The sequence below is a fragment of the Helianthus annuus genome, chromosome 12 (genome assembly GCF_002127325.2).
Source record: "Helianthus annuus cultivar XRQ/B chromosome 12, HanXRQr2.0-SUNRISE, whole genome shotgun sequence".
Classification (NCBI taxonomy): domain Eukaryota; kingdom Viridiplantae; phylum Streptophyta; class Magnoliopsida; order Asterales; family Asteraceae; genus Helianthus; species Helianthus annuus.
Window position 1 is genome coordinate 9,488,953 of NC_035444.2, and position 60,948 is coordinate 9,549,900.

General features: G+C 38.9%; 3 protein-coding genes across 6 annotated transcripts; 1 reads left to right on the top strand and 2 right to left on the bottom strand.

The window, feature by feature from the left end:
- Nucleotides 1–17,452: 17,452 nt before the first annotated feature.
- Nucleotides 17,453–20,575, top strand: LOC110894025 (serine/threonine-protein kinase STY13). Of its 3 annotated transcripts, none has more exons than XM_022141182.2 (3): nucleotides 17,453–17,669; nucleotides 18,504–19,484; nucleotides 19,971–20,575. In XM_022141182.2, exons 2-3 carry the CDS (start codon nucleotides 18,586–18,588, stop codon nucleotides 20,308–20,310), a joined length of 1,239 nt encoding a protein of 412 aa, XP_021996874.1. In that variant the 5' UTR covers nucleotides 17,453–17,669; nucleotides 18,504–18,585; the 3' UTR covers nucleotides 20,311–20,575. The 3 variants fall into 3 exon arrangements, with proteins under 3 accessions (XP_021996874.1, XP_021996876.1, XP_021996875.1); XM_022141184.2 differs by having other exon boundaries at nucleotides 17,459–17,669; nucleotides 18,519–19,484; XM_022141183.2 differs by having other exon boundaries at nucleotides 17,465–17,669; nucleotides 18,514–19,484.
- A 3,982-nt stretch (nucleotides 20,576–24,557) lies between these two features.
- LOC110894026 (YTH domain-containing protein ECT4) lies at nucleotides 24,558–30,390 on the bottom strand. 2 transcript variants are annotated; one of them, XM_022141186.2, is made up of 8 exons: nucleotides 30,055–30,390; nucleotides 28,502–28,536; nucleotides 28,242–28,410; nucleotides 28,020–28,102; nucleotides 27,443–27,913; nucleotides 26,484–26,996; nucleotides 25,840–26,052; nucleotides 24,558–25,068 (listed from the first exon to the last, which is right to left on the bottom strand). In XM_022141186.2, exons 1-8 carry the CDS (start codon nucleotides 30,125–30,127, stop codon nucleotides 24,829–24,831), a joined length of 1,797 nt encoding a protein of 598 aa, XP_021996878.1. In that variant the 5' UTR covers nucleotides 30,128–30,390; the 3' UTR covers nucleotides 24,558–24,828. The 2 variants fall into 2 exon arrangements, with proteins under 2 accessions (XP_021996878.1, XP_035836656.1); XM_035980763.1 differs by lacking the exon at nucleotides 30,055–30,390 and having other exon boundaries at nucleotides 28,221–28,410.
- Nucleotides 30,391–54,492: 24,102 nt separating this feature from the next.
- LOC110894027 (beta-amyrin 28-monooxygenase) lies at nucleotides 54,493–57,063 on the bottom strand. The gene is made up of 3 exons (XM_022141187.2): nucleotides 56,070–57,063; nucleotides 55,800–55,987; nucleotides 54,493–54,905 (listed from the first exon to the last, which is right to left on the bottom strand). The coding sequence occupies exons 1-3, from the start codon at nucleotides 57,019–57,021 to the stop codon at nucleotides 54,606–54,608; spliced, it is 1,440 nt and encodes a 479-aa protein (XP_021996879.1). The 5' UTR covers nucleotides 57,022–57,063; the 3' UTR covers nucleotides 54,493–54,605.
- Between the last annotated feature and the right edge of the window lie 3,885 nt (nucleotides 57,064–60,948).

Below are 60,948 nucleotides of genomic sequence, written 5' to 3' on the forward strand. Positions count from 1 at the left end.
CGCCCCTTCCCACAGGCATCCTTAACTTGGTGGTGATGGATGAGCTCAGCACGAACGCCTTCATTGTTGGGGTCCGTCTATGGCCGTTTGTGCAACGGAGATCCCTAATTTTTGTTTGCATGTGTTGTATAAGAATGTATTTCTATGGCACCATTTTTTGTTTATAACATTATAAGCATTTCATGAATTTCCAAATGCAGGTTGCATATATGTTGGACCTGTTATTACATGTCTGACGAATTATAGTCCCATACAAAGATTTTTGTTTTTCAATTTCATGTGTGTTTTAACATGTAACAGTTTTTATTTCTTTTTACAATTTCTCGGTTGCTTCTTAAATACATTTCAAGTATTTAATATATACTGATGTATAATAAAAACTTATAGATCTTATATAAAAACAAATTTACTAATTTAAGAATTTTTAAAACTTGGTGATTATGTGAAAAGTTAAGGATGCTTGTGGGATGGAGTTAGTTATTGGAAAAAGTTAATGGAAATGTTTGTAGGGTGGTGAGGATGACAAAACAAACATCCTAACCCGAATTTGTGACACTGTTGTTTAAATTGAGTGGTGTTGTGTGTGTTTCTGGATGACAAAACAAACTTCCTAAACCCGAATTGAGTGGTGTTGGAAAAAGTTAATCCGTTTCTATACATTATCCTTCAGATTTCAACAGTTGCTGGCCAAGGTCGGCTACTCGACCGCCGCCAGCCCCTTGGCTCTCCCCAGATGTGCGGAAACCCAACCTCCACCCGCCCGAAGGCACGACAGTGGAATCATAGGTAAAACATCGCCTCTCATCCAAGTCGAACCATTGTTGGTTATAGATTTTTGCTTTGTGTGGTGAAATACGATTAAATGTTTCAATACATCGATCCATCTTTAAGTGTTCTCTCGGTTCTCCGATCTCCCTATGGTCCTCATTATTATATATATATGTGTGTGGGGGGGGTGGGGGCCGCGGGGGGGGGGGGGCAACTTCAACCATATACTTGTGAACGCGTTGCTTTGGATTACATATTATTTCCAAGGAGTCAATTGGATATGACGACGGGGGTAGCCCAAGGTCAAATAAAATGACTAATATGCAAGAGCTTAAAAGGTTGAAAGGTTAATCGGATGAAAAGCTGTAAAGTGAGAAAAGTGAGGAACAGTAATCAGTCACATCTGAGGACTCACCTCACCAACTCACGCCCACAAACTCAGAGCAGGTCTGCACAAGTACACTCTATTAACCAGGGGTCCAAAGCCTTCAACCCCAAAAGGGGAAACCCTCCATTGCAAACAGGTTTCGCTAGTCTTGTATATGCCATTTCAGGAGATGTCCTCCCCTATAAGAAGACAGCTCATTTTCACTTCTGGGACATTCCGAAACAGAGAGATTCCTTAATCTCTGGTCATTCAAAGAGTACTTGATCACTTCCAAGTTACTCTTCATCACATTCAACACATACTCATTCTATTTGCTTTCTTTTCTGGATTCGAGCTAGCCTCGAAGAAGGAACTTCAAAGCAAATAACAATTACATACTAGTGAACCTCCTTCCACGTTTTGCAAACGTGGAGGGACCCCGCGACCTGCGTTAGGCAAAACTGAACCCTTCAGCCCTTTTGCCTAACCCACTTAGCTACCATCCTTGGTCCTGTGTTTGTTGCATCAACAAGTTGGCGCCCACCGTGGGGCTACGCCGCTGGTTCTTCTCAAAAAAGACCTAGTAGTGTAGCTCCTTTCACTCAAAACCACCATGTCAGAAAGTGGATCCCCGGGAGAGGTGAACCAGATCCCTAACACCTCCACCCCGGGTAGTGGCCTAGCTCACACAACTATAACAACACCGTTTTCAACTCCGGGGAGTACACCCGAGTTCCTTACCTTCAACACACCAACCCCATCCAGATCTGGGGCTCCGTCTCCCAATGTTGGTGTATCGGACACCCCGGCACGTGTTGAACTTACCCCCGAGGGGGTCGCTAATAACTTCCTCGAGTTAAGGTCACTTCTTAACCAGCATGTGAATAGAGAAAGGGAAAAGGGGGTAAGGATTCGTCTAGATTACGATGAACCTGAGCCAACGTTGTCTCCTGGGCCACCCCTGCCACCCTTTGTTACAAGAGGTGAGGCTGGTCCCAGCAACCCTTCAAACCCTCATCCTTATCTATCCACTATGACAAATCCAACTGTTCATCCTATTCTCTCTTCCCAACCAATTGCTAGTGGCACTCCTCTGGGACACGAGTTAACACTTGATCAACTCCTACAGTCCCCGGTGACCAGCTGTCCTGCTTCTTTAACTACCACGTGGGAACAAGCTCTGTCCGTGCTCCCTTTAGCACGAAGTGCTGTTACTAGCACCCCTCTCGGGGTAAACTGCTCAGTTGGTCCAGGAAGCCTTCAGGGTTTCAATCTTATACCTAACATGATGTCACAGTTGATGGCCAACTTCCCATGGCAACACTTCATCAATCAAGTGCTTGCCACCCAAGGGAACCATGGCAATAGCAACAATGTAGGTACAAGACCTGAAGAAGACTTGGCTAAACCTTACAAGCCAAGTAACATTTCATGCTTTTCAAGGCAGATAGCTGATTATGATTTTCAGTCAAAGATCAAAATGCTAGCCCACATCAGAACGTATGATGGGACCGAAGATCCCGAAGATCATCTCCAGATCTTCACTGGTGCCACTCGAATAGAAAAATGGTCAAATGCTGAATGTTGCCTAATGTTCATGCAGACTCTTGTGGGATCCGCTAGAATCTGGTTCAACGACCTACCTGCTCAAAGCATTCGAAGCTTTGATGATCTCAGCAGAGGTTTTCTGGCAAACTTCTCCCAACAAAGGCGATACGTTAAAGACGCAACAGTAATCTTCCAGATAAAACAACGCGATGATGAAAGCCTTCGGGCATTCATTGAACGGTACAAGAAAGAAGGGCTAACCTATGTGGGGGCTGACGAGAAAATGAGAGTGGCTGGTTTTATGAACGCCATAACCTCCAAATATCTCACACGAGATTTCAACAAATCTCTACCCAAAACCTTGGAGGAAGCCCTTGAAAGGGCCGAAGCTCACATTCGGGGAGAGGAAGCTGTGGATATCAAAAAACAAAGGAAAAGGGGGTCTGGCTGGTGAAGCAGTAGCCCAGCCAGAAAGAGAGGAAACTTTAACTCTTACGACAGACGCCCAAAGGGTTCAGACCCTCGAAGGGTTGAAGGAAGAAACCCTTCAGGCAGAGATAAAGGCATGAGTTTCACTCCCCTCACCAAAACCCCTCAAGAAATCCTGGCAACGGAAGAAGTCAAGCAAAACTTTAGACCTCCCAGGCCTCTCCCCAAGAGTCGAAAAAATGAGAACTCCACGCAGTTCTGTGAGTTCCATGAAGAAAAGGGACATCACACCAATGATTGCTTTCAACTGAAAAAGAGGATTGAAGAGGCTGTTAAGTCAGGAGAGCTCGCTCATTTGGTAAAAGGGGTTCGAGACAAAATGGCTGAAGGCAAAGGGAAGGAAGTAAACATGGTGTATTCTGATGAAAAGGTTCCTTACAAGAAGAGACGGTTGGAAGATTGGGAGCTTCAGTGTGTCTGCTTCCCCCCAACAAGGAAGGACCCCCTTCCTGGTCCCCTTGTGGTTGAAGCCACCGTGGGCACATTACAAACATGTAAAGCATACATAGACACGGGAGCAGCTACTGAAATCATGTTTGAGAAATTTTTCAACCAATTAAGCGATGAGGAACGTTCAAGGCTTCAACCCTCTGGAACCTCCATAAAAGGTATCGCCGATATAACCTTGAAGCCTTTAGGGCAGATAACCCTTGATGTTTGTTTCAAGGAGGGATCAAAAGAAAGAACCGACCACTGACCTTTGTGGTTATCAACATCCCTTCCAACTATGACGTAATCATAGGGAGGCCTGGACAATGTGCATTCTACATGGCAGTGTCTATCGGCCATGGCACAGTCAAATTTCCCACTGAAAGAGGGATTGCAACCCTTCAACCCTCTCAGGAAGCTTACCTGATCGAAGGTGAAAGTTCAAACAGTGAGAAAGACAAGCAAGGGTTAGTCATCAACCCTAAATACCCTGAGCAACGAATAAGGGTCAACCCCAACCTTTCCCAAGAGACTCTTTCATACCTTGAAAAGCTGCTGAAGCATCACAGTGATGTGTTCGCCTGGTCTCCTGAAGATATGACTGGGATCCCTCGAAACATTGCTGAACACGAGTTAAGAATACCACCAAACGTCAAGCTGGTGGTTCAAAAGAAAAGAAGCCTGGCACCTGAGAGAAGCTTGGCAGCTTGCCAAGAGGTTGAAAAGCTTGTATCAGCTGGCATTCTCTGAGAGGTCAAGTACCAATCATGGATTGCAAATCCTGTTATGGTCAGAAAACCCGACAACTCTTGGAGAATGTGTATAGATTTTAAAGATCTTAACAAGGCTTGTCCCAAAGATTGCTACCCACTCCCGGAAATTGATCTCAAGGTTGATTCCCTCACGGGATATCCGTTTAAATGTTTTCTTGATGCATACAAAGGTTATCACCAAATCCTCATGAAGAAGGAGGATGAAGAAAAGACAGCTTTCCACACAGACAAGGGCATTTTTTGTTACCAAAAGATGCCTTTTGGCCTCAAAAATGCAGGTGCCACCTATCAGTGTCTCGTCGATAAAGCTTTTGAAGACCAAATTGGTAGAAACATGGAGGCATATGTCGATGACCTGGTGATTAAGAGCAAAACGGAGTACCAAATGCTCGATGATATCCAAGAGACTTTCAAAAACCTTAGAAAGATCAACATGAAGCTCAACCCGGAAAAATGCTCGTTTGGATTCGACGAAGGAAAATTCCTGGGGCACATCGTTGGAAAACAAAGTATCAAAGCCAATCCTAACAAGGTAAAAGCTGTCCTTGAAGCTAAACCACCGAGAACCAAGAAGGAGGTTGAAAGCTTAAACGGGAAGCTCGCAGCCTTGAAGCGTTTTACCTCAAAACTGGCCGAAAGGTCTCTACCATTCTACAAAACGCTCAAGAACTGCTCAGATAAAAAAGATTTCAAGTGGACCGATGAAGCTGAAGAAGCTTTCAATCAAATGAAGCAGCACTTAGCTTCCCTACCTGATATCGCAGCACCAGAAACTGGGGAGCTCATATCGGTGTACCTTTCAGTTGCCGACGAAGCCATCAGTGCAGTTCTCACTATCGAAAGAGACAAGGCTCAGGTACCCGTTTATTTTTTCAGCAAAACTCTAAAACTAGCTGAAACCAAATATCCTCCCCTTGAAAAACTCGCTCTAGCCCTGGTTCAAACAGCCAGAAGGCTTAGAAGATACTTCCAAGCACATCCTATACAAGTGGTCACTGACCAACCTGTCAAGAATGTGCTTGAAAAACCTGAGAACTCAGGAAGGTTGGCAAAATGGGCAGTGGAACTAGGTGAACATAACATCACCTACGTCCCACGAAAAGCCATTAAAGCCCAAGTCCTGGCTGACTTCCTAGTTGAAGTCCCAAACCAAACAATTGAAGAAGTAAACACCACAACCGCTGAACCCTCCAACCCTGAAGCCTGGAAATTATTCACTGACGGGGCTTCAAGCGTTGAAGGGTCAGGAGCTGGTTTAGTCCTGATCAACCCTGAGGGGCTAGAATTCAAGTATGCTCTCCGTTTTAATTTTCAGACCACCAATAACGAGGCTGAATATGAAGCACTGATCGCTGGTCTACGGCTGGCCAAAGAAATGAAAGTCAAAAAGCTTGAAGTGTTCACTGATTCACTACTAGTATCAAGCCAAGTTAATGACAGCTATGTCGCCAAGGAGCCCAACATGAGAAGGTACAAAGAAAAATCCAAGGAGTTAATGAACACCTTCCAGACATGCAACATCAAACAGATTCCAAGATCCCAAAACAAAAAGGCCGATGCCTTGAGCAAATTGGCATCTCTCACGTTCGCCCACCTCACGAAAAAGGTGTTGGTTGAAGTGTTAAAGGCCCGGTCGATTGATGAATTGGAAGTGCAAGATGTGGTCACCAAGGAAGATCCAAATTGGATGACTCCTATCAAAAAATTCCTTCAAGACAATGAACTACCTAATGATCAAACGGAAGCCGAAAGGGTAAAGATCAAAGCAAGACAATATGTGTTGCAAGGAGAAACTCTCTATAAAAAAGGTTACCTTGCACCATTGCTAAGATGTGTGGGCCCTGAACAAAGCAAGTATTTGGTTAAGGAAGTGCATGAAGGAATATGTGGAGCTCATTTTGGAGCTAGGTCGGTGGTTGCAAAGCTCATGAACCTTGGATACTTCTGGCCATCAATGCATCGTGACACCGAGCAATTGAAGAAATGTGATGCCTGTCAAATCCATTCCCCAATACCAAAAAGTCCCAAACATGACTTGGTCCCCATAACCTCGGCATGGCCATTCCATAAATGGGAAATGGACATTGTTGGGCCATTCCCTCCAAGCAAAGGGGGAGTAAAATTCCTATTGGTAGCAATTGACTACTTCAGCAAATGGCCAGAGGTTAAACCCCTTGCCAAGATCACAGGAAAGCAAGTCATAGACTTTGTTTGGGAAAATATCATCTGCCGCTATGGGCTGCCAGGGGTAATTGTCACCGATAATGGGAAACAATTCGCCGAGAAACCCTTCAGCCTTTGGTGCAAGGAATACAGGATCAACCAAATCTTCAGCTCAGTGGCTTACCCGCAGTCAAACGGCCAGGTTGAAAGGACCAACAGAAGCATAGTGGAAGGCATCAAAACAAGATTGGGGAGGTATGAAAATAATTGGCTTGAAGAATTGCCTAGCGTTTTATGGGCAATTAGAACAACAGAAAAAGCAAGTCACAGGAAGACACCTTACAGCTTGGTATTTGGATCCGAGGCCGTAATCCCCGCTGAAATAGGAGTTGTAACCCAACGAATTGTCAACATGGATCCCGAAGTAAACAAGCAAGAGACCATGTTGAACTTACAACTCCTAGAGGAGGCCCGAGATCAAGCAGCAATACAAGAAGCCAAATACAAGCAAAAGATGGAAAGCTACTACAACAAGAAGGTCAAGAACGAACGACTCAGGCCAGGGGATCTAGTCCTCAGAAACAACGAAGCTAGCAAAAAAGAAAATCAAGGGAAACTAGGCCCAAAATGGGAAGGTCCATACACCATCCTCGAAGCACACAAGGGAGGGTCCTACAAGCTGGGAGATCTAGAAGGCAAAAGGCTCCCAAGGCACTGGAACGGAAAAACCCTGAGAAAGTTCTATGTTTAGAAAGTTTGGTTTGTATCAAAACAAAAACCTTTTGTAAAAGCAGATATTGCTTGAATGAATGAAGTCATTTTATCAAACTTGTCTTTCTATCCTAATATCAGGTTGAGAACCTAGCAAAAAACTCCATGGCAAGGGCCATGTAAGGGGATGAGCTCCCAGGCCATATCGCTTAATAGGTTCAAGGGTTGAATGGACCTATATAAGGGGTGAGTTCCTAGATCAATACAACTCCATGAGATTTGTTAAGAAAAAACAATAACGTCTCATAGACAGGTTTGAACAGCCTACACCAATCGTTCCTTAAGTCTTAGAAACACAATCAACAAATAGACTTACGAAATCAACTAAAACTACAAAGAAATAAGGAAAAGGATAGATACTACGTCTTAATGTTGATAAACACTAAGGTAAAGTGTCTGCAGCACGGAACCCTTTAAAGTGTAAAAAACATAAAGACAAAGTAAACAAAGACAAGGCAAGAAAATAAAAATAACTGACAAAAATAAACAAACTTATCAACTAAACATACAAACCAAACCAGAAGCTACCAAGGTTTCAAGCCAACAGAAAATAAGCTTGAAAGGTTAAAGGCTTCAACCCATTAACAACTACACAAAAAGGCTTGAAGGGTTGAAACCCCACAAGACAAACCAAGCAAAATGAGTAAACAAACATAACACCAACAACATAGCAACCATCATACCATAGTTAGGAAGGCCATAAAAGACCTTCAGAAGGAAGTCAAAGCAAGTCCTAGTGACTTGCAAATAAAACTAGTGTTCAATGGCCATACAGGCCTAACCAACCACAGGAACCTTAAGGGTTCCTAAAAACCTAACATTGTTTAAAACATTACAGACATTAAGTGTTTGCTAAGAAAGCTACGAATAAACATCAGTTATCAGAAGGCTTGGAACCTTCAACCTTAGACTTCTTGGCTTTCTTAGCCTTCTTCGCCTTAGCACCGTCATCAACACCAACCGCAGAGGTCTCTAAACCAGCATCTTTCGAAGCATCAGGCAAACTTGAGAGGGTATCATCGCTATCCCCAGAATAAGACCTCTTCCTTGACAGGGAACCCAAAACCTCAGCACAAACTTTCTCATTCAACCCCTCAGGCTTCAATTCCTGTAAAACAGATAAAGGCTTACCAAAGCAAGATGATACTTCATGAATGAAAGGGTAGGTTAGCCTCTCCATCTGCTCAACAGAAGCCTTGAAGATATCAGAAGCCTCGGGGTGGAACATGGGTGACTTCTCCAAGGGTTGTCCGGACTCATGGAGCTTGTAGCCAGCAGTAAGGCCTTAATGTTTCCCCAGGTTCAAAAGCTTAGTGTAAACATCACCAAGGGCAGAGTTAAACTCCTTGGAATGTAAAAGATAAGTGACAACCTGCTGGAAACCATGCTCAATCAACCACTGATTGTCCGCAGTCACTTGGCCAACCGAAGCTTTCAACCCTTCCTTTTCTTCACGAAAAGCCTGCTGCTGGACAGCCAAGGCCTCTCGGTCAGCCTTTAGCTTCAGCAAGTTAGCCTCAAAGCTCTTCCTCAGATCACCCATCTCAATATCATGCATCTTTTTCAAATCATTAACCTCCTTCTTCCACGCTGCTTCCTTCTCTGCAAACCCAGCTATTTCCTTCTTCATTGATGCTAGGGAGGATTTCATCTTATCCTTCTTCTTGGAGAAGTCCTTATATTCCCGCATCCTTTGGCGAAAGCGAGTAATCCCTTGAGGAAGCATAGCAGCAAGGTTACAGGTGGTTAAAACCATGCGAGACAACATAAAGTCATCGTCCATCTCAGCAATGGTTTCACGCACAGAAGGAGGAGCAAGATGACTAAGAGCATCCTCACAAACAGCAGCATCCTTGAAGGTGTCATCATTCTTCACTAGCCAAGCAGGCACATAAGTACCTTCAGGGTTCAACCCTTCAACGTCCCTGCTTGAAGATTCCTGAACAGGGACAGCCTTCTTGCCTCGAACCTTCTTACTATGAACAACCAACTCCTTGTCCTTCTCAACACCTGCTTCAACTTGATCCTCCGAAACTTCAATATCATCAGTCAAATCCACTGGCTCAGTAGAAGTGGATTGAGGACCAGCTTTCAACAAACGACGAGAAGATCGGCGAGTTGAAGACTTGGGAGCATTAGACTTGGTAAAACCCTTAACGTTGGCAACACTAGCATAACCCGTACCCTCAAACCTTTGCTCGGAAGTCCTAACCACAACATTCTCACCCGGAACAGACGGGGCATCCTCAAACACAACATCGGACGTGTCGTCACTCTTGATAAAGTCCAAAGCAGACATAACTGGCAAAAACAAACAAAAGAAAATAAGTCATAAGCAAAGTAAAATAAAAAGAGGCATAAGGGGGAAAATGCATACCAATGCCATTTCTCATTAACACCGGATCCCGATCGGCTTTTCCCCAAATATTACTAACCCCTAAAAGCACTAACAAATGTTCGGGAAAGGGACGAACCCTCGAAGGGCACCCTCGAATGGCTGAAAGAAAAGCATCGTTCAACTCTGATTCAGAAGGCTCCGGATCATTAAGAACAGCATCCGGATGCCTCCACACCATTTTGAAAGGAACGATAGATTCAGAAACCCAGAAAAACCGATCCTTCCAGGACCCAAGCGTTGTAACCATGGATGAAATAAGACAAGTATCAACCTTTGATGTCTCAAAGGTGAACCAGTCACCATTTTTGGCTAAACGAAAAAATCTCCGAAAAAGCAACAAAGAGGGATCATACCCAAGAGCACGACACAACATTTCAAAGTGCAAAACCCTAGCCATCCCCTTCGGATGAACTTGCCCAAAAGAAACGCGATAATACTCAAGCAAGTTCAAAACGAAAAATGAAAAAGGGTAACGAAGATTAGACCACTGAAAATGACGGCAATACAAGGCAATCGAACCAGGGTTTGGTTTGTCAACAGGAACATCGCAAGCAGGGGCAGTTGGGTTAAATTTTTTATCAATACCATACTCCAAACAAAACAAGTCTACTTCCTCTTGTGTCATTCGAGAGAATGACTTTGCTAAATCTTTAAGAGCACCCATTTTTGAAGAAAGTAAAAACGAAAATGGAGAAGAAAAACTAACCTGAGAGAGGAAACTTGGAATGATTGTGAGTAAAATGAAGAAGTTTTACAAGTATAAAATAAATATGATATTAAAGCAGGGGTAATAAAGGTAAATAAATGGTTCCTGCAAAACCGCCGCCTGACACATGTCAATCAAATCAACTGTCAATCGTTTAAAATTCAAAATTCAAAAAGTAACTGCCTCAAGCCTTTCAAGCCTCCAAGCAACGAACCCTTGAAACCTTTAAAACATATGCATAAAAGTCAGAAGTCTTTGAGCATACTACCCCAAAAACCTCTGACTTGGGGGGCTGACGACGGGGGTAGCCCAAGGTCAAATAAAATGACTAATATGCAAGAGCTTAAAAGGTTGAAAGGTTCATCGGATGAAAAGCTGTAAAGTGAGAAAAGTGAGGAACAGTAATCAGTCACATCTGAGGACTCACCTCACCAACTCACGCCCACAAACTCAGAGCAGGTCTGCACAAGTACACTCTATTAACCAGGGGTCCAAAGCCTTCAACCCCAAAAGGGGAAACCCTCCATTGCAAACAGGTTTCGCTAGTCTTGTATATGCCATTTCAGGAGATGTCCTCCCCTATAAGAAGACAGCTCATTTTCACTTCTGGGACATTCCGAAACAGAGAGATTCCTTAATCTCTGGTCATTCAAAGAGTACTTGATCACTTCCAAGTTACTCTTCATCACATTCAACACACACTCATTCTATTTGCTTTCTTTTCTGGATTCGAGCTAGCCTCGAAGAAGGAACTTCAAAGCAAATAACAATTACATACTAGTGAACCTCCTTCCACGTTTTGCAAACGTGGAGGGACCCCGCGACCTGCGTTAGGCAAAACTGAACCCTTCAGCCCTTTTGCCTAACCCACTTAGCTACCATCCTTGGTCCTGTGTTTGTTGCATCAACAGGATATGGATGGATGGACGGAAGGACACAATATAATATAATGGGATTGAAAACTTTTAGTCTCTAAATCTTAAGTTATAACAGTTTTGTAACCATCTGGCTATTTGGTTGAATAATGATCTGTAGGCTACCACTTTCAGAAGATCCTGCGTTGGGCTTTTTCCGTAGCTCGAAGAGCCTCAACCGTACCTATGTTGCTTGTTAACAGCACATTAGGAGAAACGTTCGTTCATATCTTGATTCTTCTATTCTACAACATCCGTTGCAGAGGCTAAGGGGGTGTTTGGTTTGCAGGAATTCAATGGAATTCAGGGAATTGGAATTTGAATTGCATCTTTAAGATGTTTGGTTCACAGAATTTGATGGAATTGGAATCCCAATTCCCATCTTCATGTATTGTATTTGGTTGACAATGGAATTGGAATTGGAATTAGGCATGAATTCCTTCAAATTCCTTTAACTAAAGGAATTCAAAATCCTTCCTATATGTGAAGGAATTAAAGTAAATTCATTGTAATCTTCGATCGTTTCGACCCGTACCGTTTCGACCCATACTGGTTTCGATCCGAACAGTTCCATCTCGAACCGTTTCGACGCGAACAGTTCCGACTCGTACCGTTTCGACGCGAATGGTTTCGACCCGTAACGTTTCGACGCAAACGGTTTCAACCCGTACCGTTTCGAATCGAATTTCGATGCGAACCGTTTCGAATCAAACCGTTTCGACGCGAACTGTTTCGAATCGTTTCGACCCATACCTTTCGACCCATACCGTTTCGAATCGCCGTTTCGACCCGTACCCGTACCGTTTCGACCTGTACCGTTTCAACGCGTACCGTTTCGACGCAAACATTTTCGACCTGTACCGTTTCGATCTGAACCGTTTCGACGCGAACCATTTCGATCCGAACCGTTTCGAGGCGAACTGTTTCGATCCGTACCGTCTCGACCGGTACCATTTCGAATCGAACCGCTTCGAACCGAACTGGTGGTTGTGGGTGCCGGGGTGATGGATTCCAATTCATTTGACAACCAAACACAACAAAAATGGAATTGAGATTCCAATTCCAACAATTTCCAATTCCAATTGGAATGTTTAAATTCCAAATCCAATTCCATCAAATTCTAATTCCTATACAAATTCCAATTCCAATTCCAAATCATTCCGCGAACCAAACGCCCCCTAAGCGATCACGGTTCTCTTAAAGGTTCTCATTCTCTTTAACTTATCATTAACAATATTCGTTAGTGTATTGAGGTTTAGCCAGTTTTGCCACTTTTGTCTAATGGTTTGTTTTTCTACATCTCTGGATCCAAATGGTTTGAAATTCTGCCATTTTCATCCGGCTCGTTAACTCCATCCATTTTTCTCCGTTAAGTCAGCGCTATTTCTATTTTTTTACATAAAGTAAAAAAGACCGAATTGCCTTTTAAGTTAACAAAAAAGACAATAATACCCTTGACTTAACAGACAAAAATGGATGGAGTTAACGATCGTCAAGGTAATGGAATCACCCATTACATAAGTCATTTCATTCCCTCAAATTCATTCCATCCGCTCCCCCTGTTTTTTTTCCCATTCCATTCTCTCTTTCACCCTACGTCATAAACACCACCCATCACCACCATCATCCACCACCACCTGCCGTCGTCACCACCCACCACCAACCTCCGCCGACCACCACCGTCGTCCTCCGCCGCCACCGCCATCCTCCGGCGCCACTCCGACCGCCGCCATCGACTATCATCGTTGCCACCCGCCATCGCAGACCACCGCCACCCCGACCACTACCGCCACCCTCCGCCGACCACCAACACCATCCTCCGCTGCCACCACCCGCTACCGTTGACGACCACCACCACCCACCGTCGTTGCGGCTACTGCCACTAGCCGCCACCGATCACCGCCACCACCCATCGTCGATTTAATTCATTCCTTTTTTTCTTACTTACCAAACAACACAAGGTAATGATTTATTCCTTTCGTGTATGGTAACCAAACAAGACTATGGAATGTAATGATCCATTTCATTCCTTTATCCATTCCATTACCTCGTCCGTTCCATTCCCTCATCTATTCCATTACGCCATACCAAACAGACCCTAAGTTCCTATTTGCTACAACTGTTAGTGTTTTGCTAGTTGTTAAATGTTAATTTGTTAGTGGTAGGAGAGTATACTGAATTGTTAGTGTTAAATTGCTATATGTCACCGATTAAACTGGGTCAAGGGATATACATAAATTAGAGGTGGCAAGATGGGTGGGATTGGCGGGTTGTGTAAGGGGTCAAAATCAGCTTTTTTACTCTGTCAAAACGGTTTTGAGTTGCGGTGGGTTGCCTGTTGACCCACACACTTTTTTTGTCCATTTTTTGACATAAAACACTATTAACCCTTATCTTTAAGTAAGTTGCATATTCACTTCTAACTTTCAGTAATTGACAACTTTGACATTCTTAACCTTTTCTACTTAATAACTTGACACCATCTTTGGTTTAAACGACTTTTACGACTTTATACTGCAACGTGTACAAATTATTATACCTTTTTTTTATCTATGTTGTACTTATTTTGTGTATTCGTAAATTGTATTTGAAAGCAACTCGGGTCAAATATACCATGTTTTCATTCGATGTCGATGTAATTTTTTTAAGTAAAAAGTCGGGTCAAATATACAGTATAAATACGAGTTACTTTAACTTTCGACGCCGCCGCAACGCGCGGTGGGTCAAAATCCTAGTAATGTAATATAATTTGTTAGTAGTTTATATTGACGTCGCGCGTTGCGCCGAAACCGAGCAAATAATAATGTAAAACAAACATGATTTGAAAATAAAGCATATTGTTTAGAAAGTCAAACCATTAGAACGGCTTAGTTTATCATCGTACCATTTTATGATACCAAATAAATACTTATTTTGAGTACAACTTTGTTTTTAACAAAAGTTATAATGGAATGTCGAGGAAAAATCAAGCACAACTATGTACTTAAGTTTTTAGAAAAAAAGTTATAAACGTAAATTATTGAAGAAGTATCAAATTAATCGATAAATTAATATATGTTATAAAAAAGAAAAAAATTAAAAACATGTTATTAAAAGTAAATATAATAGTAAACTATTATAATATATTAAATAAAAGAATAATGAAAAGCTATATATTATTATAAAAATGAAGTTAATATTCATCAGAGTTCATCAACACTATATATATATAATATAATATAATATAATATAATATAATATAATATAATATAATATATATCTATACTATATAATAAAAGAAACTTGTTTTGAGACACTTGTCATTCTCATTGATTAAAATTATTAATAATATACTAATAATAATAATCTATACTATATAATAAAAGAAATCACTTTAGGGACACTTGTCATTATATTAGACCATCTCTTATTGATAATTATTATTTTAATATTATTTTAGTTTAATCTCTTCTAATTAATTAAAATATTATTAGTTTAATATCTTATGAATAAATATTAGGAAAAAGAAAGGAAAAACATTAAAAGAAGCCAATTACAAGAAAAACGGAATTTTCATTTGAGATTGGGTCATCTGTTACTCATATTCACAAATATCGGCTTAAACATAACGTGAACACAATATGATATTAGCCTGTGTGCAAATTTAGTAGATAATTTTTTAAACAAATAAATATACAGGTTGTGTTTAATTTCACCTATTCAACTCACCATCCAATCTATATCTATATTTACTATATATATATAATATAATAAAAGAAAACACTTTAGAGACACTTATTATTATATTAGGCCATCTCTTATATATAATTATTATTTTAATTTAATCTCTTCTAATTAATTAAAATATTATTAGTTTAATATCTTATTGATAAATATTATTAGTTTAATTTAAGTGAGTTTGATATATTCATAAATCTTAAATATAAAACGACTTATTTCACTTTTCCATATTTAGACCATATACTCTACTCTTAGTTCAATTTCTTTATAGTCCATTCGGTTAACTTTATACTCGGTATTTCATATCCATCTCCTCTTTTGTAGTGTTGTTTGTTATATTTGTAGCGTTGGTTATCGATCCATGATATGAAAACAAATTATGTTATCGATTGAAACAATGGATGATGTGAACATCTATCTATACTATTTAATAAAAGAAACCAATATGTGACACGTGTCATTCATTAGAGACACCTATTTTTGGGGTTTTCCGCCTTTCTTTTATATTTATTATTTAGTATTTAGTATATAAATTAAATTTTTTACTATTATTAGTATTTTTATTATTTATCAAATATATTGATTACTTAAAATTTATATATAAGACTTTATCTAAAATTATATTTATTTAATACACTATTAATCCAAAATTATATTTATTTAATACACTATTAATCTAAAATTACATTTATTCAACTCGTGTAATATATAGTGTTTTTAAAGATTTAACTTTTTAATTATTTGGTATATAAATTACAATACACGAGATTCTTAAAAATATAATATTTTTTATTATTTAATATATAAAATTACATTTATTCAACACGTGTAATAAATGGGGTTTTTCAGAATATATATTGTTTTATTATTTAGTATGTAAAATTACATTTTTTTTCAACCCGTGTAATACACGGGGTTATAACCTAGTATATAATATAATATAATATATAATATAATATAATTGTTTTGATATTAGTTATTTATATTGTTGACAACACGGTTAGGAGTCAGCATCACATCATTCACTGTTTTTATTAGTTTGGTTGTTATTTATTTTATTTGTTTTCTATACTGTAGGATATATGAGTTGGTACAAGCTTTAGTTTTACATGTTTGGGTGCTTTTATATAAACTAACTTGAGATATATTATTGTTTTCATAGTTTGAGGCTTTGATATGTCATTCCAAAGTCACTAACCATCGAAAGTTTGGAAGGTATATCAACTTTGTATGTAAAATGTCTATCAAAACATATAAAAAAAAGAGGGAGATTACACGTTTATAGTCACCTCCGGCGACGGGATATTATAATGGAAAAATTTAACGTCTTACAGTTTATTACTCGATTCAAAATCGGTAATAAACTCAAACGGACCCATTACCTCTTTAATGGTAATAAACTCGGCGACCGACGGAGTGTTGAAATCGACAGTGGAGATCATCTCGCAAGGTACAGCTGTTGTTCTAGAACCTTTTGATGCTGATGATTCTGTTAATTCGGAATTTGTACGGAGTTCTAGAGTGTATAATCGTTTTGAGTCTCAAATGAATGCGATTCAAACTGATGTTAGAACTTATTGTGATGATCCTGAGGATTTAGATGAGTATAATAAGTGGAAATTAGATTTTGTGTTGAGTGATATGGAAGGTGAAATTGAGAAATTAATTGGAAGTAGTGGATCTTGTCAAGATTTGCAGGCGGATGAAGATCTGGAGTGGGATAAAATTGGGGATATTGGGAAGGATGACGAAAAAGATGTTCAGTAGGGATCTAGTAAAGATTTGCAGGTCACCGGTCACGTTGATGCTGTTATTTGAGAGAGATAAAGATAAGGAATAGGTAGAAATCTTAAATAAATTAGTGTTTTATTTTTTTAATTATAGGGGTAATTTGGTCATTTAATAAAACTTAACTACAGAATTCTAACTGTGTTAGAAAATTGGATTCAAATGGTTAAGAAAAGTGCTTATAGGGACTCAGGACATTAAACATTTTGATTTTAGCCTCAATTAGTTAAAACCCCCAAAACACAGGGACTCAAAAAGTAATTTACCCTTTTTTTATTGTCTGGTGGAGCTGTAAGAGAGAGACTTGGTGTTCTAAGGGACACAAGTTTGATTCCTGATCTCCCTCATTATTTACCTGGTGATAATGGAAGATTAGGCGAAAAAGTGGAGATTGCTAATTCGATCATTGAACTGAGCGAGTTTTACCTCACCGCATTGTCGTGCCTTCGGGCGAGTGTTCACGGGTTTCGGCCCTAGGTGAAGGTTTTCTCTGGTTCGGAGACGAGTGTATCCCGATGTGATGAATTTCGCCAGTAGCTCATTTGGAAGATTAATTGGCCGTTAAAAAAATTATATTATTATATATAATAAATATATAAATATGTATATAATAAAAATATAACCGGAAGAACAAAGACCAGTTGTTCTAGCTTTTCTTTTCTCTTCCTTACTCTCTCTCTCTCTTCGTTTACTCTCTCTCTAGACTTTCATCTTCCTCAAATCCACCATCATTCGTCCTCATACTCATCACCACCATTATCGCAATCGTATATTCAAACTTCTGTAATCATAAAATCAGCAATTCGAAAAACACGAAACGAAACCCTAATTGACTGTAAGTTTTTCCTCCTTTGATGCTAATAAATCACTGTTAATTTGTGCGTTTGTAAACCGTCGATGTAATTTGATTGTAAATTTGTTATAGTGTTGATTTGTTTTGTGGTTTTCAGCTGGTGAAAATGTTAGGTTTTTGAGGTTTGTAATTTGGGGATATTTGTGGTTGTTAGGTTAATTGATGCTTATTGATTGTGTTGATAGGGGAATAACTGTTTGGAGAGTTGATTATTAGGTTTAAGTGGAATTAATTGATAATGATAGTTAGGGTTTTGAATTGTTTTTTAAATTGACTTGATGATAGTGATTTTTAGCTAAGAACATAATAGGTTATTTGTATTTTGGTCCGAAGAGAATCGTTTCGGTTTTGTGAATGTGTTAAGACCATGTGTAGTGGGAGGGGAAGATAATGCCCCAGCCATGGGCGTTTTTCAGCATGTGGCGGTCCAGTCAGCATGTGGGCGTTATGTTAATAGGAGTGTAGTGGGCTTGAAATCTTGCAATGATTAGATATTCTAATAGAATTAAATAAAAAATAAAAATAAATACCATCAAAAAAATGCTATTGGCCAACGAAAAATTTGAAGGCGTTTAAAAAAGCACGCTCTGGCAATTTTTTTCAAAAAAAAAAAGCGCCCCCGGGGGTGGTTAGATGGCGTGTTTGGGCGTTTTTTTAGGGAAAAAACGCCAAAAACCCCCCAGTACGGGTGGTCTAATAGGTTATTTGTATGATCATTATGATCTCTTTTCGAGTGCTCAATATTAATAAATAACATATGATAATGTATATTGTGAAAGAGTTTATTAGAATTAAGTTGCGATTTATATGTTACAGGATCTTTTAGTGTAGTGTTTTTGGTTACATGGGGGCGAAGTTTGGCTTTTACGCATGCTGAAGGGGCGTATACGTTGAAAGTATGTTAGAGGCTCCAAAGTTTACAGGCATGATGGGCCTAAACGATGGTCACGATAAAATCGTTGATCTGTCACAAGGGTTCTACCATAAGCTCGGTGAAGGGTCAAACATGTCAATCGACAGTTTCAACAGTTTACAAATGAGCAACGGTGGCGGGTCAGTAGCAATGTCTCTTGATAACAGTAGTGTGGGGTCCAACGAATCCCACACTCGCATATTAAACCACCAGGGGTTAAAACGTAACAAGAATTACACCGATGCTCATAGTGTTAACAGAGGTCGCGTCTCGCAAGGGTTAAGCGACGATGCTTTGGCTCGCGCGTTATTAGACCCGCGTTTTCCAACTGGCGGGTTAGAGAATTATATCGAATGGACTATTGATTTACGGAAACTCAGCATGGGGCCCGCTTTTGCACAAGGGGCGTTTGGAAAGCTGTATAAGGGTACTTACAATGGTGTGGATGTCGCTATCAAGCTTTTGGAAAAACCCGAAAACGATTTGGAACGGGCCCAGCTTATGGAACAACAGTTTCAGCAGGAGGTTATGATGCTTGCGAGATTAAAGCACCCGAATATTGTACGGTTCATTGGCGCGTGTAGGAAACCGATGGTTTGGTGTATTGTGACGGAATATGCGAAGGGCGGTTCCGTTAGGCAGTTTTTGACGAAACGACAAAACCGATCTGTGCCGTTGAAGTTAGCGGTGAAACAGGCGTTGGATGTTGCAAGAGGGATGGAATATGTACATGCACTCGGGTTGATTCATAGAGATTTGAAATCGGATAATCTTTTAATTTCGGCTGATAAGTCGATCAAAATTGCTGACTTTGGAGTTGCGAGAATTGAAGTGCAGACCGAAGGAATGACGCCAGAGACCGGGACTTACCGTTGGATGGCTCCGTAAGTTCACATAACTTATAGAGTAAAATGCCATTTTCGTCCCTAAGGTTTGGCCAGTTTTGCGACTTTCGTCCAAATGTTCGTTTTTCCGCATCTGGATCCAAAAGGTTTGAAATCTCGCCATTTTCATCCGGCTCGTTAACTCCATCCATTTTTCTCGTTATGTCAGAAGTATTTCCGTCTATTATGTTAACTTAAAGGGCAATTCGGTCTTTTTCACTTTATGTAAAAAGACCAAATACCCCTGAAAAAAAACCGAATTACTGTTTAAGTTAACAAAAAAGACGGAAATACTCCTGGCTTAACGGAGAAAAATGGATGGAGTTAACGAGCCCGATGAAAATGACAAGATTTCAAACCTTTTGGATCCAGATGTGGAAAAACAAACCTTTGGACAAAAGTCGCAAAACTAACGAAAATGGCATTTTACTCTTTTACATAACTTGCGAACCGTTTTGTACGAACCATCTAATATTATAATTGCAGGGAGATGATCCAGCATAGGTCTTACACGCAAAAAGTGGACGTATACAGCTTTGGGATAGTTCTCTGGGAACTAATAACCGGGATGCTTCCGTTTCAAAACATGACAGCCGTACAGGCGGCATTCGCGGTGGTCAACAAAGGTGTCCGCCCCACCATCCCGTACGACTGTCTTCCGGTACTTGGTGAAATTATGGTCCGTTGCTGGGACATAAATCCGGATGTGAGGCCGCCGTTCACAGAGGTGGTTAGAATGCTGGAACATGCGGAAACCGAAATTATGACAACGGTTCGAAAGGCTCGGTTTAGGTGCTGCATGAGTCAACCCATGACTACTGATTGATGATGATGTGTGAAGGATGGATATAAGAAAAAGAAAAAAAAAATGTTAAAGAAAATGAACAGGTGAAAAAAAGGTGATTTTGTATGGCATCTGTATGTATCTATTATCAGGGTAATTTCTTTCTTCAGATAGGGTGAACAAAGGAAGAAAATTATGATATGAACTACTTGCTTTATGGATTTTTTTTTTTTTGGGGTATTTTGTTGAATGTTGATGGATTATGGTTTTGAATTAGTACTAATGGAGGAGATTTGTGTTGTATGTATGTTGTTGAACCTGTTTGATTATTATTCAAAAGCTATATATTATATACTAGCTAACAAATCTCTATAATAAAATGATAAATGTAAAGAAGATTACAAGGGATAAACTCTCCAAATCAGTTAATAAAATCTTCATCAAATCTTTATGATGCATAAGACAATCTTATAAATAAAGCTATGCAATACTAGTAAAACATTATTAATTTAAGTGTGGTCTTTTTATTATATAACTACTATTAAGCCCCTGCGTTGCAGCGGTTGTCATAAAACTGTGTTAAATAGTAGCAATTCTATACCATTGTCAGCGACCATCAACACCGGAAAAGCTCGTAAAAACATAATAAATAAAAACGGGAAGAAAATAACGTCGAGCGAAAAGCAGACGTAAATCTTTGAATCACGCACGCTCGTTGCTGAGAATTTAAACCGAAACGTAAAACATAGAAAAAAAATACCTAAGTCTATCCAGGACCCACGTGTTGGACGAACTTGTCAAACGCAGAAAAATAGATGTGACGTGACGGGCCAGTCAAACGGGAAAAAAATATACGAAAAAATGTTGAACCCCACACGCACGTTGCGGTGCTTTAACTCACAAAATTTAGAACGAAACTAAAAACTTGGGAAAGATGAAAAGTATGGTTGACCAAAATTGAAAATAAAAAAAAGTTGGGATTAAATTGTAAAAGATGAAAAACATTGTGTTAAAAGTAAAAAACAAAGGGTCTAAATTGCAAAATTGAAGTTATTTATTAATTTTAGATAAAGATAAAGATAAAAATAAGTGATATCTATATATTGGTTACTAATTAATATTAATATTAATATTAAAAGAAATTTATTAAACAAATATAAATAAATTATATAAGATTGAAGTAGAGAATGTTATGTGATATTATTTAGAGTCTTTTATTATAAGTTAGATTAGATTATATTATATAAATATTATTTACAAAGGAAGTAACTTTATTTTTATATATAGCTTTTTATTATTTTTGTATTCAATATATTATAATAGTTTATTATTATATTTATCTTTTAATAACATATTTTTATTTTTTTCATTTTTTAAAACCATATATTTCCTTTACCATTTTTTTTAATTCTTTTTCCTTTTTTAGAACATATATTAATTTATCAATTATGATACTTTAACTTTATAGGAAGTATTCAAATTAGAACCAAGAAATATGCTGAGAACTGTGAGAATCGTATAAATGGTACACCATCCCCCTTTTTGATTGATGGTGGTTCCCATGGATTAAACCATGATTACCACGACCCTCTCATTTGATAATTTTAAAACAAAAATAAATTAAAAAAATAAAGGGGATGGTGGTTTGGGTCATGACCACACCCTTAGGGTAGTGGTTTTGAATGGTGGATTAAAGATAGATGACATGGTGCATATATGGAGGGTCATGGTGGTCATGAGGGTCATGACCACACCATATAGCCTAAGAATGTTATATAACCGCAATATCTTCTCTCTCCCACTACATTTATATTCTAGAATTCGAAACACGTTGTTCTATATATTCTATAGTTCTAAACACACTGTTCATACATACAGTAGAAACTCGATAAATTAATACTCGATTATTTAATAAACTCTCTAAGATAATATTTTTTGCCGGTCCCAACTCGGGGATAGGGTGCTAAATTAATAATTCGCTAAAATTATAAGATAATACATTTTTGATAATTTCTTTAGACCCCATATAAAATATAAATTAATAATTCCTTATATATAGCATATTACATGAATGATTTATGAAGATTTCTTGAAAAATGACTCAATTGTCTTTTGTTTTTTGTTGAAATCAATTTCCCCTTGAATCTCGTCTCTAATTTTCCTTAGCATGGTAAGAACTTCTGGTGTTGTTTTCTCATAGCTCAACAAGAAATTGTTCAATGTGATTGCCGTTTTAATAGCTTCGTTTCGCGAAGGGGGCTCCATTGTAGAACTTTCCTCATCTTCTTCATCGATATCATCTTTATTAATTCCAATAACGCTTTCAATAATTTCTTCATCAGTCAATAACTGTGCAACTATATTGAACACAAGAAGCATAATAAGGTGGGAGATTGAAGGTTTCTTTCAAATTGGGCCGTTCATTTGATATACATGCATTGTGTACAATAATTAAGTGGAATCTTGAAAGGTGTTTGTAAACTAAGTATTCTACTATAAATTAATAAAATATTAATTAATATATAAATTAATAATTATTAATTTATCGATTAATTAATAACTCTTTTAATTAATAAATTTTGGTGGTCCCAAGTGTATTATTTTATAGAGTTTCTACTGTACCTAACCGTATAATCAATTATTATTTCTCTTTCGTTATTTTATCTGGTAAACACTAATTTAGATGTGCAAGTGTATACATTTGAATGCATGATGTACAAGTAAGCATAGCATCAATTACTTGTGTAATGACTTATAGTTGATAATATGATCATAAGTTCATGTTTTAGAGTTTTAACAAGCTATATATATTAGCATCCACACCAGTTATAAACACTAAAAGTTTACGAATACATACCTGATTGTTTGCTTAAGCATCTATACGTTGTTGCACAAACACAAATTGTAGTTAATTTAGTGTCAATATCATTTTAGTATAATTGGATTTGCTTAAGAACAAATGAGAAATTGTAATAAACATCGACTCGAGTAAGGAGGTGTATAAAATTTTTATCTTGCCTTATATAAGCTTTATTGGAAATGCTTCGGATTTGCATAGTTGGTTAAAAGTTGCATGAAAATTACTAAGCAGTGGTAGCTACTAACCAGTAACATGTTTCTACTGAAGCAGTGGTAACCACTACCTGCGGTTATCCCCCAACGGTCTTACTCTTACACGAAGAGTTGCAAAGCCTCACCCCAATCATTGTGGTGGTTCCGTCCGCTATATAAAGGAAATCATCTGGTCTGTTTTAGTCGGATGCTAATTTTACAACTTCATTTCCGTTGAAAAGAACATCCTCACTCTTCGTGAAATCTTTATGTCTAATCCGATTATTCATTTCATAAACACACGAAATACATTAATCTGACAATAAGCGGAGATTTAGCTCCCTCAATTTGAATTATGTCATGCATAAGATCACAACCAAGAGAGTAAGTTCACATAATTAGACAGGTGTACATTTCAGTATTTTTTGGAAAAATCGATTTGGTCAACTTTGGTCAAAACCAGTTTGGGTCATAAACCGGTTATGATGGAAAATATTCTCTATACAAATCGATTTGGGTAGGGTTGAAACTGGCCTTTCAAATCGGTTCGTGTCCAAACCGGTTTCAGTAACGAGAGTATGAACCGATATACAAACTAACAGTTTTGGTCAGGTTGGAGTCAGTTTGGGTCAACGCTGTTTCAAGTGTGGTATCAAGTCAGGTTAGAAACTAGTTTAGAAAACCAAACCAGTACTCTAACCATTTAGACCAAATAAGGGGCTGTTCGGCAACTTCTGAATAGTTAAGTGCTAAACCAGTAAGAGGCCTGAACCATTAAGTGCTAAACCAGTAAGAGGTCTGAACCATTAAGAGCCAGTATATTGCTTAACCCTTTAGAGGCAAATATCTGACCAAATCAGATTAGAGTCTTAACCATTCATACTCAATACTTAACCATTCAGAGGCAAATGTCTGAATCATTCAGACATCTGCTCACGAAACAAATAGTCTGAACCATTAAGTGTTGAACTAGTAAGAGGTCTGAACCATTAAGTGTTGAACTAGTAAGAGGTCTGAACCAATAAGAGGTAAACAAACAGCCCCTAGATCAACTGATTAACAAAACCTATAAATAAAATAGCAGAATCAACAAGAGCAATATGGTCAAATTGCCAAAAGAAAAAGTGTCTGGCTAGCATATTTTCATTCATTCTTTGACTTAAGAATTGTACACTTGTTTTGGGGAGCAACTCAATAACCACCCTGCAATAAAAAAAAAAAAAAAAAAAAAAAAAAAAAAAAAAAAAAAAAAACTTCACAACTACAAATAAAAACATCTTCAGGCATAGCCTCAACTCCACCTGTCACCACCACCAATCTCTACAAACAAGAAGGGGTGAACGAACAGAAACTCGCCCAAAGTCAAACAGTCAACTCCCATGCTACAGCCTTATCATAATACTAAAGACAAGCGGTTTCCATTTTACGCGTCCGGAAACCGCCTCAGAAACTGATGTCAGGATTCACATATTCCACTTTGCAGTTTGCACCCAAACTTACTATAAATATTTACTGTATTTCCCTATGTTCTTCGACATGTAGGGACTCTGCAACTTTATCAGCAAGTTGATTTATCGAAGTATCGTTCGAAGTGGCGGATACATTTTTAGTGAAATCCCGCTCTTTAGCCCTCTTTTCCTGCAAATCCTTCTCTCTCTCGTCGTAGAAACCGAAATCATCTAAAATCGACGTATCCGCATCATGGTCTTTAAAAATTTTCAACATTGCATTACCGGCTTCTAGTTTCACCTATACAAGGAAGAGTCCACCTCAGCAAAAAGATGAAAATACAATAATAGACTGTTGTCTGACCTAGGGGTGAGCAGAAAACCGAATAAACCGAACCGGAAAAAAACGAATCGCACAAAACACCGAGAAAACCGAACCAAAATTTATGGTTCGGTTATGGTTTTGCATTTTATAAAAACCAAAAAAAAAAAAAAAAGCCAAACTGAGCCGAAAACCTAAAAATCATTTTTTTAATTAGGAATTCTTAATTTTATTATTGAATGTTGAGTTTTATAAATAAAAACATTAACATGTTTATTTATCTTTGAGATGATTTATAAAAAAAATAACAAAATTTATCATAAAATTAAATGATTTTCAAAGTACTATAAAAGAAAATGTCTTAATAAAAACTTTTGAAAAACATACAAGTAGATTAGAAAATTAGGTTTATATGCACAATATTTGATTAAAAAGGTTAAATATAATAACTTACATGTAAACATCTAAGAAAGATTCTTATATCTTTGATTTATACTTCTTATTTTTGAGTCTTATGTAATTTTGTTCCAAAAACCAAAAAAACCGAACCATTGCTAAAACCAAAAAAACCGAACCATTGCTAAAACCGAAAAAACCGAAACTGAACGGTTTTCAAAAACCAAAAACCAGACATTTCTGTTTTCATTTTACCACCGAACCGAACCGTGCACACCCCTATTTGACCCATTTGAGACGGGTTAAAATTGCGAGTTGCAACCTCTATACATGGGTTGTTGTGCAAATGAATACCTCTTGTGAATCCCTGCTATGTGTGACAGGTTTGTTGTCGTTATTTTCGAGAAGTATATGTCGGAATCGACTGTTGGGGACATCCTTAATGATGTGCCACTTAACACGAAATTGACCGCTCCACCTGTCCTGTTGCCAATATTCCGCATCGTTCACAAAATCTACGGGTCCCACCATTTCCGCCACCCCACAGAACTGTCCACTCGCGTTTACCTATAAATAGTTTTTAATTATAATAAGTTCAAACTACAAAATATCTTTGATTCATACTCAAGATGAAACAGTTGCTGAATAGTTAAATAAAGAGTAAAATACATAGGATGGTCCCTGTGGTATACCAAAATTTTGGATTTGGTCCCTCACTTTCCAATAGTACACAGATGGTCCTGTGATTTGCACCTTTTAACGCATTTAGTCCCCAACTTTACCAAAAGTCACATAGATGGTCCATGCGGTTTGCACTTTGTAACGCATTTAGTCCCTAACTTGGACCTGCAAAAGCCTTTAGATCTGTTGGTTGGGGATTAAATACGTTACAAAGTGCAAACCACAGTGTACTTATGAAAAGCTGGGGACCAAAACCAAAATTTTGGTAAACCGTAAAACAAGACCATTCGAGTACTTTACTTGTTAAATAAACTTACCGAGAAGAAGAGGAAGACGGGACAGGTGGCACCGGATTCCTTTGCTTCTTGATAAGCAGCATCTAATTTTCGGTTTCCGAGCGGGGTACTAGCCCAGACATTATACTTAATACTTTTGTGAACATTGTCTTCACTGAAAGACTTTATCACAAAGAATTTAGCATTGTCATAGGTCGTAACAAAATCAGACCGGTTGTATTGCTCGATATCAAGCGTAGACGAAACCTCGTTTATACCATCAGCGGAACTGTTATTATTTCCTTTTGGCTTTGATGCCCTTGGTCCTCTGTTACGGTCACCGGTAGTACCATGTGGTTCACTAATCATGTTAATCGCATCGCGATCCCGGTTTCTCCCGCCTTTTTCGGGCACAAAACGATTATTCAATCGACTAGCTTCCCCGTGGAAAAGAGAATTACTATTATACCCTCGATAAGATCCACTCTGCGGGTACCGTCTTGTGGAGGAACCAGATATCGACCCGTATCCATATGCTGTCTGCTGCTGTGGAATCTGGAAATCAAGAACATAATGAACGCATTATTATTATATATACTGATAAAGTAAAATGTACAAAAACATATGTTGAGAAGTAAAATGCCATTTTCGTCCCTGAGGTTTGACCAGTTTTGCGACTTTCGTTCAAAGGTTTGTTTTTTCGCATTTGGATCCAAAAGGTTTGAAAATCTTGCCATTTTGATCCGGCTCATTAATTTCATCCATTTTTCTCCGTTAACTCAGGGCTATTTTCGTCTTTTTACCTACTTGTTTTTGTTTTTTGTTTAGTAAGGGTATTTTGAATACTTGTACATTATGCTAAACGCTTGTACATAAAGTGAAAAAGACTGAATTGCCCTTTAAGTTAACAAAAAAGCCAGAAATACTCTTTAACGAAGAAAACAGGATGGAGTAAACCTCAGGGACGAAAATGGCATTTTACTCTATGTAAAAAGGCAAACCTGACTAAATATGTGTTCATACGAGCCAAGTGCGCCAACCGGTGCAGGGTATAAGGCTGCTGATGTCAACGGAGACGCATAGCTACCTGCGTCTGAGGTCATCGATCGATTCGGTGCTGACTCAGCAGACCCGATGTCCCCAGGATATTTGTAGAATCCAAGGTTACTATTTCCTCCATATTGCAAATAATAACCGGATCCAGGACCCATAAAAACATTTTCCGACAGAGCCTCTTGGCCACTCGTTGCTGATGTGGCGAGATCGGTAGGAAGAGCAGATGTAACATGAGGAGATACGGGCTGTGAGAAGTAATTTGGAGACATTGGAACTTGATGTGGTGAAAACAGCTGACCGTCTATCATTATTGGAGATAGTGGACTAGCAACCGGCGAAAATTGGCCGTATGCCACCTGGGCGTCGAACCCGTAAGCAGGGTGAAATAATAGTGATGCGTTATCATTGTACATAGCCTGCATTTTGTCCAAAACATATAATGAAAAACATGTGAGTTTCGAACTTTCAATACTGAAAATGAATACTTGTTTTTCTAATTGATAAAATGGTATGCATCCTCACCGAAGGCATAACTTGTAAGTTATTAGCATGAACGTAGTTCGAATAGTCTCCCCATGTAGCCGAGCCATCATCGTAACCTGATCCTGAAGTACGCATAAATTCTTGATAAATAAAAAAGAGTGTCAAGAAACTTTAAATTTTATGAATTTTTGTTTTGTCAGAATTTTATATGTAACATTAACAGAAGGCCACAAAAATCACATGGTTAAAGCAGAAACTAGCCTCCATAAAAGTAGGTTTGTTCTTGAGATGTAAAAATATTCGATTGATTTACGGGGTTCTGAGCTCCACTTGCATTCAATGTTTCTGATTGATTGGACATGTTTCTTATGATGGCTGCATCCGGAGACGGATTTGGAGAAACAATCCTTTCATTTTTAGGCGAAAGCGGCTGATAACACAAATAAAAACACATTATCTAATCAAATTTAAAACATATATAAAAATAAAAGTCAATATATGAAAATCATACTAAAAAGTACCTTATCCATGTAGTTATCAGACACCAGCCCATCACCTGATACAAGTGCGATAGTTAGCGAGTTAGCGATTCCACTTATTAAGAAAGCACACAAGTAGTATACTTAAAGGTAGCATACCAGAGATCATATATGTTGTAACTGTTTGACTTTGACCATGTCATTGACCAATTATGCTGACATGGTACAAAGAGCCAATCAAGTTAGCTATAACTGATGATGTGACTCACCATGATATTGTCTCTTTCACACACTTTAGAGTGCGCATGAGGGGAAAAATCACATCATTATGTTCAGTTAATCTAGTTAGTTTTCCATATCATGCAACCAATATGTCCTCCACATCCAATGAAGTGATGTTCACAACCCACTATAGTTTTCACAAAATTCTGGGCCGAAATGCTAACTACCGTTCCAGGGAAGGACAAGCCAAACCGGCTGGTTTGACAGTTTTGAAAGTTCGGTTTCGTCGGTTTGAACCAATTTATTTTACAAAATGATCAGTTTACTAAAAAATTACAAATGATTAGAAGGATCATAATTATAATATACGCATACATAACTACATGTTCCAAAATTTTAAAATATATATAAATACTAAACTTAAATGGTCAATTCGGTTTATATGTTCAGTTCCACGTTCCAAACCAAACCCAAACGTTAAACCCGCAACCCGCCAAAACCGAACCGCCTGTATCTCAAACCAGCTGACTTGCTTTGGTTTGGGCGGTTCAGTCGGTTTCAACGCTTTACGAACACCCCTACTACGATGTGTCACTATCTTACATTCTTACCATCTTGAAGACGGTTAGACAGCTACTACTTAATTCAAAGTCAGCTTCTATCAAATTCCAGTAATGAGTAATCTAAATCCTAAATGACAAAAATCACTCTATAAATGCAAAAAAAAAAAAAAAAAAAAAAAAAAAAAAAAAAAACCCTTATATCACAATAGGGTGGGGTTCTAGAGTGAACACTAGTGTATTTGTGAACTGAGTGAACAAATCCTGACCATTGATCTATACACGTGTATGGCCAGGATCTCATCATCAAATCGTAAAATACAAATATCAAATCCTGGCCATTGATCTACACACGTGTATGGCCAGGATTAGTTCACTCAGTTCGCATATCAAATCCTGGCCATTGATCTACACACGTGTATGGCCAGGATTAGTTCACTCAGTTCGCAAGCTACACTAGTGTTCACTCTTGAACCTAAAGCTTAAGTTCAGGTCAAAAACAATGTCGGTGCAAGATCTGAGAAACCAAAACAAAGATCTCCACCGATCCAAATTCCACAAATCCGTAAAGAAAAGCCCTAAATCACACTAAAAACCTCCAAATTCAACAACAAGGAACCCTAGTTACCCAAATTAACCAAAATTCACAAACTAAAATCAACAATCACATAAAATCCATATAACAACAACAATCAATTACAAAAACAATGTCACTGAAACAAATTGAATCTAACTTTTCCCTCAAATCGACCAATTAGACAAAATTAATGAACAAAAACATTGAATAATCTCAAACAGGTGATGAAAACGTACCAGTGTGTAACGGCAAAGGTGAAACTGAAGCAGGAGAGACTCGATCTTTCACCTGTTGACCTTTTTCTTCCATGATTTGTTTACGAAAAGATTCGAATCGGATCAATGATTGAAATAATTGAAGAAATAGCAAAATCGGATGAATCGAGATTGAATAATTGTGTTGTGATTGCTCATATGATTATGATGATTGTCATCAGAAGAAATGAAATGAAATGATTTGGAAATCAAAGGAAGATCGAAAGGGTTTTAGGGCATGTAGATACAGAGTTATATATTACACATATGTATGTACACGTACTTGTTGCGTGTATGTGAAACTTCTCCATCTTTTCCTTTTATTTGTTGTTATTATATGTATATATTTTTTGTTTTTTCATTATTTATTTACTGAGCGACGGGTCGGTTGATCGGATTAAAATGTGGCATCTTAAAATGTTATTAGTGTCAGTGATGGATTTAGAATTTTTTTTTTCATTGGACGCATAGAGGTCGGCGTTAGCATAATATAGAAAGTTTAGTTTATTAGTTTGTTTTGGGCTTTGGCCCGTTAGCTAGTAAGCCCGTAGCCTGGCTATATAATGTTTTTTTCTTTTCATTTGAAAACAATGTTTTTTATTGAATAAACCCTAGCCACTTTTGATCCTCTATGTGCTATACATGTTTATCGATTAACATGGTATCACAGCCAAATTGATCCATGATTATTGATAGGAGAAGTTGTTGCAAACACCAAGTTTTCGTATTGTTGGAAGTGTCCGAGTGATATTACATCTCTTGCCGCCACAAGGTATTAAACCTTTTCGATAATCTGTTATCACCGTGAAGTAATAGTTGGTTTGTGATTTTGGGGCAACAAAGTCTTTTTTTTTTATTGGTTGATAAGTTTTTTGATGGCTGACATCATGATTCCACTCATGGTGGTTTTATGATTTATGAATTCGACAACATAAGGTGTATTATAAATTAATTTTGGGTGTTTATCTCTTGGGTTCATTGGTATATGATTTTGCTGCTGGCTTGCATTAGTCTTTGTGTGTTGGCGGTTCGTATATTTGTTGGATTCTAGCAGAAGGTTGACTTTAGAGAAAAAAATTTATTTTGGTGAATTGCTGGGTTTTGACGAAAAGTTGGTCTTAAGATAAGTTTGCTTTTGGATTTTAGTTTATTTGGAAGAAAAGTTAGTTTGGAAGAAAAGGTTATCTTCATTCGACTTGATTGGTTGGATTTGAATTTCATATTTGATTGCTCGCATTTGTCTCGTTGTTCTGAGTAGGTTTCAATTGTTTTTTTCATCATGGATAGTGCTCTTTCAGATCCACGGGTTTTTGAGCAATTCAGATTGTCTCTAAATTCATGCATGTCTTCGTCTAGTACCTCGGGTATTCCTTCATCCTTTTGGATTTTGGATTCTGGTGCATCTCATCATATGTCACCCTACTTGTCATCTTTTGTATCTTTGACATCTAGTTCATGTGCGTCTGTTATGTCTGCGAGTGCTACATCGATGCCAATAGAAGGCGTTGGATCTGTTGTTACTCCACATATATCTCTCACTAATGTATACTATATTCCAAATCTTGCTTTAAATCTTGTATCGGTTAGTCAGTTATGCAAATCTGGTTATTGGGTGTTCTTTTCGGATTCTGTTTGCTGTGTTTTGGATTCACGTTCTATGAGGGTGATTGGGACCGGTCGTAGAGTGGGTGGACTTTATGTCTTGGATGGTCTCAAAGAAATTGATGTAGCTGCATCTAGTGTTGACTTGTCTTCTTTTTGCTTGAGTCGTTCATCTCCAGATTTTTTTCGGTGGCATTCTCGTTTGGGATATGTGTCAGCATCGCGTTTAAAGTTTTTGGTTTCTACAGGTGCTTTGGGTCAATTGAGCACTTGCGATATTTCTGATTGCAGTGGTTGCAAACTTGCTAAGTTCTCTGCTTTGCCTTTTTAAAAAAGTATATCTTGTTCTGCTGCTCCTTTTGATATTGTGCATTCGGATGTGTGGGGTCCGTCACCAGTCTCCACTAAGGGTGGGTCGATTTATTATGTTTCTTTCATAGATGATTATACTCGTTATACTTGGGTGTATCTTATGAAGAGTAAATCTGATTTCTTTGACATTTACAAAGACTTTAGAGCCTATATTAAGACACAACATTCAACTGTGATAAAGTGCTTTTGGTGTGACCAAGGGGGTGAATATACCTCCAATGCTTTTAGACAGTTACTTGCGTTTAATGGTACAATACACCAGTCATCTTGTACTGATACCCCTCAGCAGAATGGTGTTGCTGAAAGGAAACACCGTCATCTTGTGGAAACTGCTCGCTCGTTTCTTCTATCTGCTGATGTTCCGAGTGTTCTTTGGGGAGAAGCACTCCTAATTGCCCAACATGTGATTAATCGGATCCCTACTGCTCATAATTCTGGGATGTCTCCTTTTGAGAAACTATATGGCGAGCTCCCCGATAACGGTGAATTAAGGGTTTTTGGATGTACCTGCTTTGTTCTCCGTCCTCATGTTGAACGAGACAAATTGTCAAATAAGGCAGCCTTATGTGTATTCTTAGGTTATGCCAGTGGTTCGAAAGGGTATGGCACTGGACAGAAAAGGTATCGTTGTTTTGATCCTGTAAGTAAGAAGTTATATGTTTCAAGGCATGTTATCTTCCTCGAGCATATTCCATTCTACTCTATTCCATCCACATCGCACAATGTAACGAAGCCAGATCTCCTGAATATTGATCCTTTTGTTTGTAACACTGATGCATCAACATCGTATGATGTTCCAGCTACATCTACTGAACCTGATGGGCTAGTAGAACCTGATGGGTCAGTTCAAGACACCCACACTTCGTCAGACACAACTTCAGGTCCAACTATACCTGAGACAACTCCTTCATCTATTGAGACAGCTCCACCTCTAAGGAGGTCCACTCGTGAATGTAAGTCCACCAAGCTACCAGATTTTGCCTACTCTACTTACTCGGCTTCGTTTTCTTCTTTCATCGCAAATGTACATCATCTATCTGAACCTGCAACGTATAGAGAGGCTGTCTCTAATCCTCTTTGGCAAAATGCTATGGCTGAAGAGCTTAGTGCTCTTCATCAGACACAGACGTGGGATTTGGTTCCGCTACCACCTGGTAAACATACAATTGGTTGTCGTTGGGTATATAAGATTAAAACGAAGTCTGATGGGTCTGTTGAGCGGTATAAGGCGAGACTTGTAGCAAAAGGATACTCTCAAAAGTATGGTATGGATTATGAGGAGACATTTGCCCCAGTGGCAAAAATATAACAACCCTAACGTGAACCGACACCCTAAATAATTTTTCCGGCAGCCTAGTATATCTTAAAATGTCCCAATATGTCTTATATTACATCCCGTATGTGAAAACCGAGCTCAAAATACATCATAACATTAAAAATAAAATAAAAACAAGAAATATGAAGTTGAGGCGGGCCGCGTAGACCTACTCCAACCATTCACGCGGGCGGTATCAGGGTGGAACCTGATACCATTGATTTCTGTAGTTCAAGCGGGCTGCGTAAGTGTTTAAGTTAGTTAACGCGGGCCGTGAGAAATCAAGAACGCGGCAGAACCCGGTACTGACAAGTGTCCCCTGCGTGTTGAACCTAGGTGGTGACCCGGACCAGCTACGGCCTAAACCCCCTACGACGCGGGCCGCGTAAGCCTTTGCTTACCTTTACGCGGGCCGCGAGAAAGTCCAGTATCAGCACTATAAAAAGAACGCATCAGATTTCATTTCCGTTTGCTCACAATTCAATCTCAAATCACAAATTCTATAGGAAAGTTATAATACTCGGGTATTATACCCCCCTAAATAGCGAGGTTCTGCTACGATGTAAGTATTATAACCCCTGGAGACGTATTAGATACTCTGCTCGATTGATCTAGGGTTCCGTAACGGCTGCCGTGGTTCTGCCTGACGTAGTCGTTGGAATGCCGTCTCGGGGAGAGTATTGCTAATGTTAAAATGGGTTATTATACTAACACGCGTGCATTTGTATAATTTATAGATTATTACCAAGAAATCATTACTGAAAACCCTAAGACAGCAATGTGAGTTGATCTACTATTTGTAAATCTTTTTGTTAACTGTTTTTACAAAACCTTAAATATCTTTCCATGCGATTAACAGTTATTAGTATTTGTAAGAATACAATTACAGTCGGTAAATTTGGGGTTTTGTATACAAAATTTGTTACCACCTGGTAAAGGAGTAACATGACCATAAGTCGGAACGACATTACCGTGTGGTGGTAATTGATATAACTTGGAAACAAATGTAATTGCGGATGCGCCCTCAATACTGTTCAGTGTGACTTTTTATTTAAACTTGATTAAACTGGGATTCACTCACCAGTATTTCCCACTGACAAAATATTTTTAAAAACGCGTTTCAGGTAACAATATGTGAAAGCCAAATAGAAGCCTGCTGGACAGCACTGAAGGCTTGGAAAAGTGGCAATAAAGTTACCTAAGAATAAAACAGATGTTTTTATTAAATAAAATAGGATTTATTCCTATGAAATGTGTGTACTGAAAACTTGGGTTTTACCCATGTGTTTAATGTTATGGAAATGTGGTATTTTACTCTGATTAAATATTTCCTAACTACGGTCCTGATGAAAATTTCCGTTGCCAAATTGATTAACAACGCGATACCACCGAAACTGGCTCGCGGCCGCCCGTTCCCGGGAATCAGGGATCGGGGGCTGTGATAGAAGGTGGTATCAGAGCTATGCCACTGATTCAGCCACATAAGTGTTCTGCTGACATCAAAATTCGAAATGTTAGGAAATAAATTACAAAAATACGTGCATAATTGTATTTTCTTGTTATGTGTTATCTGACTATCTGTTAGTTTACAGTATGAGCGACCAAGGACCATCTGACGCGTACCGTCAATTGTCTGGTTCGCCTAGGAGCGAAGGCACCTCCTCTTCTCAGCCTGCCCTCTCTGGGTACTCTGCTGATACGAAAGAAGGAATCTTTGTGTTTAAGGCTCAACCTGAAGAGCCATTTCCTCAGAAAAAGAGGGGATGGTTCAGTAAGGGAGCACACGAGCGTAGGAAACGTATGAAAAAGTTGCAGGAACAGCGAGTGTTAGCCGCAGCTAAAAGAGAAACCGATGCTTATGCCCAGGATATGCTCAATAGGGGTATAGCCAATATCCATATTTTAGCAACCACTGCAGCTGACCCAAACCTGGAACAAATGCTAGCACCCCAACCACAACCACCAATTCCTGATCAACCCATGGAAATAGAAAACCTTGGAAATCAAGTAGAAATGCCTGATTACAACCCGAAGGAGATACCTAGGGTACTTGCACCAAATCCCCTAGACCCAAACAATTACGACCCCTGGTGGGACGATGTTAGGGACTATGTGCAACAAAACCCGATACAGGAAAATGTGCCAATGCGCAATCTAGGAGCCTACCCAGGGTTAGATCCTCAAGATCCCTATTACGTTAATGATACATACATTAGGGAGATCTTAAAGAATCCCTACTCATACCAGGCCCCGTACCAGGAACCCGCACCCCAGATTCCAAACCCAGTCCTAGAACCTGCACCCCCAATGAGTGCAGAAAACATACAAGAACTTAGGACCTTCGGTGAGGAAATTTTAGAAAGCAGTGAGAGAATGAGACAGATGGGAGAGCGTCTCGTATGGAAATACGACGAGCGCAATATGGATTTTTGGATGAATCCATATCAGTGAATGTGATGACAGGAACGGTAGAAATAATAATAATAATATAATATGTGTGTATGTGTTAGAAAAAAAAACTACGGATGCATACTACTACTATTGTAGCTTTACATTTCAGTCGGTATTGTAATTTTAATTTCAGTACTGGTGTGTAATAGATGCATAATATATGAATAGAGTAAAAGTCGCAATGCTCGACGCTTTTGACCAAAAGTGCTTGTCATGTGATTGGCTATTTTCAAATATTATTTGTGATATTAATATTTGGTAAATGTTTAAAATTCAGATGGATAACGAAGTGAATCAGGAAAACCAGAATGATAATATTCAGAACGACAACCACTCAAATAACAATAATCTGAATAACGAGAATCCGAACAACAATGGAAACCAAATGGATAATAGTGTCGTTCAACATATAGTGGCACAAGGAATTATAGATGCAATGCCATTTATTATTCAAACGGTTCAAGAAGCGAATAATAAAAGTAAGCATAACAGTAAGCGACCAACTGAACCAGAACACAACGTGAACAATGGACCCGTGCTTCAAGCGCCCATTCCTAAAAGAAGAAGAACCATGCCATATGGTTGTTCTTATAAAGAATTCTGGTCCAGCAAACCAATAGAATTCTCGGGCAATTAAAGGACCCATTGCAGCTCTACGCTGGATAGAGAAGACTGAGGCTGTTCCGAAAATAAGCAAATGTGATGAGGAAGGTAAGATAATGTTTGCTTCTAATTTGTTTAAGAATGCAGCCCTAGAATGGTGGAACACTATCCTCCAGTCAAGGGGAAGTGATAGAGTGTATAACATGAAATGGGAGGAATTTAAAAACATGGTAGAAAGGAAATTCTGCCCTCCCAATGAAAAAGAACAGATAGCAAATAAGTTTCTGAACCTTAGAATGACCGGAGTAGATAGTAAGGGTTAAACTACCACATTCTTTGAATATGCTAGGATAGTACCAACCCTTGCATCACCTGAACCGGTGTTAATCTCCCGTTACATCTGGGATTAATTGGAGAAATTAGGCATGTAGTCAAGGCAGCTAGACCCCAAACCATAGAAGAAGCAGTAGAACTAGCCAATACCTTAACTGATGAACTGGTGCGTACTAGAGAAGAAGACCAGAGGAGAAACCTATCCCAAAGACTTAGTCAAGAATTCCGTTCTGGGAATTCCAACCGTAGGAACATAGGTTCTACTTCTGCACCATACTGTAAAACCTGCAGAAAGAAGCATTCTGGAAGATGCTCTACTTACTGCAATTTCTGCAAAGCACCAGGACATAAGGAAGAAACCTTCAGAAGGAAACCAACCAATGGAATGTGCTTCAACTGTGGAGAAAAAGGTCATATCAAGCCAAACTGCCCGAAGTTAGCTCCAACTGCAAACAACAAGAACCCTAAAAAGGCTAGAGCATTCGTTCTAACTGCAGATGAAGCCAAGATGATTCCAGACGTCATAGCTGGTACGTTTTTAGTTAATGATATTTTTGCTAAAGTATTATTTGACTCTTGTGCAAACCAAAGTTTTATTAATACTTCGTTTTGCAAACTTCTGAATCAATCATTAACTAAACTACAACAAGAATGTCTAGTAGAGACAGCAAATGGAAAAACCGTTAGGATTTCTGAAATCTTGCAGGGAGCAAGAATAGAAATTTTTAATCAAAAATTTATTGCAAACCTTTACCCAATGAATCTAACTGGATTCGATGTTGTATTAGGAATGGATTGGTTAATAGCCAATAAAGCCAGTATTTTATGTGATCAACAGTCAATTCAAGTAAATTCACCAAAGGGTGACAAGATCACAATTAAAGGAGATAAAACATCTAGATCCACTAAATTCATCTCTGTGATGAAAACTGCAAGTTATATAAGAAAAAGGATCTATAGTGTATTTGATCTCTATAATCACTAACACTAAAGGAAAAGAACTAAAAGACATTCCAGTAGTGTCCCAGTTTTCAGATGTCTTCCCAGAGGAATTACCAGGACTACCGCCAGACAGGGAAGTCGAATTCAGAATCCATCTACTACCAGGAACAACACCGATTGCCAAAGCACCTTACCGTTTGGCACCGGCTGAAATGCAGGAACTGAAGAAACAATTAGACGAATTATTGGAGAAATGATTCATACAGCCAAGCTCATCGCCATGGGGAGCACCGATATTGTTTGTTAAAAAGAAGGACGGATCAATGCGTATGTGCATTGACTACCGTGAATTGAACAAAGTCACGATTAAGAATCGGTATCCATTACCGAGGATCGATGATCTGTTTGATCAACTTCAAGGAGCTCGATTTTTCTCTAAAATCGATTTAAGGTCAGGATATCATCAATTAAAGGTACAGGAAGAGGACATTCCCAAAACCGCATTCAGAACAAGGTATGGTCATTATGAATTTACTGTCATGCCATTTGGTTTAACCAATGCCCCAGCTGCATTTATGGACATGATGAACCGAATATGTAAGCCATATTTGGATAAATTCATAATTGTCTTCATAGCTGACATTCTAATTTACTCTAAGAGCAAAGAAGAGCATGCAAAGCACTTGCACTTACTTTTAAGTTTATTAAGAAAGAAAAAGCTTTACGCTAAGTTTTCAAAGTGCGAGTTTTGGTTAGAACAGGTACAATTTCTTGGACATTTAGTGAATCATGAAGGAATCCATGCGGATCCAACAAAGATCGAGGCAATTACTAAATGGAAAACCCCTGAGTCACCAACCGAGGCTAGAAGTTTCTTAGGATTGGCCGGTTATTATAGAAGATTTATTCGAGATTTTTCTAGAATAGCCATTCCTTTAACTAAGTTAACCTGTAAATCTGTTAAGTTTGAATGGAGACCAAAACAAGAAGAAGCCTTTAGAATCCTTAAGCAAAGATTGACCCATGCACCCATACTAGCATTACCAGAAGGAACTGAAGACTTCGTAGTCTATTGTGACGCTTCTAAGTTAGGTTACGGATGTGTGTTGATGCAACGTCAAAAGGTTATAGCTTACGCATCTAGACAGCTTAAGAATCATGAAGAGAATTGTTCAACCCATGATTTGGAATTAGGAGCTATAATTTTTGCCATTAAGATTTGGAGACATTATCTTTATGGTAGTAAGTTTACCATATTCACAGATCATAAGAGCTTTATATGTTTTTGGGCAAAAAGAGTTAAATATGAGACAAAGACGTTGGATGGAAATGCTTAGTGATTATGATTGTGATATCCAGTATCATGTAGGAAAAGCCAATGTAGTGGCAGATGCTTTAAGTCGAAAATATCACGAAAAGCCAAAAAGGGTACGTTCTCTTAAATTAAATCTACAAGTAGATTTAAACGATCAGATTAGAAAAGCACAAGAATCAGTAATCAAGGAAGATACTGAAAAATTAAAAGGAATGATTAAAGAATTAGAAGAAGGAACAGATAGAATTTGGAGATTCCATAAAAAGAGAATGTGGATACCTAAGTTAGGAAACCTACGCCACCATATATTAGAAGAAGCCCATAAATCTAAATATACGATGCATCCAGGAAGTGATAAAATGTACCAGGATTTAAGGAAAAATTTCTGGTGGATAGACATGAAAAAGGACATAGCAGCTTATGTTTCTAAATGTTTAACTTGCTCACAAGTAAAAGCTGAACATCAAAAACCCGCAGGTTTATTGCAACAGTTAGAAATGCCAGTTTGGAAATGGAAATTGATAACAATGGATTTTGTTACCAAATTACCCAAAACAAGAAAAGGTAATGATACAATCTGGGTGATTGTAGATAGGCTAACCAAGTTAGCTCATTTCTTACCAATGAAGGAAACTTTTAGTATGGAACAATTAGCCAAATTGTATGTAAATGAAATTGTTTCATTACATGGAATACCTTTATCAATTGTTTCTGATAGGGATAGCCGTTTTACCTCTCATTTTTGGTCAAGTTTCCAAAAAGCGATGGGAACCAAGCTGAATCTAAGCACCGCTTATCATCCTCAAACGGACGGGCAAAGTGAAAGGACAATTCAGACCATGGAGGACATGCTTAGAGCTTGTGTAATTGATTTTTGAGGTAATTGGGATGATCACTTACCTTTGATAGAATTTTCTTATAATAACAGTTATCACACAAGTATCAATGCTGCACCATTCGAAGCACTTTATGGACGAAAGTGCAGAACCCCAGTTTGTGGGGCAGAAATTAGGGAAAAGCAACTATCTGGACCTGAGATAGTGCAAGAAACAACTGATAAGATCATTCAAGTCAAGGAACGACTAAAAGCAGCACGTGATCGACAGAAGAGCTACGCTAATAACAGACGTAAGCCGTTAGAATTCCAGGTAGGTGACAAGGTATTGTTAAAAGTCTCTCATCGGAAAGGAGTGGTAAGATTCATCAAAAGGGGAAAGCTAAGTCCCAGGTATATTGGACCTTTTGAAATTATTAGAAGAATAGGACCTGTAGCCTATCAGCTACAACTGCCAGAGGAAATGGCAGGGATACATGATGTATTTCATGTATCTAATCTCAAGAAATACTTATCCGACGAATCACTTGTAGTACCTCTTAAAGATATAGAGGTAAATGAGCAACTCAAGTTTGTAGAGAGGCCTCTACAGATTGAAGACAGGAAAATCAAGAACCTCAAGCATAAGAGATTAGTTCTGGTCAAAGTAAAGTAGGACTCCAAAAGAGGACCTGAATACACATGGGAGCTTGAATCAGAAATGGAAAGGAAATATCCATATTTGTTCCAGTAGATCTCGAGGACGAGCTCTAAAACAAGGTGGGAAGGATATAACAACCCTAACGTGAACCGACACCCTTAATAATTTTTCCGACACCCTAGTATATCTTAAAATGTCCCAATATGTCTTATATTACATCCCGTATGTGAAAACCGAGCTCAAAATACATCATAACATTAAAAATAAAATAAAAACAAGAAATATGAAGTTGAGGCGGGCCGCGTAGACCCACCCCAACCATTCACGCGGGCGGTATTAGGGTTGAACCTGATACCTTTAGTTCAAGCGGGCCGCGTAAGTGTTTAAGTTAGTTAACGCGGGCCGCGTAAGTGTTTAAGTTAGTTAACGCGGGCCGCGAGAAATCAAGAACGCGGCAGAACCTGGTGCTGACACGTGTCCCCTGCGTGTTGAACCTAGGTGGTGACCCGGACCAGCTACGGCCTAAACCCCCTACGACGCGGGCCGCGTAAGCCTTTGCTTACCTTTACGTGGGCCGCGAGAAAGTCCAGTATCAGCACTATAAATATAACGCATCAGATTTCATTTCCGTTCGCTCACAATTCAATCTCAAATCACAAATTCTGTAGGAAAGTTATAATACTCGGGTATTATACCCCCCTAAATAGCGAGGTTCTGCTACGATGTAAGTATTATAACTCCTGGAGACGTATTAGATACTCTGCTCGATTGATCTAGGGTTCCATAACGGCTGTCGTGGTTCTGCCTGACGTAGTCGTTGGAATGCCGTTCACTGTGACTTTTTATTTAAACTTGATTAAAATGGGATTCACTCACCAGTATTTCCCATTGACAAAATATTTTTAAAAACGCGTTTCAGGTAACAATATGTGAAAGCCAAATAGAAGCCAGCTGGACAGCACTGAATGCTTGGAAAAGTGGCAATAAAGTTACCTAAGAATAAAACAGATTTTTTATTAAATAAAATAGGATTTATTCCTATGAAATGTGTGTACTGAAAACTTGGGTTTTACCCATGTGTTTAATGTTATGAAAATGTGGTATTTTACTCTGATTAAATATTTCATAACTACGGTCCTGCCAAATTGATTAACAACGCGATACCACCGAAACTGGCTAGCGGCCGCCTGTTCCCGGGAATCAGGGATCGAGGGCTGTGACAAAAAATGACTACAGTTCGTACTCTGATAGTTGTTGCATCTGTACGTCAATGGAAGATTTGTTAAATGGATGTCAAGAATGCCTTTCTGAATGGTGATCTCCATGAGGAGGTCTACATGACTCCTCCCCCGGGAATTGCTCATTAGCCCGGTGAAGTTTGTCAGCTTCGGAAAGCTCTATATGGCCTCAAACAGGCCCCTCGTGCCTGGTTTAAGAAATTCTCTACAATTATTACTTCCCTTGGTTTTGTTCCTAGTAATCACGATTCAGCATTATTTACTCGATGTACGAGTGCCAGACGCATTCTTCTGTCTCTATATGTGGACGATATGATTATTACAGGAGATGATTATGAAGGTATTGAGTCCCCAAAGCATGATTTAGCTCTCCGTTTTGCTATGAAGGATTTGGGCATGTTACGATATTTTTTGGGTATTGAGGCGGCACTTTCTCAGAAAGGATGTGACAACTCGAGTTTCCAAGATTCCAATTTCGCATTTATTGCACATTCACTGTTTGTTTAATCGTTTACTTGCACAATTAATTTGCTGTGAAACTGTAACGTTTTGATTCAGTAAGTATATTGTATTTGAGCATGGTTATGTGTTAATTACGAAAGATTTGTCAAATGTATGAACTTGGTGGTGAAACTGTGAAATTGTTTGAGATGGTGTACTATTGTAAAATATGATACTTAGGGATGTATGGAGGAATTAGTGAAACTCTAATCATTTTAACCCTAATCATTCACTAAACCTCACACAAAACCAAAACACGTACTTTCACTTTCTTTGGTTCTCTCTGGCAATCATCACCATCATCATTGGCACAAGATATTCATCACTCTTGATTTCCTCTCTTTCTCTAGAATCAATCAAAGGTAATTGTTTGTTGATTATTTGATTGTTATCAATTCTTGATTCTTGTAATCCTTGTAAACCCTAGTTCTTCGTATGATATTCTATGATTATTGATTTGGATTCTGACTATTGTGATAATGAATGTTGATTAGTCGTATAATCGATTGTATGATGATTAAGATAATGATTTGTTGAATGATTGGTTTGATAATTGGATTACTGTTGTACAGATGCAAAGAAATTAGGGTTTTCTGAATCTTGAGAACGTAACTGTTAGATTGAACTTGATTAATACGTATGTTGATAGTCTGTGGATTAGGTCAGAGTTTTGTGATATTCAATAGTCTGAGTTTTATAAAGAACACAGGATGTCCGAACTTTATTAACATATACATAGTGTCCGAATTATTTGTATGAAAGCCATAAGTCCGACCTTTAAAACCCTAGACAGGATCCGAGTTTCTGCTTGTATCTAGTCCGACTTTTATATCATGAAATACTAGTCCGACTTTTCTGAATGACAAGGGACATGGTGTCGTAAGGAGCGTTGTCAGAGATGTCTCAAGATAGGGCATGAAGCTAAAGACTGCAGGAGTTCGCGACCTGCAAATCAGAATCAGCAACACCCACCACCAGCTCCACAGAACCAGCATCAGCAGCAGCAACAACGGGGCAACAGGGGATGTTTTCAGTGTGGGGCTGAAGGTCATTTCAAGCGTGATTGCCCCCAGTTAAACCAGAACCAGAATCGCAACAATAACAACAATCAGGGCAATGGCAACAACAACAACGGTGGGAACAATAACGACAACGAAGCAAGGGGTCGTGCATTTGTGTTGGGGCAGGGTGATGCCAGAAATGATCCCAACGTAGTCATGGGTAAGTTTCTTCTTGACGACTTTTATGTTACTGTATTGTTTGATTCGGGTGCGGATACAAGTTATGTGTCTTTGAATGTTAGCCAAATGTTAAAACGTGCACCAACTCCCCTAAACACCAAACATGTCGTAGAGTTAGCTAATGGTAAAAGTCTAGAGGCCACACATATAGTTCAGGGTTGTAATCTTATCCTCGCTGGTCAAGCTTTCTCTATCGACCTCATTCCTATAGTTCTGGGTAGTTTTGACATCGTCATCGGCATGGATTGGTTATCCAAGCAGCAAGCAGAGATCTTATGTAAGGAGAAGATTATTCGTATTCCTCGTTCGGGGAAAGAACCTCTCGAAGTTCAAGGCGACAAGAGTGGTGCTGTGGTTGGCATCATCTCTTTCTTGAAGGCTCAGAAATGTTTACGAAAGGGCCACACTGCCATTTTGGCACTAGTTACTGATGCATCGACGAAAGAGAAAAGGATAGAGGATATTCCTGTTGTACGTGACTTTCCTCAAGTGTTTCCTGAAGATTTACCTGGTCTACCGCCTCATCGTTAGGTCGAATTTCAAGTCGAGCTAGCTCCAGGAGCAGCACCTATAGCTCGCGCACGGTATCGTTTGGCTCCAACTGAACTGGAAGAACTGTCTAAGCAACTACAAGAGCTCTTGGATAAGGGCTTCATTCGTCCAAGCTCTTCGCCTTGGGGAGCTCCAGTACTTTTTGTGAAAAAGAAGGATGACACTTTTAGGATGTGCATCGATTACCGCGAACTGAACAAGGTCACAGTGAAGAACCGTTATCCTCTTCCTCGTATCGACGACTTATTCGACCAGTTGCAAGGGTCGAGTTACTACTCCAAGATTGATCTAAGGTCTGGTTATCATCAGCTGAGAGTCCGGGATGAGGACGTCTCCAAGACAGCATTCAGAACTCGCTACGGCCATTACGAGTTTCTAGTCATGCCATTTGGGCTTACGAACGCACCTGCAGTTTTCATGGATCTTATGAACAGGGTGTGCAAACCTTATCTAGACAAGTTCGTCATTGTATTCATCGACGACATCCTGATCTACTCCAAGAGTCAGGAGGAACACGAGCAGCACTTACGTCTTATCTTGGAACTTCTTCGAAAGGAACAACTGTACGCCAAGTTTTCAAAATGCGACTTCTGTCTTCGTGAAGTCCACTTCTTAGGCCATGTGGTGAACAGGGATGGGATTCATGTTGATCCATCCAAGGTAGATTCGATCAGGAACTGGCCTGCACCGCGTACACCAACGGAAATACGCCAATTCTTGGGTTTGGCGGGGTACTACAGACGGTTCATTAAAGACTTCTCCAAGATCGCACAGCCGCTTACAATGTTGACACAGAAAGGTGTTACCTATCATTGGGGTAATACACAAGAAACGGCTTTTCAGTACCTAAAGGATAGGCTTTGCAGCGCACCTATTCTTTCATTGCCAGAGGGCACGGATGATTTTGTGGTCTATTGTGACGCATCGATACAGGGGCTTGGTTGTGTATTGATGCAGCGAGATAAAGTTATTGCCTACGCTTCGCGGCAAGTCAAAGTTCATGAACGGAATTATATGACGCACAATTTAGAGCTGGGTGCTGTTGTTTTTGCGCTTAAGATATGGCGACACTGCCTGTACGGTACCAAGTGCACTATTTACACCGATCACAGGAGTCTCGAGCATATCTTCAAGCAGAAGGAATTGAACATGTGTCAACGACGATGGGTCGAGTTACTTAATGATTACGAATGCGCCATCAAGTACCATCCAGGCAAAGCCAATGTTGTGGCTGACGCTCTCAGTAGAAAAGACACTCTACCTAGGCGTGTACGAGCTTTGCAGCTCACTATTCAGTCTGATCTTCCTGCACAGATACGAGATGCTCAGGTGGAAGCATTGAAACCAGAAAACGTCAGGGCTGAAGCCTTACGCGGCTCAAGGCAACGATTAGAACAAAAGGAAGACGGCGCCTACTATGTAACAGGGCGTATTTGGGTACCACTATACGGCGGTTTACGAGAACTTGTGATGGATGAAGCTCATAAGTCTCGCTACTCGGTACATCCAGGCTCAGATAAAATGTACCACGATCTTAGAACTACATACTGGTGGCCAAGCATGAAAGCTCTCATAGCAACTTACGTCGGCAAATGTTTGACTTGTGCGAGAGTCAAGACAGAGTACAAGAAACCCTCAGGCCTACTTCAGCAACCCAGGATACCACAGTGGAAATGGGAGGAAATTTCCATGGATTTTGTTACTGGCCTGCCTAGATCCCAGCGTGGGAATGATACTATTTGGGTGATCGTAGATCGACTCACAAAGTCTGCTCATTTCTTGGCTATCAAAGAAACGGATAAGTTTTCTACCTTAGCAGACGTCTACTTGAAAGAAGTTGTTTCGAGGCACGGAGTGCCAACCTCTATTATTTCGGATCGGGATGCACGATTCACTTCAGAACTATGGCAAGCAATGCATTAAGCTTTTGGCTCTCGGTTAGACATGAGCACAGCTTATCACCCTCAGACGGATGGGCAGTCTGAGCGCACGATTCAAACCTTAGAAGATATGCTTCGGGCATGTGTTATTGATTTCGGCAACAGCTGGGAAAAACACCTCCCTTTAGTGGAGTTCTCGTACAACAACAGTTACCACACCAGCATACAAGCCGCTCCATTCGAGGCATTGTACGGACGTAAATGTCGGTCACCTCTCTGTTGGGCAGAGGTGGGGGATAGTTAGATTACAGGTCCGGAAATGGTAGTTGACGCTACTGAACGAATTGCACAGATACGACAACGCATGGCGGCAGCTCGTGATCGCCAGAAAAGCTACGCTGACAAACGCAGAAAACCGCTCGAATTCCAAGTTGGGGATCGAGTACTACTCAAAGTCTCACACTGGAAGGGTGTGGTTCGATTTGGTAAACGGGGCAAGCTCAATCCACGGTACGTTGGACCGTTCGAAATCACTAAAAGAATAGGCAAAGTTGCCTACAGACTAAACCTACCAGCTGAACTCGGTGCAGTTCACAACGTATTCCACGTGTCGAGTCTGAAGAAGTGTCTGTCAGATGAGACCCTCATAGTTCCTTTTAAGGAACTCACTATCGACGAGCGGTTGCAGTTCGTCGAGGAACCAGTTGAAATCACGGACCGGGATGTCAAGGTCCTCAAGAACACTAGAATACCTCTTGTACGAGTTCGTTGGAACTCCCGTCATGGCCCAGAGTACACCTGGGAACGAGAAGATCAAATGGAACTCAAGTATCCCCAGTTATTCGAAAATCGTGCAACCACTACTGAGGCTGAAGCTACTACTGCAGAATTTCGGGACGAAATTCCAAATCAACGGGGGGATGATGTGACACCCCAGGAAAACCAGTAAACGATATAACTTACCTAGCTTCCTCAGTAACCACATGCTAAATTTCGGCACGAAATTTCTTTCAAGTTGGGGATAATGTGACAACTCGAGTTTCCAAGATTCCAATTTCGCATTTATTGCACATTCACTGTTTGTTTAATCGTTTACTTGCACAATTAATTTGCTGTGAAGCTGTAACGTTTTGATTCAGTTAAGTATATTGTATTTGAGCATGGTTATGTGTTAATTACGAAAGATTTGTCAAATGTATGAACTTGGTGGTGAAACTGTGAAATTGTTTGAGATGGTGTACTATTGTAAAATATGATACTTAGGGATGTATGGAGGAATTAGTGAAACTCTAATCATTTTAACCCTAATCATTCACTAAACCTCACACAAAACCAAAACACGTACTTTCACTTTCTTTGGTTCTCTCTGGCAATCATCACCATCATCATTGGCACAAGATATTCGTCACTCTTGATTTCCTCTCTTTCTCTAGAATCAATCCAAGGTAATTGTTTGTTGATTATTTGATTGTTATCAATTCTTGATTCTTGTAATCCTTGTAAACCCTAGTTCTTCGTATGATGTTCTGTGATTATTGATTTGGATTCTGACTATTGTGATAATGAATGTTGATTAGTCGTATAATCGATTGTATGATGATTAAGATAATGATTTGTCGAATGATTGGTTTGATAATTGGATTACTGTTGTACAGATGCAAAGAAATTAGGGTTTTCTGAATCTTGAGAACGTAACTGTTAGATTGAACTTGATTAATACGTATGTTGATAGTCTGTGGATTAGGTCAGAGTTTTGTGCTATTCAATAGTCTGAGTTTAATAAAGAACACAGGATGTCCGAACTTTATTAACATATAATAAGTCCGACCTTTAAAACCCTAGACAGGACCCGAGTTTCTGCTTGTATCTAGTCCGACTTTTATATCATGAAATACTAGTCCGACTTTTCTGAATGACAAGGGACATGGTCCGAATTTTTGAATATAAGCAAAGGGTCCGAATTTCTTGATGTGTTTGTGTGTGTCCGAGTTTCAAAGGATAGAGGGTCCGAGTTTCATGAGGAAACTCCTTGTCCGACCTTATGAACCCCCACCTGTCCGAGTTTTAAGGTAAGGAAGCTTCCCCCACCCTTTAGTCCGACTTTTGTGAAGGGAAACATCCCTTGGTCCGAGTTTAGGGCTCTAAGGCCTTGGTCCGAGTTTGTGGGGGGGGGGGGAGTAACCCCTGTCCGAGTTTTAATAAATCATGGGATGTCCGATTTTTCTTTGATGAGCTTTGCCTGAATGTGCTAACTTGTAATATGAGTCCGACCTTCTTGAAAGACATGCACTAGTCCGAATTTCGTGCAATGATGCTTAGTATGACTTGTGTTAATGCTATTATTATCTGAGTTTACTATCTGTATACTGCATGATACAATAACAGCATGTACTGTGTTCTGTTCTGCATGATATGATACCATATGTCGCTGTAATTGCTGTATATTACTGTATTTATGTGCAAACCATGTCAGATCAGTATGTAATCAATTATCACATACAGTCGATTGAACACCAAGACTTGTAAACCCTAATTGATTTTAAACACTTACATCGAATCATGTGCAATGTGCCTAGGTCTTGTGTAACGGACTTAGACATTTATTTAACTCTAGAAGCAATAACATACCGAGCAAACCAAGGTGAGTTCACACAGCCAAGGCATGGGGTTCCCAGGGTGGGAATGGGATTTGATTATTTACTTGTACTTACCTGGATAATGGAAATTAGTGACATGATCCTCGGGTGAGGAAGGCTATTGATAAGATACTACTAGACTAGTGATACTAATAGAACTGATCTTCGCATACACGCCGGGGTTGGCTGCGATAATATGACTAATCTTCGCACACATGCCTAGGAAGGCTGCGAACTATACACAAAACTTCGCACAGGTGCCGGGTGGCCGCGATACAAATATACCTAGTCTAGAATACTTGAGAACTTTCCTTAATCTTCGCATACATGCCTAGAGGGCCGCGATACGAACTAATACGATACATGACTTAATGAACGAACACAAGGCTTACTATACTATTACAATTACTGAACTATAAACTGTGAACTCGCTCAACTAGTTGTTGACTCTCTGCTGCATGCCTTGCAGGACCTTAGGTACATATGGAGCTTGCACAGGGAGGTCGTTGTGGAGCATGGATCGTGGATGCCATGTTAAAACATTTAAACATTTGAACTTATGTTATATTGGGTTTTCATACTTATGCTTCCGCTACACTTTGAAACTATAATTATGTTTTGAACACCTATCCTATTGAATGATTGGTTTGCATTTATTTTACTTGATATTAATTACATGTTCAATATGATTGGTGGCTTGATCCTGGTCAGTCGCGCTCCCAAGCGGTAGTACTCCGTGTGTGGACTTTGGGGGTGTGACAAAGGATACCTCCTTTCTCAGACAAAGTATATTTCCGATTTGTTTCAGCGGGCAAGGCTTACTGATAATAAAAATGTAGACACTCCTCTTGAAACCAATGCACGGTATTCTCCTACTGATGGTGTTCCTTTATCTGATCCGAGCCTATATCGTACTATTGCAGGCAGTTTGGTTTATGTTACAGTTACTCGCCATGATATAGCTCATGTAGTTCATGTGGTTAGTCAATTCGTTACTGCTCCTACTTCTGTTCACTGGGGAGCTGTTCTTTGTATTCTGAGATATCTCCGTGGGACTTAGTTTCAGAGTCTCCTTTTTCCTTCGACATTTTCTCTTGAGTTGCGTGCCTATAGTGATGCTGATTGGGATAGTGTTCCTAATTATCGTAAATCCACCACTGGTTTCTGTGTTTTCCTTAGAGATTCGCTAATCTCATGGAAAAGTAAGAAACAAGATGTTGTTTCTAGATCTTCTACTGAGGCTGAATATCGTGCTATGGCCGTGACTACATGTGAGATCGTTTGGTTACGTTGGCTTCTTGCAGATATGGGAATTAACATTTCTCAGCCTACTCCTCTACATTGTGATAACAAAAGTGCTATGCAAATTGCAAAGAATTCGGTTTTTCATGAGCGGACAAAACATATTGAGATTGATTGTCATTTTACTCGTCAACGTCTTCAGCGTGGGACAATTTCGCTTCCTTTTGTTCCATCAGCCTTGCAGATTGCGGATATTTTCACCAAGGCTCATCTCGGTTCCGGTTCTTATGTGACAAACTCTCAATGCTCATTACTGTTGCATTGTGAGTTTGAGGGGGCATGTTAGTGTAATATAGGAAGTTTAGTTTATTAGTTTGTTTTGGGCTTTGGCCCGTTAGCTAGTAAGCCCGTAGCCTGGCTACGTAATGTTTGTTTTCTTTTCATTCGAAAACAATGCTTTTTATTGAATAAACCCTAGCCACTTTTTATCCTCTGTGTGCTATACATGTTTATCGATTAACAGTCGGGTCAGTTGATCAGGTTAAAATGTGGCACCTTAAAAATACTATTAGTGTCAATGACGGATTTAGAATTTTTTTCATTGGACGCATAAATTTAATAGTTTATTTTTTGTAGCAAAGTTTTAAGAAAATCGGCACAAGGTGATAGGATCAAGAACCCGCTAGTTTTAATCGTTAGACATTGTAATAGGAGGGTCGTTCTAACATGTAAGTCCAATATACATATGTTTCTTAACATTCAGTTCATGGTTTCTAAATATAAAATATGTGAGATAATTATATATATGGGTAAATTACACGTTTTGTCATGTATGTTAATACCATTTTTAGGCGGTGTCCTTTGGCATTAAAACTGACGAGTTTTGTACTTAATATTTTAAAATCTTGCACATTATGTCATTTGGCTCTAATCAATTGAATTTTTTTGGTTAAGTATGGTCATATGCCTTGCATATGAGGACATTCTTTTCATTTCACCTTGCATATGAGGACATTCTTCTCATTATCTTCTTGGGGACTATTGTGTAAATCGATTATATCCAAAGACAACTTTGTACAAAAATTAAAAAATATATATATAAATAAAATAAACCCTCCCTTTCTCTATTCTCTCTTTATCACACGATCTGAAACTCCTCTTTCTCTCTCTATATTACACGATCTGAGATGGGGTTTCATCGAATCCAAGACATAAAAAAACCACATCCCTTCAACCCTAGCGATGGCAAACAGAAAGAAAGAAAGCTTAGTTTGGTTGTGGAGATGTTCAGATGTGGCAGTGTTGGCGTTGGAGGTGGTTGTGGGTTGGAGTTTTAGTGATGATGGGTGATGGCGTAGGGTGATGATGATGGCGGTGGCGTACGGTGGTGGTTGAGTGTTTGGTTAGGGTTGGGGTACAATGGTAGGGAATTTGGGTTCCAATAGTGGGGTTGGGATGTGGCGGGTGGTGTGGGTGACAATGGTGATGATTGCGGTGGCATATGGTGGTTGTTGGATGTTTGGTTAAGGTTGGGGTTTCTGTGTAGATCCGCTGACAATGAGGGTGGGGGACGGTGGCAGATGTTATGGGAGGGGGCGATGGGTGTTGGTGGTAGATGTGTGGGTGGCGGCTATAAAGATAAGGGTGGCGATGGTGCTTGTGGGTGACAGTGGCAGGTGGTTGGTTGAAGGTTGAGGTACTGGCAGATGGTTGTGGTGGTCGAAGGTGGTGGTGGAAGGTGGTGGTCGAAGGTGGGAGATGCCAGTGATGGTAGATGAAGGCTAAAAGCGAGAAATAGAGAGAGAGTTGTGTTAAATGTGTTTGTTTTCTTATATATATAAAATTTATTTTTTTTAAATATATTTTTGTTTTATTTGTTAAAATACTTCAAATAAATAAGTGGGTGAAATGACTAAACTGCCCTTGTGTAACTTGATTTAATAGAAAATTTTAACTGGGTTAAAGCCAAACGACATAACGAGTAGAATTTTGAAACGTTAAGTATAAAACTCGTCAATTTTGCGGCTAAAGAACACCAACTGAAAATGAGTATTAGAATAATCGACAAATCTTGTAATTTACCCTATATATATTTTTTAAAATAAACAAAAAAATGAAAAAAACATAAATCAAATAAAGTGATAAATGATACAACATATATATCTATACTATATAATAAAATATATTTATGAATGAACACATGTCAACCATTCAAGGCATCTACTTTCTTTTTTAATTTTCGTGTGTGTTTCATATTTAACTTATATTCATTAAAAATTAAATAGATAATAAAATTAATATTGCCAATGAGGTAGTGGTGGAGTGGTTGTGGAAAGACTTGGTATTACTTATGACCCATATTCGACTCCCACTATCCGTCTATCCCCATTATTTTCTACGACATTAAGGATAAGGGAGAATACGGGTGGCACCAGTTCGTCTTGGATGGGAGACGAGGTTTTACCGATTATTCCACTGTCGTGCCTCCGGGCGGGTGGAGGTCGGGTTTTCGCGCATCTGGGAGAGCCAAGGGGCTGGCGGCGGTCGAGTAGTCGACCTTGGCCACAGCGCCCGATGTCACGATGGTTGTGATAATGTGGAAACCGTTCTGACCTTGTGAGGCTTCAAATCATTCAAGAATCGAGTATTAAGTGTTGCAAGAGATTAACAAAAGAGGATAAACTTCTGCAGGTGCAGTTTCTTGGTACTTACTTAGGTGTGACTGATTCCGATATTGCTGAGATGGACGAGGTAATTGGGTGTAAAACTGATAACATTCCGCTTACTTACTTGGGTATTCCAGTGGGAGCTAATATGAATACAATTTATAATTGGAACCCGTTAATTGAGGTGTTCGATAAGAGGTTATCGGTTTGGAAAGCAAAAACTCTTTCGATTGGAGGGAGACTTAATTATTTTGATCAACTCGGTGCTAGAAATTCTCCCTATTTATTATTTTTCATTATATAAGGTTCCATGCGGAATAATTAAGATTACTGAGGCTAAAATGAGAAAATTCTTATGGGCGGGGTCCAGTGTTTGAATTGGGTGGCTTGGGATACGGTCACTTGGCCGAAGAAAAAAATGGGGGTTGGGTATAAACAGACTCAAAAGGTTAACGAATCTCTTTTAATGGGGCTGGAGGTATAGGGTGGAATTACACAATATTAGTGGTGGGCGTCTGTCATTATAATATTAATCAAAGGAACTTTCTCCAGCTTAACGGAAAAATCTCAGGGTGTTGGAAAAACATTGTGACTCTGATTTCCAAAATAAAGATAAATGGGAAGGTTTTAAACCGTATGCTTCTGGGTAACGTGGGGAATGGGACTGAGATTCGGTTTTGGATTGACACATGGGTGGGCGATCTTCCGTTCATGGAAAGAGGGCCTCATCTGTTTTGTCTAGAAATGTATAAAACGCGAAGGGTGGCGGAGAGACTTACTATGGATCAAGAAAATGGCGGTTTCTCTTGGAACTGGTCTAGACAGCTTGAGTCGGTCGCTGAGCATGGGGAGTGGCAAGAGTGCATAGAAGTTCTAAATCGGGTTACGCTCTCCAACGATAATGACTCTTGGAAGTGGGATGGTGGCGATTCTGACGGTTTTACGGTGAAAGAAGTTAAAAAGGCGTTGGTTGAGAATAGAGGAGATAGCCATCTCCTGAATTTTGTATGGTGTAAATGGGTGCCACGTAAATGCAATATTATGGCTAGGAGAGGAAATCTAGACAGATTAGCTACGAAAGTTAATTTAAGAAAAATGAGCATTAACATCCCGTCGGTTATGTGTCCTTTCTGTGATAATTACGAGGAAACGGTGGACCATCTTTTCACGCGCTCGTGCAAGGTGGCTAACTGGGTTTGGTCGGGGTTCAGTGCTTGGTGCAACATACCTCCTATTTTCAAATTCGATTTTAAAGACGTTTTGGACATCCACAATTTCTCTTAGTTGAGTAAGAAAGCGAAGAAGATCATTCATGGTCTAGGGATTATATCATGCTGGTGACTATGGAAAGGAAGGAACGTGATGATTTCCAATCAGATTAAACGTGATCCGCATGATATTTTAGGGGAGATAAAGTCGAGGGGTTTTGGATGGTCTAAAAATATATCTTCATGTAAATATATTAGATGAGAGGATTGGTGTAAATATCCATTGTATATGTTGTAATTGTTTGTCTTTTGCCCGTTTGGGTCGGGGATGTGTTTTTTGTTTGGCCTTTTGCCCTTTTGGGTCGGATATGTGTTTTAACGAAGTTACTTTAAAAAATTACTTTATTTTTAACCGTTAAAACGCATAAATCCTTGAATTTATCAATTTATGTGAATATTTAGGTGTTTAATTTCGAAACATATATATATTTTTTGAATGGCAACAAGAACTTCTTTTATTATCGCAACCGAAAAAAAAAGTAACAAGAAGTTATAAGATTACAAATTTACTGGGAAAAATAAACAAAAATCATAGAAGTAAACGTACAAGTATGGTAACAAAAACACTCTACAAGCCCACATCATTCTATATCACTAAATTTCCTCCGGTTGCCAAAATGGGAAATTTCCAAACAAAGAGTTTGATGTAATAAATATCTTTTATTGTTCACAGTTTAATCATCAATATTTTGAAGTGTTTATCTTTAATCTTCCACTTGTTAAGAAGCCCATATTATATATATGTGTGTTTCTGTGGTTAAACTAGAAGAAAAAAAAACATTATCATCGAATCAAATATGTATTAATTTACTAATTAAACGAAAACATTAACATCAAATTTTTATTTATTCAACTCGATTACATAAAACCCAAATATTTCTTCCATATGATGACTGCATCTTCAACCTTTACGCGGGTAAAGTCGGATGGGTAGACCCTTGGCTGGGCTAGGCATCGGGTTGACGACTATCTGCTCATCAGGAATGATTTTCTCCCATTTGAACTTTGTTACAAGATGATGCATGAACACAAGTATTTCTAGCCGAGCATACTCTTTTCCTGGACACATTCGCGGTCCTCCTCCAAACGGCACAAATGTGTATGGTGCTGGTCCCTGGCCTTCAAATCTTGACGGATCAAATTTCTGAGGATCTGGGAAGAACTTATTGTTTTTATGGGTTGAATTGGCGCTCCAATACAACTGAACAATTAAAATGGATTGTGTTGAGTGTAGAGGTAGCTTAATTAAGAAAAACTTATTTACAAAACAATTAAAATAACGAGAGGTACATCTTAATTAATTATTTAAAGTTCAGTCACTTGTGTCATGACCATTTATTTATTATATGTGGAATATTACCTTTCAACCCTTGGGGATAGAATAGTCCAGTGACGAACCCAAAAATTATTAGTTGAGGGTGCGGATGTTTGGTTCAAACATATTTTCAACGGGTGCAGTCGGATTTTTTCTTAAAAATACACTATTTTTTTAAGGGGCGCGTCCGTCCACCCACGTAGACACCTAGGTCCGCCCCCCGGAATAGTCATTGTAGTTTCTATTATGTTAACTAAGTTTTTTATTATTATTATTATAATATAACAATTTCAGTAGCTTTTTAGCTACAGTATATATACTACCCTCATTTTTAAATTTAACTAGTATTAAGTATCCTTGCGTTGCTGTGGGGGCGTAAAACTGTGATAAATAGCACCAATTAATGTCACACTACCGTCATCGACCATCAACACTAAACTTATGGCGTGTTAATGTAGAGAAATTAAACCGAAACGTAAAACATAGAAAATAGTAACTAAGTCGATTTAGGACCTGGGCGTTGCAACGGACCTGTCAAACGGGTTAAAAAAAATAAACGAGATTAAAACGTTGAACCACACACGCATGTTACGTCATGTTAACTCGCAAAATATAGAACGAAGCGTAAAACCAAACGTAAAAAAACGTTGAAGCACACACGAAAGTAGTGTCATTTTAACTCGCAACGTTTAGAACAAAATATGAAATGAAAATTTTGAGTAATTCTTTGACTATCTCGATTGAGTAGTGGCATCTTATTTTAGAAAGTATATTTATTACCTTCCAGCCCTTGGGAATAGAATAGCCATTGTACATGAAATCAGTAATGGCTTCCCTAAAAGCACCTTGGAGTGGTGGGGCTAATCTAAGAACTTCACATGCAACATTCCATGAGTATTTCATCTTTGACAAATCCTCCCAGCTCAAGAGTTCTCCAGCTGCTTTAGATTTTGCTATTTCCATTTGCTCTACAGGTGTTTATTATTAATCATTGATCTATATTAATATTCTATCTAGCCAAGAAAGGAGAGACAAGACAAGTTTATATACCTTTGTAGACCCCGTTATAGATCTCGGGTAATTCGGCAAGATACTTAACGATAAAAGCACACGCTGAGCTCGCAGTGTCATGACCGCCGATTAGTAACCCTAAGATCTTGTCAGCAATATCATAATCTTCCAAAGATTTTCCATCTTCATCTCTAAAAAGAAGCATATGTGACAACATATCTTGGGTAGGTGTTGCTTTCCCTTGAGCCAAATCAATTTTCCTTTGCTTCACAATGTCTAAAAGCTCCTTTCTTATGAAATTAGCAGCATTAATCCCTCTTCGAAATGGCGTCCCAGGCAGGTCTATGGGGATCGCAAGGATCCCCGTAGCAATGTCCTTAAACGGGTGAGATAAATATCTCACCCGTTCAGGTTCATCAATACTTACAAAGATCTTGCATGCAAGCCAGAAGGTGAAGTTTTTAGTGAGCTCATATGTCACAATCTCATCCTTCCCATCCCACCAAGTGGCAAAGTGTTGTCGTGTCACAACGTCCATAACCGGGACATATCGGTGTAACGCTTCAGGCTTGAAAATGGTTGGAAGCATTTTCTTCATCTTATCTGCTTCTTTCTTTGAGGCTTTCCCAGATGAAGGAAAAATTTTGTTCACTGAAGCCGGCCACCATACTTGTACATGCTTGTTTTCGTTTGAGAACAAGAACTTGTTACCTTGAGCACCACAGAACACTGCAGCATCCTCTAGCATTAGAGATGTTCTAAACACTATTGGTGAGAATTTCGACATTCGGTCGAATATGAACTTTTCAGGATGACCTTTCCATCCGGTTGCAAGAAACTCTAAACTTTCTCCGATTACTGGCCACCCGGTTTTACCGGGTGGAAGTGGTTTCCCGCCTTCGGTTGGTTTGGAATTGTAGAAGAAAAGATGAAGAGAGAAAGAAACAAGAAGAACAAAAAGAGAGAGAAGAGATGCATAAAAGATATCCATCTCTAGGGTTTTGCTAATTTCTTTGAATTGGTTAGTTTGTTTTAAAAGGAAGTTATTAGTATATATAGAGTGAGCAATGTGTGGGAGTGACAGGTTGAAGATTCCAAAAAGCATGTAAAATGGATATCATGTTTGCCTTGAAATCAACATGTGCTATAGTCCAAAATGGTTAATATCCAGGTAAAATTCTCATAACAAACTAAACATATGTGCAATCAGTTACCCAAAATAAACATTGACTTATAAGAAATAAAAGATGTGTCAACCCAATCTGAGATCGAGTCTGAAAATCTACTCATGCATGAGCTCGAGCTTTATAAAAACCTAGATGAGCTCGGAAGCAACGTACGTACAAATTATAGGGCATGGCCAAAGTATGTTAGAAGTTACTAGATGGTGGGGTGAAAACAACACAAAACGTATACCTTTTTCTTCGGAAGTTTTATCCTCCTAATTACTTATTATGATTGTTTTCCATTTTAATCTTACTTGAATAACACAATAAAGATATTTCATATGGACTGATTAAACGTTCAATATTTTGGTCAGGAAGTTGGAAATAAAACACATCCCTTAGACAAAAACAAGTTTTGGAGAAGTCTAAGGATTTATTTAACATTAGGGTGTGAACAACTCAGACCCACTCGTAAGCTACTCGTGTAGTCATGCATAAATGGATGACAACTCAAAATAAGTCGAGTTTAAGCGAGCTCAAACCAGGGCTAATTTATATACCGAGCTTGTATAGGTTTCGCAAGACAAAGAGCTTTTGATAAAATAAAAAAGAAACATGGCATACGTGTACATAAAAGTGATAATTAATTTAATCCAACCCGTTAGCATCTATCATATATACTTTGCTGGATCTGCATCTAGCAAAGGGATTTGGTTGATCCATTGTTAAAGTAAAACATAGCTGAAATGGTACCCTTGACATTCTTGATCAATGGTTAATAATCCTTTGTATTCTTTGTATCATTCAAACCCTTTTTGTTTAATCCTTCTTTTATATATATAAATTTAATAGTATATATACATTTACTTATACTTAATTTTATGTCCTTTAGATTTTATATAATTTCTAAATTTTTAGGAAAATGCATACACTTTTATGCTTAATTTATTCATAATTTTGTAACATGTTTAAAAGTGTATAAAATAGCCGGCTAGGGCTAACTTGAGCTCTTCTTGAAATTTAAAGTAACGAGCTCTCAGCTCTGCTAAGCTAGAATTAATCTACCAAGCTAGAACTTTGAGCCCGAACTCAGTATTTGATGGTGGGGAAAGCCACTGAAGTCGTAGAACTAATGTAGAAATCTAATAACAAGGAGCTCGCATCGTCAAATCGAAGCATATATGCCACTTTCTACTGTCCTAAGTCCTAACCATTGGATGTGGGTTTCATCGTTAAATGATTTGATGTTTAATTTATTAAGGAACAATGATTTATATATTATTTTTTTTTATCAAGTAAGATACCCTACACTACACCTTGGAGGAAGATTTATATTATGTTTGCTTTGATAAAAATGATTTATTAATAATATATACTATACTATAATATAATGATAGATTAGATTAACTAATTCAGCATTTTAACAAATTATTTCTTGAGTGTATAAAAACGCATTAAGTGTTTATGTTGAGTAAGGAAAAACTCACACTTCACGATGAATGCGTTAACCACGTTTTTCATGCCACCTCACGAATACCATGCAACCACTTAATGATTTTTTGTCAATTTCGATAATGATCAAACAGAATCTTTTAAGGAAAAAAAAACTGAGGTAACAATAGAGTAATTACTGGTGCCCTTCTATTAGCTAATTGGCATTATAGGGACGTGAAAAAGTTTGATAACACTTTTACTATGTCCATAAGCATTATAGGGGGAACATTTCTAGAGTAATACCCAGTGACGAGAAAAAAACATAAAAAGTAATGAATGAAAATGCATTAAGGGTGAAGGGAGTGGTTAAACAGGTGAAAGTGACAAACTTTAAAATAGACCAATCAGACTGTGCCATGTCAGCAAGTGTGAAGAGTTTAAACTTTGGTGAAAAGTGTTGGCAGTGGTGTAGACACTTGAAAGTGGCAAACTTTTTTTATTCTTTTTTTATTTTTTTATCTTTAAACACCCCTTCACCACCACCACCACCACCGGTTCCACCACCACCACCACCCTCAAAATCAACCCACCCTTATCACCTCCACAACCACCGGTTCCACCTCCATCACCACTCGCCACCACCACCCCCTGTTCACCACCATCGGTTCCCCACCTCCTGTTCACCACCACCACCTCCTGTTCATCACCACCGGCTCCACCACCTCCTGTTCACCACCGCCGTAGCAACACCACCACCTCCACCGGAAACCACCGCCACCAGTCGCCGTAGCACGGAAAAACATGCTCCAATCATGCCCCAATCATTATTGCCCCCCTCTCTCTCTTCTTTGGTCACTCGGCAAAGGTATACCGAGTTGTTTGGTTTGCCGAGCGGCAAAGGTGGCCGGCGGCGGTGTTGCCGCGCGGCAAACACCTTTGCCGAGTGGTTTCCCGCACCACTCCCTTCACCCTAAGGAGCCTTAACCCATTCTATTACGTAATTACGTACCATTGCTTTATTTTGACTTATTGATCTTAGGGAATCAACGGATAGGATGGTTACGTACATTCGTATGCAAATGTTGTCTTGTACAGTAGCCGCCTTCTAATGATATATTACTTAGCTATACGCTAATTTAGGTATTTGTAAGGTGTTCGAGACTGTCTCGCTAAAATCATATATTGGATATCTTTTAATAAACGTGCTTGAGGCCAAGATTCACTTATTGAGCTCGTCTAGGCTTATGATCCTAAAAGAGACTATTGTTTTTATAATCTGTATTGACTCTATTTATTATTATGGTAAATCAGTGTATCAAGATGTCAATCTTAGATCTTATTTCGGTTCGATACATCCACCTATATTATTTATATATAGGGAAGTGATCATTAGAAAACTCTAAAGGTACTTGAAAACTTCGAGAAAACAACGTTTAAAATATAAATTTCTTACTACTTTTTCCTTTCTTTTTGTATGTTACTAAATTTTGCGAAAAATAAAATAAAAAAAAGTGAGGTAATAGTGTGATTAACTCCACAAAAATATATGCAAATCGACGAGCTACATATATCTAGCTCGTGAACAGTATATATATAGAGTAAATTGCCATTTTAGTCCCTGGGTTATGTCCAAATTTGCCATTTTAGTCCAAATAGTTTTTTTTTTGCCTATGGGTCCCTGACTTTTCCCTTTTGTTGCCATTTTGATCACATACACTAACTCCATCCAAAAACTCCATCTTTAACCAGGGGTATTTTGGGGATTTTCATTTTAAATGTTTTCAATTGCCATTTTGATCCAATTCCAAAAAATCAAAAAAATTCCAAAAAATCAAAAAAATTCCAAAAAATAATAAAAATTCTAAAAAATCATAAAAATTCTAAAAAATTCTAAATAATCCAAAAAATCCATTTCGGCGCGAACCGTTTCGAGCCCGACCCGTTTCGACGCGAACCGTTTCGACCCGTACCGTTTCGACCCGAACCGTTTCGAGCTGAACCGTATCGACGCGAACCGTTTCGACGCGAACCGTTTCGACCCGTACCGTTCCGACCCGAACCGTTTTGACGCGAACCGTTCCGACCCGTACCGTTTCGAGCTGAACCGTTTCGACGCGAACCGTTTCGAGCTGAACCGTTTCGAACCGAACCGTTTCTAGCTGAACCGTTTCGAACCGAACCGTTTCGAGCTGAACCGTTTCGACCCGTACCGTTTCGAGAAACGGTTCGCGTCGAAACGGTTCGGGTTCGAAACGGTTCGCGCCGAAACGGATTTTTTAGAATTTTTTAGAATTTTTATATTTTGTAGAATTTTTTTT

What these genes read in the sequence shown, in the direction of transcription:
- LOC110894026 (XM_022141186.2), bottom strand. Translation starts at nt 30,127, where the DNA reads ATGGAAGAAAAAGGTCAACAGGTGAAAGATCGAGTCTCTCCTGCTTCA. An exon ending in ACTTACAAGTTATGCCTTCG is followed by an intron (nt 27,914 to 28,019) that starts GTGAGGATGCAT and finishes GACAAAATGCAG; the next exon opens with GCTATGTACAATGATAACGC. An exon ending in ATGAACACATATTTAGTCAG is followed by an intron (nt 26,997 to 27,442) that starts GTTTGCCTTTTT and finishes CTTGATTTCCAG; the next exon opens with ATTCCACAGCAGCAGACAGC.
- LOC110894027 (XM_022141187.2), bottom strand. Translation starts at nt 57,021, where the DNA reads ATGGATATCTTTTATGCATCTCTTCTCTCTCTTTTTGTTCTTCTTGTT. An exon ending in CTATAACGGGGTCTACAAAG is followed by an intron (nt 55,988 to 56,069) that starts GTATATAAACTT and finishes AAACACCTGTAG; the next exon opens with AGCAAATGGAAATAGCAAAA. An exon ending in CTATTCCCAAGGGCTGGAAG is followed by an intron (nt 54,906 to 55,799) that starts GTAATAAATATA and finishes TTAATTGTTCAG; the next exon opens with TTGTATTGGAGCGCCAATTC.
- LOC110894025 (XM_022141182.2), top strand. Translation starts at nt 18,586, where the DNA reads ATGTTAGAGGCTCCAAAGTTTACAGGCATGATGGGCCTAAACGATGGT. An exon ending in ACTTACCGTTGGATGGCTCC is followed by an intron (nt 19,485 to 19,970) that starts GTAAGTTCACAT and finishes TTATAATTGCAG; the next exon opens with GGAGATGATCCAGCATAGGT.